Here is a 72,089-nt window from a genome sequence, read left to right on the forward strand (position 1 = left end):
TAAACCTACTGCATTTTCATGTGTTCTGGGTGAGGGTTTTAGACAAAAGGCTTCACTAAATAAGGTTAAATAAATGTTAGCATGCTCATAAGCCATTTGGTAGATTTTCACTTCCTACAGGATAACCATCCATGTACCACTGACATGAGAAGTTTGTCCACAAACGTGAGAGGAGCCTGAGCCTAGGGCACCTTTTCTATGAGCAGGAAGCCCCCTTACTTTATATTCTTGAGGAAGTCATTGTCACTGACTTCCACAGCAGGCAGCTTTATCAGAAAGGGACTGTCTACATCAAGGAAGTGTAGGATTTTGCTAGTAAAGTGAGCTGAAAAGCATGGTGTTCACGGAGGAGTAATCTCTCTCACATGAGGATGAGAGGACACAGGATGAAAGAACAATTCTTATTGGCCAACAATTTTCTGAAGCTTGTCTGCACTGAGAGAAAAAAAAAATCCCCTTATATATTTCCTCCCCAATTGATAAATCTACTTATTGGCTATTGAGCTCAGAAGGCCAAGGATACACGGTCATGACAAGCCAAGATGGATGATGATCTAAGTTCCTTGACAGCATGCTTGTCCTCAGCCACTGGCTAAACACACTGAGTTCATTACATCCAGACCAAAGTGTTTGTCATTGGCTCTCTGCCTTAGTAAATGGTTGCTCCACCCTCCTGGTCACAAAGCCTTCAAATGTTGGTCAATATGCTAAATATATACTTTACATTCCCTTATTCTATAGAAGAAAATTTGTGCCATTTCCATAAGTGTATTGTCCATGTAACTGCCACCATCTTGGTTCAGAACTTTAACAAGCAATCACAAATCAAAAGCAAAAGGCATCTCATCTCTGACATGTATTTAGTAGGTAGCGTCTATCTGGGGTATTGTTATTCTGTAAGCTACTTTCAATGTTGTTTTCCTAATTACATTTTAAAATGAACAGTTAGCTTTTGCCCTATGCAAAGTGCTAGATGTTGATATTTACTATAGGAATAAAATCCAGATTATGCCATCAAAGGTTTCTATGATGCCACACTTACCACTTACCTAACTTAACATCCTCATACTTCACTACTGCCTCACCCCTGTCTTTTAGTCCATTTAGATTTACTGTCTTGCAGTTAACTTTAAGTGTCATGCTAATGTTCACTTATGTCTCTGAAAATACGCTTCTTCTTTTATATGAAATAAGGTTCTCTTAAGTGAAAACACAGTCCTCTCTTGGAGCTCAGTTGTGTGGAAGGCTTCTGTATGTAATTAGGTGGAACTGATCTTCTCATGGTTGTCATAGGTGCACCTTATGTGACTCTTCCACAGAAGTTACCATATGATGATAAAGCCATGGGTAAATCTAAGTACCTAGTAAGCAACCTATATAAACACTAAAATAGGCAAATGAGAGGCTTGAAACAAAGGATCTCTAGATTCATAATGCCAAATGTCCAGTGAACCGCACACTTTTTATTCTACAATTGTGGATTTGGACATGTTTGTCCAATTTTCCAGAGAGCTCCTTAAAATCAGGAGCTAGATATTGGACATTTTAATTCCTGCAACCTGGCAGAATATGGAGCACATAAGATGTGCCTGACAGATGTATACTGAGTTAAAATTGGACCCTGTGGGTCTGGAGAAGTGGCTCAGGGGTTGAGAGCACTTCTAGGGCAAGCATGAAGACTTAGAGAGGCTGGAAAGATTGCTCCAGCTCAATGCCCAGGACCCACAGAGACATCAAGGCTTGGCCATGCATGACCATAACCCCAGTGTCATGAGGAGCAGAAACCAGAAAATTGCCAGGGCTTGCAAAACAAAGAAACAAAACCACAAGTTCTGGGTACAGTCAGAAGTTTGGCTCGAGTAAATACAGTGATGGAGCTGGACCCTGAGGTTTCCCTCTGGTCACCACAGGAGAGTGCAGGTAACTACAGTTGCTGTGACTTCGTGAGTGTAACAGTTACGTCATTTCCAGAAGACTAAATCCACATATGTAAATAATCTACCTTTTATATGGGTGTCCTCACATACAGATACATAGATACTTAAAATTAGAGATTTTTTGCAGTCTAGAATTTTACTTATTACTTTAAGAATAAAGTCATCATTTCATTATCAATTTTCATTACTTTCTCTATTGTGATTAAAATATGATAATTTCTGTGAAATATATCATATAATACCATAAGTCACTTAAATATTTTCTAAAATTTGGTTCTATTTTTTTCTATGTTTTCCCTATTAGAAAATGTCTTAATTATAATATTTATATTAGATACCATATATAGATTCCATCTTCACTGTACATAACAGTCCTGTCTTACAAACGGCATGAGTCATTTCATTTTTACTTTTTAGATTTTCTTTTATTGGGGAAAATGATGTGATTTTCTCAATATGACTCTTGCTCATAACTCTAATAGCCAATAGATTCTAGTACATAATTCCAGCAATAGCATTGTATGACCCAAGGTCCCAAATCAAGAAAAATGATTCACTGGCCCCTGGAAATGAAAATGCATAAAATTTTCTATTACATTTATAATGCTTTCTAGGGATTTATTATGTGAATTTAAAGCACTTCTTTTTTACTGAAGTCAGAGTTGTAGACTTTGCCTTTCTAGCTTGGTCATACCTATTCTAAGTTGCACACATGTTTTACATTGACCAGATGTGAACCAACTTTAATAAACATTCATGGAGAATTATGCAAATATTTTGCTGCTGGATAAGAGACAGACATGACAGCTCACCTCAGACCCAATGACTGTTTGTGAATAGCTTTTATTTAAGTGGCTGTGATATGTCAGCTTTGACGGGAACAAGGAAAAGTGCCCATGAGGTGAGCAGAATATGAATTGGGTAATAAAGTAGAACAGGACCAAGCTTCACAGCTGAGGTATAAAAAGTGCATTGTGGGAGTCCCAAAGAGGAAATGTCATGTTTACTTGGACTGAATTGTTAGGAAGGTTCTCAAAGGAGATAGATACATGGGAAGGTAATTTCCAACACAGTAATTCCACCATTCTGAGCAAAAAATGTAAAATAATTCCTTTGTTAAACTACTTTCTTGACTTTTAAAACAATTGAGAACTTTATCATGAAAGCATTAAACTAAGCTGAAACATGAATAAAATTCAGTACTTAGAAGTTGCCATACTAGTTCATGGTACACATTGAGAATGTCATAGGTAGTATGCTATCTAGAGTTGGTATATTATGGTTGACACTGAGGAGAGTCACAGCAGAAAGTCAGAGGCTGCTGCACACTCCACATACAATGTAGCTTATCACACACTTTATAAAACCCAAGGAACATTGTGGAATAAGCAGCAGAAAGAATGTAAGCATTAAGGTCTTACATTGGAAAGGTGGGAAGGAATATCCTGAGGCATTGTCCTCACTATAGAGACTGACTGATGCATGCATGATCCCACAATCAAAATCAAAAACTACACTGAGGGGGAACCTCATTTGAATGTGGGCAAGGGGCAGAAGAAAAAAGACTATAATCTCATGGGAATATGGCTAATATGCAACATGTTGATATAATAAAGTTCTCAATTAAAAAAAAAAACACTTAAAAGTCCCCTTTGAGACTGGCATGGTGGTGCATGCCTTTAATCCCAGAATTTAGAGGCAGAGGTGGGAGGATAATTGTAAATTCGAGGTCACCCTGAGATTACATAATGAATTCCAGGTCAGCCTGGGCTAGAGAGAGAATTTACCTCGAAAAAACAAACAAGCAAAAAGTCCCTTTCATTAATTATAATTTTCCAACTGTTCATTTGAACCTAGTCCAACAGATACAGCTACTTAATAAGGCATTTTAGTGCCTGGAGAAGCAAAGTGGAGCCCTTATCAGGATGTTTTTTGTGACAGAAATAGATCTACATGTTTTCTATTTTCCAGTCCACAAGGACTATAATAGATCCCCTAAGAAATGAAATTCCCTAAGTTCATGGAATCTACTCTAATATATTTCCTGTATTAGTCATTTCACACTGAAGTGGACTATGAATGACAGCTGAAGAAACAAGAGTACTTATAAATATTTACATAAATTCTTGGAACAATACTTAGGCAATGGTAGGTCCTACCTTGAATTCACCTCACACGTTATATTCCATTTCTCTTTTTCTATTGCTTTGTTTTTCTCGAATTTTTTCTTTTTCCTTCTTCATTCCTCCCCTCCATACCTCTCTCTCTCTCTCTCTCTCTCTCTCTCTCTCTCTCTCTCTCTCTTCCTTCCTTCCTTCCTTCCTTCCTTCCTTCCTTCCTTCCTTCCTTCCTTTCTTTCTTTTCTTGTTAATCCTATAGTTTCACCTGAGAAAATCACTATTAGGGACTAATGCATGCCCATGATTCTGAACAACTCTACATTATCATTCTTGTTTTCATTTATACCCAAATCTATTCTTCAGAGATTGGATTGTGTAGATAGATTTGAATTACTGCTAAGAAAGCCATGCTTGTTAAAGATAAACTAGTTTAAAAAGCCTACACTATGTCCCATGTGATGGTTAGGTTCTGTTGTCAACTTGACCTACTTAGGAATCCACAGACATTTCTCTTGGGCAGATCTTTGAGGTTGCTTCCAGGAAGGATTGACTGAAGGAAGTCTTTCCTCCAGAGTAGGTGGCTCTCTTGGTGGTCGGGTTTAGGTAAAAAAGCCCTGAAAGGAAGGAGCCCTTTCCTCTCACCTGGCTGCTGGGGCTGCTACTGGTGAGTCTTCACTTGCACTTGCATCTATTCCATTTGGCAGCCCTTCCTTGGCATGGGAACCAAGAAGGTTCCTTAGCCTTTTAGTGGACTGAAGGCCAGCAGCTCCTCAGAAAACCTCAGTCCTCTTTGTGCTGGGTTAGAGATGCTGAGGTGTCCAGCCATGTAGACTGAGCAGCTACTGGTTTCCTTAAACCTCAAGCCTGTACATTGTGTTACTGACCTACCATAAGCTAATCTGATAATTTCCCCTTTTAATACAATTTATTCTATTGGTTCCATTCTTCTAGAGAACCTTGACTAATACACCCCATAAAAATCAAATTATGTTGTACTTCCTTAGTTAAACTATACAGATAGAATTCTCACAGTCTCTGAAACTTGTCATAGGCTATGATAGTAGCCACTAGCAATGTATAATTTTAAAATTCCATGTATTTGACAACATGGCCTAATATGTGAAATTGAAAAACATAGAGGATTATAAGATTACTCTGTTATCAAAATTGATTATGTTTACAATGTTGATAACTAATTTAAAATTATCTTAAGACATCATAGGGCTTAAGACCTATATCATCATTTTTCATAGTCGCTAAGGATCAAAGAAGGTTCAAATTTCTTATCACTAATTATTTAGATTTTAATGTTTTCTTAAATGAAAATAAGAAAAAAGTCTATGAACATATTTGAAGATAATCTTTATGTTATTTGAAATTATTCTACAAGTAGAATTGTTTCATTAGATATATGTATGAATCAAGTAGTTCTAAGATGCAAATATCCTTTGAAAATATCACAGAAATATATATCTAACAATATTCTAAATACTGTTCTTACCATGAGTTATTGAGAAACTTTTAAAATAAGCTGAGATACTTGTAATTTTATTTTCAACAATTTTATTTGTCAATAATTCATCATTTTATATTAGAAATTTTAGTAAGTTTGCGGGAGTGAATTTTCTTGGTGATTTTGCATTTGTCCCTATTGACAATTTTTTTGGCATTTATTTCTTCTGACCTGTATAATGCATCCAAATTTAATATATATGGTAATAAATTCTTGCATATATGTTCAACCTTTCCAACATTTGGTTTTTCATGTAGTTTTAAATATGTGCATATTTAATAGACAAAATTTAGGAAATAGTTTTGCATTCCAATCTTAGTCATTACATTTTGAAGGGAAGTATTAGCTTAAAGATACACGTTTTAACTTTATTATCCTCCTTTGTAAGATTAGTATGGATAAAACTATCCAATTCCCAGATCTGAGTATGAGCGTCTTTGGCACCATTTCTATTGAGATGTTATCACATGCTTTTAGAACATTAGAGGATCAGTCGTCAGCCTTTCATCGTCAGGCTATAGCTGCCACGGAGGTTTCTGATTTTATGTATTTCACCACAGAGGAAAATAAGACTAATGTGGGGATTTCACTGCCTAATCACAGGTTTGTTCATTTCTCACAACTGTCAGGCGTGTCTGCAAGTCAGCCCCTGAACCATGTGGCAGTGTTTGGCCTGGTATTAAAGGGACTTCAGCGTGGTACAAACCAGTCAGCACTATGGTTCTCTGGTGGAGACCCGCACTTTAAATTTCACAACACTCTGACTTTCAGTTTCTAGGCATCTTCAAGTCTTAGAGCCAATGCGCATGCAGGTGCTCCCGGCTGGGTCAGCAGATGAGGGGAAACAGCACAGGCATGCACCAGCGAGCTTGCCTTCTCCTCTTTCTAGTGTTTGTCACACCGAAGCCCCATCGTCAAGGGAGTTCCAAAGAGCGCATCTCGATCAGCACAGAAGTGGATCAAACCCATTAATCGCAGAATCCCTTGAGTAAACAATACTGCTAGTAGCTCTTGACTATAGGAGTCACTTTTTTTAAATGGAATTGACTCATGCTGAAAAAGAGGTTGTTGACTGTAACAGGTGCTGAATCGGAGGCAATGAGTCAATTTCCTCTGTTTATCCTTGTGTTATCTCTTTTTCTTTGTCCTATTTACTCTCCCCCTTCCTAGTATTATTTTCCCCTCCTGCTCCCTCTTTGCTTCCCTTCTTTTTCTTTTCTTTCTTTCACTTTTTAATGCCATGAAAAAATACTTATTAAGTGTATTTGGCAGTAGCTTTTTCTCTTTAAAAATGTAAAAAGTGTAATCATGTTGGAGGAGGAATTAATCACATCTTAAAATGAATTATTTATGTACTAACAGCAGTTTTAGAAAACATTCAGTAAGTATTTAATGTTGAGTAGATCAACTTTTCATATCATTCTGTAATTTGTTAGTTTAATTTTAATAATGTTTTATTTAAGGTGTTTTTTTAACCTCAAAATATTACCAATTAGCGCTTAAATTTAAGTGTTAAGGAAGGTCAGTGTCTTCCAGGCTGCAGCAGGACAGAGGGCTCTGGGTTGACAAGCAGGTCATCCAGCCCTGGCCCCAGACAGCACTGAACATAAGCCCAGAAGCTTAGGAATCAAGAAAGCAAAATACAGCAGGAAGGGCTGAGTAACCTGTAACTGTCCAAAATAGAGACGGCGATTTAGGAAAGGGGGTTTGTCAAACCACGCAATTATATGATATCAGCAGGCTAGGATATTTGCTTATACCAAATACGGGTGACATAAAGTTTACAATAGATAGTTTGGTCCCGCTGTTCCCAGATCCATCTGCCATAATTTCTCCTCAAGTGCATAGAATTCCTTGAGTCAGGAAAACCTCCCTTGAGGAAGCACGGGGCACACCCTGCAGATACTCTGACTTCCACGTACCCCCTTGAGAAGAAAATGCACACACGTGGGACTTTTCCTTTGTGTCTGGGTATAGTTTACAGATTTAAAGCACATTTGGAAATAGTGACATTGAAAATTTAAAAAAAAATGATCATATTTGAAGTTTTTCATTTACTCAAGACCAGAGTGAAGGGGGCAGGACCAGAGTGAAGGGGGCAGTACCAGTGTGAAGGGGGCAGTACCAGGGTGAAAAGGGCAGTACCAGGGTGAGGGGGCAGTACCATGCCGCCGACAGTGTGGTGCTTCCCCCAGTTCAGGAAGGGAAATCTCAACGTGAAGACCGATGTTCCACTTTCCTCACCCCACCTTTAAGCTTCAACAGTGCCACTTAGTACAAATTTCTCTTTAGCAGTAAATTGTATACCTACTCTTACTGTGATTGTACCTTTAGATTTGCAGGAGCTTCCAGCTTAGGTCAGGAAAATCAGGACAGATACATATAGACGCCCAGAACAGTGAAGCCGCCATAATGAATCTCCTGCTGTGTGTTTCCCTGGTTCACCCTCTCAAGCGCTGCACCATGGACTAATGAAAACAGCCGCCCCTTGTCTATGGGGCGTTGGCTTCCTCAAGTTCTTCAAGTGAAACGACATTATGTGTGCAGAAAACCTATACATCTACGTTCTTTAAATTATCTCTAGATTACTTGTACTGTGTAATATAATGAAAATGCCATGTAAATAATTGTTATACAGTGAAGTTTAGGGAATAACAACAACAACAAAAATCTGTCCAGGTTAATCATAAAAGAAACCTTTGTGAACTTAAATACATTGTTGATCCAATTAGCTGAATTCAAGAGTCTGGACCCCATGAGAAGGAAGGAAAGACTGGCTGCCCTAATTTCTCTGGTGACTGGCAGATCTGCCTTTCCCTGCAACAATGAAAGGATGAATGAGGAACCTGTGCTGCACTCATGACTGGGGCAATGGGAAGCAGAGATATTTATGAAAAAATTTCCTTCAGACATCTGGAACTTGCTTAAGGGAAACAAAGGATGTGCCAAATATTTATACAAGTTTTAATTGTATCATTAGCATAAGAATTTCATAGGCAATGCATACAATATTCATTATCTTAATTTATTAATAAGCCACTTGCTTTCTCATTGTATCCCTTCTCCTAGAAGAAAAACTGGCTGACCGGGAAGAAGACACATGAGATTATGATATGGACAGGAGAGAGAGAGAGAGGAAGTAAGAATAAGAGGGCCAGACCATTTACTTACAGGATGGACTCCCCCTGAATGCTAGTTCACCTTGAAGAGAAATGGACAGCCAGAGAGGGCATTCCATGCATTCGTTTCAAGACTCCAGGGAGACAGATGTGGGACTTACTTCATCCTGGGCCCCTGATATGTTGTGGGAGAACAGCATCCAACAGACCTGGAGGAGTGATCAGGAGTTTCTCCTATATTTGTGGTTAGGTAGTAAAGAACAAATTGAAAGTGTTGCATTCAAAGGGGCTCAGAAATCAGCTTGGAAGTAAGCCACTGTGGTGTCAGCCACAAGGTCAGTGTGACCCTTAAAAAAAACACATCTGGTTGTTCAATACAGCCAATGTTAGAAGGAAACTGTTGCCAAAATTAAGGCAGTTATCACCCCAGTCACCAAAGGCAGCAGCAGCAGAACATTAAAAGCAGGAACACACTGTCTGAGCAGCAGCAGCTGGTCACCCAGAACAGTTCTCAAGCAACAGAGCTGATTTCTTTGTAACCCAAAAGTCATTAAAGTAATTCATTCATGACCCCCTGTGGTTACATCTCCCCCCACAAGACCTGCACTGCTCACTGCTCTGAGTCCATCTATGTTTTCACATGGATGGCAGATAGGGACAAAACTGATCAAACAAAAAGCGGGAAGGGCTACCTAGAAAGAAGAGACTCCCCAGGGGAATGAAGCTGGAGGAGAGGAGACACAAAAAGGTAGTGGGTCAGAAATATGATCAAACTACAACATTTTCATATATTCAAATTCCCTGTTTAAGAAACCTGAAGAAGCAGCTTGTTTAAGCAAAGCACCATGCACCTATGCATTGGGTGGGCTGTTAGACATTAATGCCATGAAACTGGAAAATATGCATGAACAAATCAAAAGACAGTTTATGGAATCTTCACTGAAATCTAAATGTGTATGAAAATGAGAACATGTGAAACAACATTACCATGAAGATGATTATTGTACAGTGCCTTTACCTTTCCCCTTGGTGGTTTTGTGTTTGTCTCTTGTCTCTCTCTTTTTTTTTTTTAAATTTTTTTTTTTTTTTTTATTTGAGAGTGACAGACACAGAGAGAAAGACAGATAGAGGGAGAGAGAGAGAATGGGTGCACCAGGGCTTCCAGCCTCTGCAAACAAACTCCAGATGCGTGCACCCCCTTGTGCATCTGGCTAACGTGGGACCTGGGGAACCGAGCCTCGAACTGGGGTCCTTAGGCTTCACAGGCAAGCACTTAACTGCTAAGCCATCTCTCCAGCCCTGTCTCTCTCTTTTTATATATATGTTCTGCACTAAACATGCATATTTGTCAGGCTCCCTTATGAGATCAAGGGAAACATTGTGATTCTAGATGGCTTAGCCTAAAACTCCTTCCCTCTAAAGCTGTGCCGCTCTGTGAAAAGATAGCTATTCCCCACAGATGCGCAGTTCGTCCTTTCCGAGAAGAGATAGCTGGGAAGTAGCAACGTGACCGCTGGCTCTTTCTGACTCCATCTCCCATGTCATTAGAGAGAGTGACATGCACAAAAGCCTCCAAAACGGGAGGCTCCTCAGAGGAAAAGCAGGGGGCTTAGAACACAATTACTAACACAGCATCCATTTCCTATTAATTGAGAAGAAAATCAGATAAAAAGCACTTAAAATCAGATGTGTAAGAATTTTCCAAATTCCCTCCAATGTAAACCTTCTACACTCAAATAAATTTCAGAAGCATTTAAAAATAATTTCAAAATGTGCTGTAACTGAAGATGGAAACCAAAGTTACAATTTGGAATTTGTGAATGCATTGTCAGAGATATCCTTTATGGAGAAATAATGCTGTTCCCACCCTCCAAAGGTTATTAAATAAATGAAACAGTTCCAGGACTAGGGAGATGGTGTTGTGTTGCAAGGCGCTTGCTTGTAAAGCCTTCCAGTTTAGGTTCCATTCCCTAGTACCAAAGTAAAGTCACAGGCACAAAGTAATACATGCATCTGGCATTTGTTTGCAGAGGGAAGACGCCCTGCTAAACCCAGTCTTCCTCTCTGTTCAAAAAATAGATAAATGGGGCTGGAGAGATGGCTTAGCAGTTAAGCCCTTGCCTGTGAAGCCTAAGGACCCCCATTCGAGGCTCGATTCCCCAGGACCCACGTTAGCCAGATGCACAAGGGGGTGCACGAGTCTGGAGTTCTTTTGCAGTGGCTGGAGGCCCTGGTGTGCTCATTCTCTCCCTCTCTATCTGCCTCTTTCTCTGTCACTTTCAAATAAATAAATAAAAATAAATAAATAAATAAATAGATAAATAAAAGAAATACTTTAAAATCCCAGTGCCAGATATGGGCTACCTTCCTATTGGCCGTTGGTCAGGAAAGCTGCAGGGGCCTCAGACTAAGACAAGCTTTTGCCGCTGCTCTTGTTTGCCTGACGTCACTGAACGGCAAGACCGAATTGCTGAATAGAGCACACGCTTCGGCTGCAGGTCAGGGTCATCAAGCTGGAAGTAAACGGGAAGCTTCCTTCCTGAATGCGAGCTTTCATAGACGTGGGAGGTGCTATGCAGTCTGCTGGGGGAGAGAAATCATTACCAATCTCACCCAGCGGTAGAGCCCTCCATGGTAAAATATTGACCTACCATTAAAGATGTGCCCACTGGTGCATGAGGCTATGGAATGTAAAATCCACTTTCTGAAGTGTTTGATGTCTGTCCCAGAAGAGGGAACTCATGGTGGTTCTGGAAATCAGGTCAAAAGCCCACAGCTGGGGAATGATTGGGCCTAGAGGGGCTCCTACCGCTGTTGTGTTGATACACTGGTGTTAATATTAAATATGAATGTTTATACCCACATATTAGTGCTGCTGTCAGCCTTGAAGAGTAAACTTCACTTTTTTTTTGTCACAGTGAGCAATAGTTAAACCACATTCCCATAAGTGATCAAAGTGCAAAAAATAAGTAACTTTTGAGTGCTCAACCCTATACAGGACAACGATATCACTCCGTCTAAGGCTCAGAGACCACCACAGAAAAGGAGGTGGGGACAGATTGCAAGAGCTGGGGGAGGAAGACGAGGGCCGGGGGCCTCTGGCATCTGGATACAATGGGACTATTGCGCTCACGAGCTCACGGCATGTATGGGTAAGCGCACAAGACCTGAGCAAGCTAAAGCCCATCAGCATTCTGCCTTGGATGGGGGAGAAGCTCATGACTCTTTCTGCTCTCTAAGGAGCTAAGGGCACCTGATGGTTGCTGAGGAAGGGAAAACCATTCTCTTCAGTGGTGTAGCTACTACTGGTGAGTAGCTGGGGACGTAACAGTGACTTATGGGGCATGTATGAGTGGAAGAAGAGAGGGCACTGCAGGGAATGGATGGTCAGAATACAGCATATAGATGTATGAAATTGTACAAAATAGAAATATTAATAAAGTTAAATGCTTACTAAAACATTTTGTAATGTCTGGGATTGAATTATTTTCAGAAATGCATATTTCTTTAAAATAATTTTAAAATAGAAAATTTCTTTGCTTCTTCACTGTCCCGACCCGCGGGACCTCGTTATTCATGGGGGCGAGGGGGACCCTAACCTGAAATAAGATGGGCGAGAGAGAGGAAGAGACTCAAGCAAATGTACACTTGTCAAGAGTCCAATTTTATTGAGCCACAGCGGCCTTTTTAAGGGTTAGGGTTAGGGTCTTGGGTGAGGGCGGGGCTGGAGGAGGCAGGTGGTGGAAAGTTACAGAATCTTCTTGGCCTTTGGCCTAGGACAGTTTGCAGTTATTCCAAGAATTCACGGTATAGTTCTCACGTCTCTGCAGTCACTAGGCAGGATGTTAATTAGTTAGGTGTGGCGGGGTGAGGGGATGGAATCAGTTAGGTATGGCAGGGTGGGGGGATGAGGAAAGGTCGGAAGTTGCTCAGGGCAGAAGTTATCTCAGGGCAGAGGTTATCTCAGGGCAAAGATCTGTTCAGGGCTCATCTCCTCGTCTCCAACACTTCACTCCATGGTACTCTATTTCTAGTACATGTCAAGGTTATTGCTTTCTCATTATATTTATCAAGGAATAGCAATCCAAGAAGATGTGCCCTAGATGTGGCGTGGATTTCACAGAGCTCTGCTTAGTTTCTTCCTACATTGTGGTGGGTGGGGGCGTCCTTTTAGGTGAAGAACTAATTTTCTACCATGATTCTCTCCCTCACTTAGTCTGGCTCCAGCCCACACGCTGGACTTCCTGCTTGCTCCAAAGCTCGGTCAATGAGAACGGGCAGCACTGGCTGTGGGAGGAGCCCCAGTTCTCTTCTCTTTGCCGCCTGCAGGGCTTGACTTCTTTTTTGTCGCCCAGCCCTCTAGATTCCTCCACTTTCTTCTATTATGCAAATCCTTCTCTGCAGCTTTTGCCTTGCTTTCTGCAAATGTTTACTATGATGGCCATGAAAAAATAAAACACGATTTCAAAGACTAAGCCTGTCTAAAATACTCTGAGCATAAGGGCCGGGTAAATAGCTTAGCAGTTAAAGTGTTTGCCTGTGAAACCTAAGGACAGTTCGATTCCCCAGGACTCAAGTAAGCCAGAAGCACAAAGGGGTGCATGTGTTTGGAGTTCGTTTGCCCTGGCGCACCCGTTCTCTCTTTCTCTCTGCTTCTTTCTCGCTCTTTCAAATAAATTAAAAAAAAATTTAAAAATACTCTTGAGTACAGGTACCAATGTCAGGAAGAAGTTTGCAGGTTAACTTTGTTCATATGGGTAGCCATTAGAGAAGGAAATACCATCATCATACCCACTCTGTACCAGAGGACTTCTATGTTACTCTAAATTAACTTAAAAAGCTGTTTTAGTCTGTCTTGAGGTGAATTATTTGGTTTCAATACATAAGCATTAATTTTAATCAAATATTTGCACAACATTGAAAAGTGTCCTAACTGATTTTATTTTATTTTTCTAAATTTTTAATTTATTTATTTGAGAGCGACAGACACAGAGAGAAAGACAGATAGAGGAAGAGAGAGAATGGGCGTGCCAGGGCCTCCAGCCTCTGCAAACGAACTCCAGACACGTGCGCCCACTTGTGCATCTGGCTAACGTGGGACCTGGGGAACCGAGCCTCGAACCGGGGTCCTTAGGCTTCACGGGCAAGCGCTTAACCGCTAAGCCATCTCTCCAGCCCCTGATCTTATTTTAAAAAAAAATGTGAAGCTGGGCATGGTGACACACGCTTTTAATCCCAGCATTCGGGAAGCAGAGGTAGGAGGATTGCCGTGAGTTCGAGGCCACCCTGAGACTACCTAGTTAATTCCAGGTCAGCCTGGGCCAGAGTGAGACCTTACCTCGAAAAACAAACAAACAAATAAACAAAAAACAAACAAAAAACCAAAAAAAGAAGTAGTTAAAAGGAAATCTCCCTTTTAAATTAGGTTCAGAAATTGACTTTGTGTTGTTTATACATTTTTCTAGCCTAATATATAATATATCCCATACCATTTGTCTTTATTCTGTTCTATAACTTTATGAAGGACAAAATATAGCTCTCTCTATACTTGGCACAAAAGACCTTATTTGCTTAATGATAATTGAGTTACATCCAGAGGAGTTGATATTCTTCAGGCACTGTTGCTGAGTTTTCCTTAAACAAACCAAATCCCTGGAAGATTGGTAAAATGCTGACAAGAAGTAAACAGAGAAAACTTGCTACTATCACAGAAGGGACTATGAATGTGAGTGAAGCCCAAGTGGCGAATGGACCAGGATCTCATCCTTCCTTGTTCTCCCAAGACACTCCCTTACTCTGAAGCCCCTCTCCCTCAACCACCTCAAAAGGGGGTGCTTTGCAGAACCCCTTCCTAGGAGTCACATGCTGTGGTGCAAGAAGTCAAGTCCTGAACACTGAATAACCAGCCTCAATGGGTCTGGAAAATCGAGGATTTATTCTCAACCAAGAGTTATGAAAACTCATGGTGCGCATCAGAGTGCATGGAAGGAAGTGGTCAGAAGAGGAACTTGCCCTGATTTATGTGCCTGGCAGCTCAATAACGAGCCCTTTCTACACAGAGAGAGAGGAGTGTGGAGAAAACCTCCTGTGTAGAGGGTTTAGGACTTCCCTGTGGGCAACCAAGCATCGATGTGCTGCGTGGTAGTTGGTTTCGCTGGGAACAGTGCATATAAATTCAGACTATGGAAGGCGCTGCATGAGCTACTGGGGGAAGTGGACAAGTGTCTGAGCAGCCGGGGTCTGACCTACCCAGAAGCTAGCACCCTGACCAGGTGCACACACAAGTGCAATAGTGGCACACAGCCTTGTTGGGTAGTCAGTAGCTTTCTGACAGGCTAAGAGATCCACCCAGTAGAAAGGAAGCCCTGTAGGGAACTGCAAGCCAGGTTAAAATCCCTGGAGACAAAGATTACTCTCCAGTGTCAAGCTCCCACTAATCTTGGGCTAAAAGAGAACTATATTTATCAAATTCTCCCTAAATTAATAACTCTTCTACCACTTAACTTGTGCTGACTTCACTCTCTGTTTGGATAATCTGCTTCTCTTTTTCAGATGGTAGCAACTCTGGAGGAAATCAATCACTCCTCAGACTTCAGCAAAACTACAAGTGAAACCACAGAGGAACTAGAGATATGAGCAAGAATGCAGCACCCATGGTGAACCTGACAATCAGCACCAGGGTGAAGTGGACAGATGCTGAGGACACTCAATAGCTACCAAAGCAGAGATCTAGAGGCTCCTAAGAGCTCATCGCTGAAGTAGACTTGAAAGACACCCAATACAGCACAAGGGATTTTGTGAAGAGGGGCCAGAAAGATTGCAGGAGCCACAAGTTATGACATCATCCCCAGAGCCATTCTCTACCTGGCAAAATAACTGACTGCGGCTCCCACAAGGCATACTCACAACCCCAGAGGACCACCTGCCACCCAGCAGGCCCAGGGGAATGAGGGCAAGGATGAGGGAAAAGATGGTACCAAAACATGATGTATCCATACTAAGTATGTCCATAATTAACTTAAAAAAATCAGACTGTGTGCTATCTGAGCCCCGTGGCTGCCACATTATACCATCAAGGAATATCAACATTGTGCTGGTCCCCTCTTTTGGGGCAGACGGTCAGCCACATCAGCGCCCAAGCAGGCGTCTAGCCTGCTGAACAGTTGGGTGTTTGCGCACTAGCTGCTCAGCCAACCTGGAACCCCAGCCTGAGACTGGTACTGTTTTCACTCTTGCTACCATACAGCCATGAGGGGACGAAGTCCGGACCGAGGCACTCCCAGAGCGGCACCACACAGGCTCTTCCTCTGTGCTCTGTGTGCCGCGGGTCTTCTCTGAAAATCTGGACAGAGCAATGAAGCCATTAAAATTAATATTACGGAAACTTAACAATAACAGGTCAACTCTTCTATCAATATTAGTTTGTAAACTTAAACTAATTATAAGACAAAAGGCCAGAAAGTACTTTAAAAGTGCAATTATCCAAAGTCTTTGAATGTATAAGTGTGGAAAAACTATACTGAAATTTTAGTAGCAAACATTCTACTCAGAAACGTGGTGGTAAGAAATACAAGCATGTAGTATTAGGAGAACTTAAATGGTTCTTACATTGCAAATAAATACCTCAGTCCCAGTAAGAAAGAAAGAAAGGAAGAAAGAAAGAAAGAAAGAAAGAAAGAAAGAAAGAAAGGAAAAAGAGAAATAGGAAAGGAAAGAAAAGAAAGGAAGAAGGAAAGAAATAAAGAAGAAGGAAAAGAGTAATGAATAAATAAATAAACCAACCAATAAATAAAAAAAGTGTGGAGGAACATGAGATCAAGGATAAGGGACTGTGGCACTCTTCTTATCTGATTTTAAGGCTCAGATGTCTCCTTCACAGGCTGAAAGACTTGCGTGGAGGGGCAGGGCACTCCTTTTAAAAGGGAGCTCAACTTCTACCATTAAATGTCACCCGGAGGAGGAGGGGGCCTAGAGATAGATAGCTTAGCAGGTAAGGTGCTTGCCTGCAAAGCCAAGGGCTCAGGCTTGATTCTCCTGTTCTCAAGTAAAGCCAGATGGACAAGGTGGCATAGACATATAGTTTGTTTGCAGAGACTAGAGGCCCTAGTGTGCCTATTTTCTCTCTCGATCTCCCTCTCTCTGTCAAGTAAATAAAATGGTTTTAGGAATTTCACCTGGAGAAAACCAGAAACTACATTCCCATCCTTACATGAAACACCTGGAAGATGGGAAATCCGTGATTTTGCTTGAATTGTGGAACCTGGAAGACAGAAGTCACAGAGGAAATACCTTCAACCCCCAACTCTGGAGAGACAGGTAGGCGTTCTGCTGACCTGGGGTGTAACAGTGGAGTATCTGCAGGCAGAAAGATGGACAGGGAGCTCTGCTTCAGCGCTGGAAGTGAGGGTGGGCTTGACTCGGGAACCTCCTGACAGCTGAACATCCACCTAGCCGCCTACTACAGTAGCCTTTAGGGTGATACAAGGCAGAGGACTAGTCCGAATGTACCTTCAGGAGAGGAGAGCAAGAGCGACTCCTCTTGAACATCCCCACATCTCCACCAATACTAAGGCCTTCCCTTCTGGGGAGAAAGATTAAGAAAACAAAACGGGCAGTCTCTTGGTCCTTTATGCCGGTGGGGAAGTACTGGCGTTCTTTCTTTCTGTTCCAGATCCTTCCAGCCTCTACCTCACTGCAGGAGGAGGGCAGACAGCAGGGGCGTGCTCATTCACAGACATCAGGCGGGGCTGCTCAAGCCGGGAAGGGGCCGGGACAGGGTGAGGTGGATGAAGGGCTCTATGAGAAGTCAGACACTGCAGCATTCAGATTCAAGACGCAAGTTGGCAGAGCACAGAGATTTAATCAGAAGGTAACTACCTCGCCTTCTCGCCTCCCCTCCTCTCACCACAAGAGAATAACCACCAGGAATGACAAGAGAAAGGGCCACAGGACCGTGAATTGTCTGCACAAGGTTCTTAGAACCATCAGATAGGAAGAGGGGAAAAAGCAAATGAAAAGAAAATCTGGGACTATAGAGATGGCTTAGTGGTTATGGCGCTCGCCTGCAAAGCTAAAGGACCTAAGCTCGACTCCTTAGGACCCACGTAAGCCACATGCACAAGGTGGCACGTGCATCTAGACTGCGTTTGCTGGGACTGGAGGCCCTGGTGTGCCTGTTCTTTCTCTCTCTGTCTTTCAAATAAATGAATAAATAAAATCCATGTAAAAACCCCAAGCCAAGTGTTATAGCATTGCCTATAATGGAAGTACTAGGGTGGCTGAGCCAGGAAGATCCAGATCAGGCGAAGCTACCTAATGAAATCCCATTGTTAAGGGATTCATTCAGTACTTGTTTTTTTTTTTTTTTTTTTTTTTGTGAAGAAAAGAATTCAGTCAATTTGACACATTTTAAGCAAAAGTTTATTTAGTAAAGCTAAACAAAGCAAACACTCAAAAGAGAAATGAGTATAGGTCCGCCCAAGGCAGGGACAGCCCAGTGGGCTCTGCATTGTAGGTTTTACTGGAGACTGCATTTCGGAAGTGCGTGGCATATTCATGGGTCAACAGGCCCTTTCCCTCCAAGTCATGGTGGACCAGGTCTCTTTTTGAGAGTTGTTATTCCCAAGATCCTCTAGAAAAGCCCATAAAATTGTGGCAGAGGATCAAATTTTCAATGAAAATAATGACTTCCGAGGGTGCAGAGCTTTTGTTAGTGCACACTTGTGAGAAAATACCTAAGTGTCTTGTTTTCTGATAGAATGAGAACAACGCAATCTCAGTGTCAAGTATGTTTAATCCCAACGATGCACGTTGACCACCGGGACACACAACTGCCAAGATGGAGCAGCCGTTCTCAGTCACTTCATGTCCCAGTCCTTCCCTATGCATGGTCTTTGTGACACACTCACACACACACACACACATACACACACACACACACACACACACACACACACACACACGAATATTTGAGAAATGTGAAACTTCTAGGATCTATAGATTAGGCAAAGTTTCAGTTTCAGACAAAAGAATAGAGACTTCCAAGCCTTAGATGTATGTATGTTAATTTCCATTAACTCTTACAACATATCTGGATTTCAATGACACAAAATACAAGTTGTATCAATTGCCAAGGATGCAATAATGAGAACAAGACTAAGAAATCAGAAACTTGGGATAATCAGGTAGAAAATTTATAGTAACTCGATTTAATAGACATTGTACCTGAACACATGCATGATATCAGCAAATGGCTAGAAACTCTGTGAAAGAATCATAAGGCAATGTGAATACTTAGCCTCTGTCACGAAGCCAAGTGCCTTTGATGGGAGCTTCCTTAGAATGTATGTAACCACAGAACCAAGTTCTAAGCTAGAAGCCGTGTCTGTTGAAAGTTTCCAAACTACAAAGACAAAGCCGAAAAAACCACTCAAAACCATGGAGCAACTTTCAAGGGTTTATCCTGTGTATAAACAAAATATCAAAAGGAGACAAAACCAGGCAAAAAAGATATTTGAGAGATCTAATCTATAGATGTTTCAAAATTATGACAGTCAGGAGATCCCACATCCAAAAATCTCAAAAAAGAAAGAATAATAAATTCCACCCACACCTATGTATGGCTTATGTATACTGCATCAAACAAAATCAAAGGGAAAGTCTTACAGGCAATAATTCTAATTAATATGTACAAATATTGCCAATCAAAAAATAAAAAAGGTAATTAAAATAAATATATTTTAATAGTAGAAAAAAGAAGATCCCTGTCTATGCAGGGAAAAATGCAATTATATTGAACATTTTATTAGAACTAGACAGGCAAGGAAAGCATGGAATATTTAAAATGCTAAAGAAAATATCCATTATCATCTATTTCTGTGTCTAGTAAAAGAATCCTTCAAAAGTAGAGGGATATAGTGCTCAATAAAAGTGAATTGATAGATTCTGTCAAACTTTTTTCTATAATCACTTAACTCTGACTTTTAAGTTACTTGCAGTTATCCTTAATTATACATTGTACATAATAACAAATTACAAATGTATGCATGCATCTCTTCCTCAATTCATCCATCCAGCTAATACCCCAGTATTTATTCACCTATAAGCCATCTGTTCAGCTATCTTCCCTTTGTATTTTCAATCATTAACTTCTCCAGAAAAGTTAAAAAATAAGAAGAAGAAAAAGAATAAGAAAAGGGAAAAACAACAAAAACACAAGGAATAGATGTAAGATTCACTGTGACTGAAAGTATCCCACCAATTTCTTTAAGTTTTACAGAAAAAAAAAAATGGTATAAAAGCAGACTCCATCAGGCCAAAGAAACAAACAATAAAACCAAGACAACTTCTCTAAAGCAGCTCTGAACTTATGCTAACCATTAACATAGTTTTCTGCTGGCATCTTTTTTAGATCTGAGACCTGTGATCAGAAAGGGCCTATGACCTCAGTGTCTTCCTCTTCAGTCTCTCTAAATTGCAGGGTATTTCTAATTCTAGTCTAACTACTTAAAACAAACAAACAAACAAAAAACCTTTCAAATACACTGGAAGAAATTATTGCAATAACATAATAATGGGATATAAATAAGTAGAAATAATTCACTACAAATAAAAGTAAGTAAGAGGGCTTGAGTGATTGCTGATTGGTTAAAGACACTTTCTTGTAGAACTTGCCAGACTTGCTTAAATTCCCAAGCTCCCAGGTAAATCCACATGCTGAGTGGCACATGCTTCTAGGATTCCTTTGTAGGTGCAGGAGTTCCCCAGTGTGCCCATTCTCTTTCTCTCTCACACACATCTTTCTTTTTCTTTCATGTTTCTGACTAAATAAATAAAATATTTAAAAATTTAACACGATATAAGTTGCTTTAATACAGCGTAATGTAAACAGGATTACTATTCATTAGTTTTCTATAGAGTGGTAACATAGCTGTAAGATATTATAAATAAATTGTAGCTGATGTTGACAGAATGTCATTTGCATTTCTCTAGGAGGTACTGTGTGAACCAGGGAGGACACTTACCATAGTTTGTGCTGGGCACACATTGAAAATTCCGCCCCCCCCCCCCCGTTTCCTTCAGACACACCAGGCCGAGCAATCACACATCCGAATGCAGGACCCAAATGACCCTCTTCAGCAGACATAGTCATCAAACCTGTGCATTACTCTGCACATAATTAGTCCAACACAGATTGAAACACCTCAGAAAGATTCATTTTAATTTAATGCTTTTTCTTAATAAACTATAAATGTGAGTATTTTCCCTTATAGACATTTGTTTTTTGGAAAATATATTTCAAAAACATTTTCAAACATGAGCTCCTAGTGAGAAAATTATATTAAATTAATTATGTCAATAAATAAGAGGGTCCCCAACAGACCAAACTAACATAATAAACCTTTACATCTTCTATTTCTAAGCCTGTGCTTAGATTCTCTTTTAATGGTATGCGTAAATTATATTCTAAATCTTCATGCATATTACAAAATCAGCCAGCACCGTAAGGTCTTGATGAGTCAGAGATAGGAGTTTCACATGATGCAATATTATTTGCTCAGATGAAATGGGAACTCAAGACCCCTTAGATAAGGCACAGCTTCTGAAATTCCTTCAGTTTCTTGCTGTTTTCGGCAGCAGTATTAGATTTGGTTTACTGGTTTATGAATAGGACCGTACTCCACTTAGATCTTAACATGCATTCTTTCATCATCTCTTATGGAATGAAATGTCACATTACTATGATTGAATTTATGAATAAGTAAAGTAGATTTTGCCCAATGTTATAAATTTGTCAGTTCAGTAAAGGGAGTTTGAGCTCTGCCCTTATCTTTGACTAAACCTCTAGAGTTTTTACAGTTGCCTAAAATTTCATTTAATAGAGTAAAACTTTTTGTGCTGGGCATATGGCTCAGAGAATAAAGTGCTTTCTGTGCGGGTGTGAGGCCCTGGGTTGGGAACTCTGGACTCATGTAGAACACAGTGCTGTGGTAGGCAATGCCACCCTAGTGCACCTACCTGGGGCAAGAAGGCAGATAGAGGCAGGAAAATTTCCCAGAAGCTCATAGGTCAGCTAGCCTGGTGAACACAGTAGTTAATAGTGAGAAATCCTGCCTCAAACACAATGAGGCAAGAGCCAAAGCCCAAAGTTATCCTTTGAACTCCACATGCATGCTATGGTACATGTACACATGTACACACATACACACACACACGCAAACACATTTACATGCACCCTTGTATCCTATGACTATATTGTATGACATTCCAGACAGCCACGTGATGGCAAATTGCTGTATACTCACTCATGTACATGTGACATCATTCTCTCTATCTTCATGTTTTGATAATTGTCTCATAAGTTTTCTTACTCTTAATCTTATTATAGATATATTGCCTAATAGAGTAGAAATTACTGTATGTAAAAACCTTGTTCAATAATAATGTGTTTTATTTTTATAATTCTGTAAAGGAAAAAAATCCATATCCTATTCCCTCGCAAGTTGATTTTTTTATTTTTTTTGCTTGATTCATGTGCATTTTTTCCATGCTCTGAATTTTCTCACACCTCTGTGGGACTGACCAATTTTTCATGTGTTTGCCTTGACTGTTTTGGGCTTGTAGGATCAATTCCATCAATAATCAATGGCCTTCAAGTATGACTCCCAGATATGTCAAAATAACTGATCATATCTTGCTTCCCAGTACCGGTGACAGCGATAAATTTTTGATGATCTTTGTGCATATGTGGTATGTGAGGTTGACAGAGGTGCCGTTTATTTCTCTGTGCGCTCTAATGTTTGTGCAATCAGAGCTATGGTCTCCCAGAGACTTCTGATAGGAACCTGAACCTCAGGAAATGGCTTAATCTTAACCCTATGTGCCCTATTGTCCCGTGTGCCCGTTTGCTCATATAAAAAAGATGCAAACCTCTTATTTATCATTTCCATTAATCTGAATCAACTCTAAATGTTGGGGAAACACTGACAAGTTACCTGAACTGTGGATCCACAGCTGTCCCAGCCTTCTTTGCTTTTGTATAGTTGCAAGGACTCAGAAAGGCCATGTATTATTTCTCAGCACTTCTTCTGTCATAGATGGGGCTCTAAATCAACTGTGTCCTTTTTCTCTTGGTCTCAGATGTTCATATTCTTTGCTGTTTAGATTTGCCCCAGGCATTGCTTTCCTCTGAAGGCTCCAAATCCACGGGTGTTTAGAATGCCCCAGGCACTGCTTCATTTGAAGACTAAACCCACTGGAACTCTGAAATGTATTTAGAAATGAGTGGACTCAGCTTCCCCCGCCACCCCCCTGGGGGGAGAGACAAGCCTGATGGAGCCTTATCCACAGACAAAGGCCAATGCTTCAAAGAGAATCGGCATAGTAACTCCTCTGTGATTATTCCAGGCTGCCCCCGTGCCAGGGGCACTGGCACACGTGCTGGTGGTTTCTCTGCCTCTCCTGGCCCCGTGCCCTTCGTGGGACTGCTCTCCCTCAGTGTTTGCGGTTGCTCTGGTCTCTTTGGCTACTGATTTGATAGCATCTTTTCCTTTATTAACATCCTTTTCTTTGCTGGTTATATCCACTCTCATCTTCTACTATGCTGATGAAAAGATTGTCCCCTGTCTTTTAAACACTATGTGGAAGGGAGTATAAACCAGACATGCTGGCTCATCCATTATCTTGAGCAGGAAGTGTCAAGTATTTCCTATTTGCTGGTAATTATCTGTTGTTTCATTTGCCTCCTGGTGACATGACGGTTACTTTTATGTAATATTTAACTTTGGGGGAACAGACCAGAATGTCAAAAACAAGCATACAGGAAAAGAACAGAATTAAAAATAATGAGCTATGGGACAGCTTAGGGTAAAAGAGCAGGATGGTTTGTTGGTAATCACCAAGAAGTTCAAGACAGAGCAGTTAAAATGACACAACTCATAAATACTGAAGAAAGAAAACTAATTTATGGTAAAATACTATTGCATCTTTTTTATCATTTATTTTACTGTTGCTTTGACTTTTGAATGGTGGTACTAATTCACTTTTTAAAAATAATTTTTTCTTTATTTGCAAGAAGAGAGAGAGAAAGAGAGAGAGAGAGAGAAAACGGGCATGCCAGAGCCTCTATCCACTGCAAATGAACTCCAGACACATACGGCACTTTGTGCGTCTGGCATTACCTGGGTACTAGGGAATTGAACCTGGGTTGTTAGGATTTTCAGGAAAGCGCCTTAACCACTGAACCCTCTCTGCAACATATTAATTCATTTTTTTCATCCTTTTCCATATGTAGGTCTTCTTACTCATGTGCATAACTCCATAAATACTATAACTTTGTATTTCTTTGGTCTTCTCCACTTAGCTTTACCTTGGCTTTCCCATTTAAATTCAGCATCTCCTGTGTAGAGGCTCACCCTTGCTACAGTGTGCACACCACCATTCTGTCACCAAGTGTTGCAGTCAGGTTCACATTACTGGCAGAAAACACCTGACCAAGAGCAGCTGACTATAAAACCCATAAGCCTGCCCCAACAGCTCAATGCCTCCAGGAGGCTTCAATTCCCAAACTGCCACCAGCTGGGGACCAAGAATTCAGAACACCTAAGTTTATGGGGAACACTTGAGTCAAACCACCATGCCAAGGCATAAATAATATTTGCATAATAAAACTGTCTTCAGTAGACTCCTGTGTTTGAATACTTGCTCCCCAGTTGGTGGGACCGTTTGGGAGGTTTGTGGAACCTTTGGGAGGTGGGGAATTGCTAGAGGATATGTCATTAGGGGGAAGCCTTAAGGTTTTATAGTCCATCCACCTTGCTGGTCTCTCTCTCTCTCTGTCTGTCTGCCTCTCTCTCCCTCCCTGCTTCTTCCCTGCTGATGTGCAAATAGGACGTGGGTTCCTGTTCCTGCCACATTCACCCTGGCATGGGGGATTATTACCTGGAACTCTAACCTGCAATAAGCTTTTCCTCTCTTAAACTGACTTTTGTCTCATATATTGTCCCATCTATGGGAAGTTGGTCAATACACTCTGAAATCTACTAGGATAGGATTTTCAGTTTAAAAGAATATTTTGTTGAACAACTTGCATAAATAATCAAAATTTCTTATTAACTCTCCCAGCTAAGAGGAGTGGCACACTCTAGGCTGTCAATGGTATTTCAGTTCTCCTTTTCACAAGAGAGATTCAACAATCCTTTACTTTTCCCAGTGCTGTTTGCACCATGCATTGTTGCAGAAGGCAGTGCTGCACTGAAGACCAGAGCCCTGGGCGCGATCAGGCCTCTGCTGCGTCCTGCCATGAAAAAAGCTCAGAGCAGACAGTAGGGGAAGCGGAGGCCCAACGATGGAGAGAAGGGGAAAGGCTTGGAAAGCACGTTGAATTGCTTGCAGTGTTTAAAAAATAAGTACATTAGTTCAGTTATTCTTCCAGAGTTGTAAATGCAAGAACTGCTCAACAAAATGAAAAATAATATGCTTATAAGTTAACTGCAAATAAATATTCTTGTTGAATTTCATTTCATTATATGCAATCGGGCTGGATTTTATATTAAAAGAATCTCTTTTTTAAATATTTGCAAGAATGAAAGAAAAAAAAAACATTGTCTCAACCTAGTTGCATTGAAGCCCACACCTAGTCAGGGACTCACACCTCAGGGTCTGCTCACAGCCCCTCTGGGCATTGTTTCACTCCTATACTAGAAACCATGACTTTCACTTTAACTGCATCATAAATTTTTCATCTTGCATGATGCTTGAAATTTATACTTAACTCCTTGCCTAATGACAGGATAATAAATTTCAAAAAGCAGGACTCATCACAATTCTTTCCAAACCACTATTATTTTATCTACCTTATCAATTTACTTACTTTTTAACTCTTAATAAATGATAAAATGATTTATGTTACAACATGCATTAAACACAGTACAAAAATGTTAACAATAGAATTTTTTTCTTCAGTGTTACTTCCTCAGTATTTTTCATACTCTGTCCAATGTAGACAGTAGAAAAAAAAGGCCATAGCTTAGTCATTCAGATAATTACACATAAATTTAAGGAGAAACAAATTGCACAATTTATTTTTATTAATACTCAGCTGTGTTTGAAATGGCAAGATGATATGCATAAGTATGAATTTTATTTTCACTCCCCTCTTACATTTGAAATTAATATATACAACTTTAATATGTTCTGTCAGTCATGGCTAAAGCATACAGAAATGTCCTAACCCGTGTTTTGTGGCAATGGTAACTCCTTACTTTCATATCCAGTGCTTAGTTTCCTATTAGAACATGATTACCTCTTGATGTCTGCAGACTTTTATCCATGTACTGTGGAAACTTTTCTGCTCATGAAATTATCATGAAATGTATCCCTAACTACTAAGATGGAATTTACTCTGTCATAGAAATTAAATGTTACTATGTAGTACAATTTCCTTCCTTAAAATTATTGTATAATTTAAAAAATATATAATTGTTTTATTGGAAATATTTACACACTAAAAGTTATTATTAAAGATAAATTATACAGTAGAGGATGGCTGTGAAAAATATAAAGCCCACATTAGTATAATGTGAACTTTTGAAATAATATTTATTGTTTTTTGTAAGGAGTGGGGAGAGAATGAATATGGCTGGGGCACCAGGCCCTTGTACCACTGCAAATGAACTCCAGACGCATGCACCACTTTGTGCTCCTGGCTTTACATGCGTACTGGGAATCAAACTCAGGGCTTCAGGTTTTACAAACAAGCACCTTTAACTGCTGAGCCATCTCTCCAGCCTGATGGTGAACTTATGATTTTGTTTTAGAAATAGATTCTCCTATGCACACATGTCTCTTTTTAGGATTATTTATGTGTAATTTTCTTATAAATTTTCATCCAGGGAGCTGAGAGATGGTTGAGTGGATAAGTCATTTGCTGTTCTCCTGTGAAGCCTAGAATTTGGGACCCCGGCACTTACCTAAATTCAGTGGCACGCCTGTAATCCTCTGAGCAAGCTGGCGAGCTAGTTGAATTGACTGCACCATGGGTTCAAGTGAGATGTCCTGCCTCTATAAATAAGGCAGAAAGTGAATGAGGAAGTCACCTGATGTCAATTTCTGGCCTCCAGATGCATCCACACACATGTAAACCTGCACAAAGTACAAACACATGCACACGCAACATTAACAGTAAGTTAGGAACAATCAAAATTCATCTGAACGCTTTTACTTGAAATGCACTAAGATATGGCTAATCTTAGGAATTATCAACCAGGGAGTGCATGAAATATATCATGGTGGTCAACAATTTTAAAATAATAGGCTGGGTCATACATAATATGCACAACTAGTTGCTTCTGATCTTATAATCATGGAAGCAAAAAAGACCCAGTGTAAGGTAATTTGTCTTATGTATCTCAAGAGTTGACTGGTCATAATATAATAAACATGAGGATCTGTGTCATTTGTTACTTGTGTTCAAAGTCATCTGTGGGATGTTTCCATGTTTTACATAGACTTACAGTTTGTTTACCTCTGCTATGACTTAGGACTGTGTTACATGTTTTTTATCCATCAGTATAAATTAGTGGGTTCTTTCTTTTCCCAAGTTTGAAACTATGATATGTAATACTGCTATGAATATTTTTAGTTGCCATATTTACATATTTCTTTTAACACATAGAAAGAAGGATTGCAATTTTCATATCAAAGTAGGCATTTTGGGGGCTGCAGAAATCACTTGGTAATTATAGGGCTTCCTGCCAAACCTGGAAGTCTGATTTCCATTACTCTCTACCATAAATCCAGATGCATAAAGTGGTGTGTGCGTCTTGTGTTCCTTTGCAGTGGTAAGAGGCCCTGGTTTGCCCATTCTCTGTGTGTGTGTGTGTGTGTGTGTGTGTGTGTGTGTCCTTCTCTTCTTCTCCCCTTCCCTCCCCCTGCTCTCTTTTCTTGCAAATAAATTTTTTAAAATGTGTTTTTCATTTAGAATACAAAGAAAATACATTTTTAAAAAGGCATTTATCAGGCTGGAGAGATGGTTAATAGTTAAGGCAGTTGCCTACAAAGCCAAAGGACCTTGGTTTGATTCCCTAGGACTGACGTAAGCCAGATGCACAAAGTGGGACATACGTCAGGAATTCATTTGCAGTGGCTGGAAACCCTGGTGTGCCCATTCTTTCTCTCTCTCTCTGTCTGTCTGTATGTTTTTCTCCCTCTTAAAGAAATAAATTAATTAAATATATTTAAAACATTTATTATCTAATTAGAAATCTGTGAGCATCCTGCATCTCATGTTGTCACCAGGACTTGTTCTCATCATCCAATTACACATTTCATTTAGCTATTTAAGCATATTATTGGCAATCTAATTTACATTCACATAAGCATGTTGTTTTCTGAGATTTTAATGAAGTAACCACATGAATGCTTTAGTCATAGTTCTTCCTGGCTATCTGATTGTCTTTTATTGACACATTCTAGGGATATGACTTTTTGTTGGATATGCTTATAATATTATTTACCTAACACTGTGGCTTCATGTTTCTCAGCGGCGGAGTTTTGGGCAAGATCAATCTTTGCTCGAGTGCATTGGTCTTTTCACTAAAGTAGCTGTATTCTGTCTGCTTTTAAGACACTTCCTGTCAAGGTCATTAAGATTAAGTGTGTTATCTCCTCTAAGCTTTGTTTTGCCTTTGACATTTATGTTCTCTGTAGATTTACGGGAACAATGTAGGAGAGATGTGGAGTTATTCATTTGCTTATGAATATTCAAAGAGAGACAGGATTATCTACACTGCTCTGAATGCATATGTGTGAAACTGAATCACAACACATGCCTGAGAGCTCAAAGAGCAGATGCCTTTTGAATTTGCACAAGTGCTTCAGATGGGGAAAGCATCAATTATAAATGCCTCTGATCTTCTCGGTCCTTCACTTGAACCAAAGGCATTATGGGAAATTTCTCTGAATTCCTTTTTTTTTTTTTTTATTGTAGCCTCCTATATGCATTCCCTATTGTGCTCAATAGGTGTGCTTCTCTTTTGAGCCTGTCTGCATGTTGTTTCTTGGCTTTTTGAATTTTCTGTTTGATAATGTAGTTTCTCCTCTCATTCTGCTTCATGACTGTCTTCACTCTTCTGTTTTTTTTTTTTTTTTTTTTTCTTTCTGTGCTGAGCACCGAACCCAGGGCCTTGCACTTGCTAGGCAACCGCTCGTCCACTGAGCTAAATCCCCAACCACATGTCTTCACTCTTCTTCACTTGTTGCATTTACAGCTAAGGTTTAGAAGTAGCTTGTGAATGTCTACCTAAAAGAATCCTATCAAGCATTTTGATTGTGACTACACTGAGTTTTTAGATCAGCACGGGGCTAGTATCAATATGTGGACGTTTATAATTGATGAACATGATGCATTATTCCGTTTATTGAGGCATTTAAATTTTCTCCTTGTTAATCTTTTAACTTTTCCCCTGTACAATCCTGTATAACTTTCACTAGATAAATTCCTGGAGGGTTGAATTTTTTATATTAATGCAGTTGGTTTTCTGTTTTAAAATATTTGTTATTTGTTTGAAATTGATAGACAAAGGCAGAGAGAAAGAAAGAAAGAGAGGGAACTCCAGACATGTGCACCATCTTATGCATCTGTCTTTCTGTGAGCACTAAAGAATTTCAAACCCCAGGCCTTTGGCTTTACAGGCACCTTAACTGCTGAGCCTTCTCTCTTTTTAAAATACAAAGCCACTGGTTTTCTATTTTAAATACTGTTGTAGGTATAAGTTCTTCTTGCAATCATGGACAGGTGGTGTGCAGTGAATCTCCCATATTAATCTACTTCTATAAGTGATTGATATAACTCATCTGTGACTGTTGGCTATTGTATCTGTGAAATGCTCAATCCCCAAAACTCCCTCCTCACCTCAGATCTTAGCATCCAGTACTGTGTGCCTAGTATGGCGTTCACACTTCTGGTGGCATGGATACAAATCAGTGCACCCCATAAAGCGTCCCTTCACTTACACTCTAACCTCAAGGAAACCCTTTGATGAACGTGACAGTGGATTATAAAGTCACTATGAAGGATGTCATTTAGCAGTGGCTGAGGAGATCCGGAGGGCGAGGCTTAAGAGAGCCCAAAGCACAGGCTCCCTGTCCCTGTGGAATTGGGCAGGCCATCCTCCCAAAAAGCAGAGTCTTTTCTCTAAGGGTGTCATGCAGAAGCTTTTAGGAAGGTGACATTGCATGGGAAGAAACATAAGCCCCAAATGTGGTTATCGTTTGAATGATGAACAAAGTTAAAGAGGCATAAATTAAGAACGATTACAATAACGCTCTTCACTGAGACCGAGGCTACAGCTTCTGTGCAAAATCCTGGCCCGCGCAATGCGACTCCGCTGCACTGAGGACCCGTGTTGAGAAAAGCCCAGCGTGGACAGAGGTGGAGCAGGTGTATCTGTCAGCCATGTTCCCTGTTCCAACCCGTCATATGTATGTGTATATATATATATATATATATATATATATATATATATATGTATGTATGTATGTATGTATATGTGTGTGTGTGTGTGTGTGTGTATATACATATATATATATATATATATATATATATATATATATATATATATTCCCCCCCCCCCCATTGGAATTACTGTTTAGCTTCTCTGAGCCGGGACATTTGACTTCCTGGGCAGTTTTTCTAGGAAACAATTTTTCTCCATTTTGTCCTAGTTTAGGGAGGGCTCTGTGAGCTGATCTGCAGTGATGGGAAGACAGGCAGTTGGCATCAGGAACTGGCCACTGGCTAGGCCAGAAACAGTCTTGAGCCAGGTTTAGCGAATACCCTATGGCGTAACACTTAAGGCTGTGGGTACACTTCACCCTCAAACCACAATACCCCCTTTATGCCCATTTCCGTGAGCCCTTCCTCTTTCCATAGCATCCCTCTTCCATTTTTATTTCCCATGCTTTTTTTCCTCTTACTCCACCATGTTAGATGTAAAAAAGTTGATGGGCTCAATGTTGAGCAGCTTATAAGGAGGTGGCGACCTCATGACCTGAAGAGAGAGTCCCAAAAACCTCTTCCTTTACCACCGGCTCTGAACCCTGGAGGATGTGTTAGAGATGTTACTGTATCACTGAACTCTCAAAACCCCTTTTGCTTAGGCACTTTTGTAAGTTTCGAGGCCCCTCGCTGTCCACAGCCGTCTCCAGTCAGAAGCTACCGTGTGGAGCAGGGCCCGAGCATTGACGCATAGCTCCCTTCGGCCTGCAGGTAGGACACACATGTCTCAGCTACTGCTCCGCAGCCAGATTTCACTTCTAGTCACCTGCATGAGTTTGGGTGTCCTCAGTCGTCACCACCACCTGTGAAAAGAAGCTTCTGTAACACACACTGCAAACAGCATCAGTCTGTGTGCGTCTTGTGTTTCGGTAGGAAAGCCAGTGTCATGACATTAATTCTTCTAGCTGGTGAACACGGGGAGTTTTTCCAACTTCTCATGTCTTCATTTTTCCCTTCAGTGTCTTGGTGCTTTCATCAGAGTGGTTTTGAATTACCTCGGCTAGAAATACTATGAGATAGCTAACCTTTGTAACTACTGTGAGTGGACTGTGTGCCCGATGTTTTTCAGTGTGTGTGTCGTGGGTATGTAGGAAGGCTACTGACTTTTGCATGTTAATGGTCTATCCTGCCACTGTGACGCAAGTGTTTATCAGCTCTAGTTTTCTCGTGGAGTCTTTAGGGTATTTTATACATAGAGTAAATCGTCTGTAAATAAGGATAGTTTCCCTTCTTACTTCCTATTTTATCACTTTTATTTCCTTCTCTTGTCTTACAACTCCAGCTAAGACTTCCAGCACTATATTAAATCACAGTGGACCGAGTAGACATGCCTGCTTATTCCAGATCTTAGTGGAAAAGCTTCAAGTTTTTCCCAATTTAAAATAATATTTGCAATAGGTTTGTTACATGTAGCCTTTATTATGATGAGATATAAACCCTCTATTGCTAGGTTTTTTTTTTTGATATTATTCTTTTCATTAATGGATGTTGGATTTTGTAAGACTTTTTTGCATCTACTGAGATGATCATATGATTTTTGTCCTTGAGTCAATTTCACGTGTTACATTTATTGATCTTTGTATGTGGACCATCTCTGCATACTGGCGGGGGGAGGCCTTACATGACAGAGGAGGATCATATCTTAATATGCTTTCCAACTCTATCTGCAGATATTTTATTGAGAATTTTTATGTCCATGTTCATCAGGGACGTTGGCATGTAGCTTCTTTATTGTTGTATCTCTATCTGGTTCTGCAGCTAGTGCAATGCTGGCTTCATAGAGGGAGCGAAGCGGTCTTCTCTTCTTTTCAGTTTTATGAGATCTCTTGAACAGTGGTTTCAGTTCTTCTGCTGGGAATCCATCTGGCCTTCAACTTTAATATTTTTAGCAGGAGATTTTTTCATTGCTTCTTCAATCTTGTTGCTTATTATAGATCTGTTTGTATCTCTTTTGATTTTAATTTTGGTATGTCATTTGGTGTACCAGGACCTCCAATCACTACAAATTGAACTCCAGACGCATGTGCCACCTTGTGCATCTTGCTTATGTGGGCACTGGAGAATCAAACCTGGGTCCTTAGGTTTCACAGGCAAGTACATTAACCACTAAGCCATCTCCCCAGCCCTGGAATATATATTTCTGACATATGTCCTTATTTTCGTATCTATTGTAATATCTCCCTTTTCATTCATTTCTAATGTTATTGAGGAGGTTATTTTCTTTTGTTGCTTTGTTTGAGTAAGATTTTTCCAACCTTTTTTTTATCATCTTAAAGAACAATATCATAGCATCTTAAGCCCTTTTGATTATTTTGTTACTATTATTGTTGTTTCTATGTCATTGATTTTTTTTTTTTTTTTTTAAGGTAGAGTCTCACTCTAGCCCAGGCTGATGTGGAATTCACTATGCAGTTCCAGGTCGGCTTGGAACTCACGGCGATCCTCTTATCTCCTCCCTCTGAGTTCTGGGATTAAAGGCGTGCACCACCATGCCTGGCTTCTATTCTGATTTTGATTTCTTTCCATCCAATGTTTTTGCACTGATTTGTTTTTGTTTTTCCAAAACCTTCCAGTGCATCATTATTTATTTTATATATATTTGTAATGTGGGCATTTAGAGCTGCAGTCTTTGACTTCCCTCTTAGAGCTGCCTTCATTGAATCCCCTAGGCTTTGGCAAGTTTTGTTTTCATTCATTTTCATAAACTAATAAGAATGCTTTCATTTCCTCCTCGATTGCTTTGACTGCTCAATGATAGTTCAATAATGTGTTACTAAACCACAATAGTGCTTTGACTATAATGTGACATAATGAATTTCTTTTCTGGCTCTATTTGATGTTGTGTATGACTCTTACAGCTTGGGTGGGCATCAGTTTTCCTAGATTTTGGAAAAAAATCTTCTATAATTTTATTTAATGACATTCTACATTACATCATTACATTGATTTGAAGGGTTTTTTTTTTTTTTTTTTTTTTGACTTATGGTCTCACACTAGCCCAGGCTGACCTAGAAATCAGGAATTCACTATGTAGTCTCAGGGTGACCACAAACTCATAGCACTCCTCCTACTTCTGCCTTCTGAGTGCTGGGATTAAAGGCGTGCACCATCACACCCAGTCAGGATATATTTTTTGTTTGTTTTGTATATCTATACTAAGAATACCTTTTTATTCTCAGGGTGACCCTTATTTCCCTTATGTTCAATTCATATACATTTTTGAGTTTGCTATTGATTTATAAGCCTTCCACATGTTCTATTCTATTAATAAGACTTTCCTTGGCTCATTTTTTTTATTTATAGTTTTCAATTTTGTTTTTTTTTTTCTTTTTTATTATCTTGGTATAATTTTCTCATTTCACATAGTTTATCATGTTCTCATGGAAATGATTCAAATATTTTCTTGATGCCCTCTTTGAATTCCATCATGCGTCTATTGAGTTGTTTGTTTATTCTTTTTTGGATTGCTTTTGAATTTGTTTATTCTTCTTTGTCATTTATTTCTCTCTTCTTTAAGTTCATTATCTATATTTACCATAATCATTCTTTGGAATCCTTTCCTGGGAATTTCCTCAAAATGGTCTCTGGGTAGGCCTGTGCTCTGGAGCTGGACATTGATGGAGGGGATACATTGCCTTGGTTTCCTGTTGGGATTAGCCCACGTGAAGACATTCTGTTTGTCTTGTCAGGAACACTGGACTTGATGTGGGTAGCAGTAGAGTCCTAGGAGGGGTAGGGCGTGCCTGTGGAGTGTCTGTGCACATGCGTGGGGAGCACCAGCAAGGACTACAGAATCACAGTCGCAGTGAAGCAAGGAATGGGGGTGCTGTCTTCTCAGTACCGCAGCGAGAGGCGATGAGCAGAATGCTTGGGCTCGTGAGCTGGGTGCAGCAGGGAAGGTTGGTCATAGTGGTGACTCACTTGTAGGGCCTAGACTTCTCAGGCTGGTGTGAGGATGCTTGGGCACAGGTGGGCTTGTGTCAAGCTGAGGGACTGGGAACTCACCTGCATTTAGCTATAGTTCCCCTGAAAGAAAGGTGGGTGCAGTACAGGAGGACCTGGGGTTTGAGGTCTCATCCTCTCACCCCTAGCAGCCCCCACCAGCAGCTCAGCTGCTCCAGGGGCCACAGGGGACTTGCAGACATGTGGCAGGAATCAGAGGGGACCTGGAAAATCGATAATCTCCCTGGATGCTTCTGTGCTTGAGAGACACATCAGCAGAGTAGGAGGAGACCTGTGGAAATGCAGTATCACCCTCAACCCTGGTGGTCCCGTGCCAGCTCTGTGGGATGAGGGATACTTAAACAACTGCAAGTGGAGTAGGAGTGGCCTGGGCAGTTGGGAACTCACACCAGGTGCCCTGGTCTAAGGACGCAGAGACACATAAGGGCAGAGCAGTGGCAGACCTGGAAAACTGGTATCTCACCCCTTATCTCTGTGTGGTAGTCTGAACGTACTTTCCCCAACAGACTCAGGTGATAAAAAGTTTTTTAAAAAAATGAAGCTTGGAACTCAGATTTCCAGCAGCTCCTGTGGAAAAGGTGTCAGTGTGGACAGACGCTGGGGTCCAGCCCCACGGTGTTACCGGGGACAACTCTGGATTCTGGCCTATGATGTGCCAAGTGATCGCTGGGTGTCCAGCTAATCCTGGCTGGTCTTGAGCTTGCTTGTGGGTCTTGAGCAGAGTTGTGTCTCTCTGCTTGTAAAAGAGACCCAGCTTCTTCCAGCACTGTGAAACTCCCACTGGATCTGTAAGCTTGAACCGAATCCCTTCCCTCGGTTTGGCTTTCTACCCCAGCAAGATGAAGAAGCTGACGACCGCACACTGGCAGCCCGGTGTTGTCACGGTTGGGTTTTAGATTCTCTTTATAATCCAACTTTCAGTAACTGCTCTCCAAGAGGGAGAGTACACCCACTCCCTCAAAGACAGCCATGATTGTTCAAGGGGGTTCCTCTTATGAATCAAATTAGCCCCACTTCTTAATGTGCTACTGGACATACTGAACCTCAGATGAGTATACACAAACCAAGACCACAGTCCAGAGTGGCCTGGGACATCCATGTAATCCACGTTGTGAAACATGTTCAGCCAGGCACTCGACAGCCCGTCTGTGGAGTTGAGCCAGTAGATGAGGGCTTGAACAATATCACCACACAGTTCAATTTTATTCTTAGATCTTGAGATAATAAGGAAAATAATCAGGATAGCAAAAACATAAATAAGCACATATTTCTAATTTTGTTGATGGCTTCGTTTAAAACCAGGGGGAAGGAAAACACCTTACTCTCCATTAAAATATTGATGTGAGAATATGAAACATACCTTCCTGAAATGATTTTTTTCCTGATTGATAACATAGAGACCTTCAGCTACTGAAATATTTAATAATCTGTTTAATGTCAGAGAAGTCATTGTTCAAGCTTATTTTCTCTTCAAAAAGGTGAGATACAGTCTGTTTCACAGGTTAAAACACTGCTGATGAATTATGTATGCAAAGTTATTGTCATATTTTATTTAATGATTTGTTTTTATTGAACTGTTCCCCAACTGGCCTACAAGTTTCCTGTCCGTAAAATCTAATTTTAATCAGTAGATGATAAATATCTACCACATTTAATGTTATTTTATCATTTACCCATCTGAAGTTTTCTCATGACCCAATCAGCTATAGCTGTAAGTTACAGATGTTAAAAGAAATTTGACTAAAAATGATTAAAACAATTTCAATTTCCTTTTGTTTTTGAAAACAGTATTAGACTGAGCATAAGATTTATATATCTAGAATAGTAAATAAGAATCAATTTTGTAGTTGAGCTGCTAATACACACTTTAAGTCCCATAGCTATTTCACAAACAAAAGCATCAGCAGCAGCAACAACGTTATCTTTGCACTGGGTGACCAAGCACTTAAGTTCTAACATAATAATTTGTATATTGTTCATCCAAATGAGATTTCCCAATTCCTCTCTTTCATGTCAGTGATCGTTTCCTTAAATGGCAACTGTGTGCTAATTTCCATGTTTTTAGTTAATTTACCTTTTGTAGTGCATTATGCAATGATATTAAATGGCCAAATTTTAGGGTTCAATCTTTTTTGGACAGTGATGAAATAAACTAGCACATCACAAATTCAAATGAAAGCCGGGCATGGTGCACACCTTTAATCCCAGCACTGGGGAGGCAGAGGTAGGAGGATCGCTGTGAGTTTGAGGCCACTCTGAGACTACATAGTGACTTCCAGGTCAGCCTGAACTAGAGTGAGACCCTACCTTGAAAAAAAAAAAAAAAAAAAGCTCAAATGATAAAATAGCCAAGCATTGCATAGTCATGTCAGCAAAGGTTGAGGAAGGCAGCTATGAGAGGACTGAACACTGAACACGGCGGGGTATTGAAGAGTGGGGGGGGCACAGGTGACAGCCTGGGGGAAACACAGACCTTGTCTGCTGGGAGGCGCCCTCCCCTCTGCTGCCACCACGGATCTACCTGGTCCTCCGCAGCCTCTGATGCCACCTGAGTAGAGGGCAGTGGAGGGCACACAGCTGAAGCTGCAAAGCAGTGGTGGCTGCCAGAGCTTGAACTGGTCGTCCTCATTCGTGATTGTTTCTAAAAAGAAAGAAGATGAAATGGAGGAATCTACAGATCGTCCAAGAAAGAAGCAAAAAACAGAGCAGTTGGGGCTGACAAGGACTCCCATAGTGACCCTCTCTGGCCACACAGAAGCAATTTCCTCAGTACTGTGGTCAGGTGCTGAAGAAATCTGCAGTGCATCTTGGGACCACACAATTAGTGTGTGGGATGTTGAGTCTGGTGGTCTTAAGTCAACTTTGTCAGGAAACAAAGTGTTTAATTGTATTTCCTGTTGTCCACTTTGTAAACGGTCTGGCATCTGGAAGCGCAGATAGGCATTTCAGACTGTGGGACCCTCGAGCTAAAGATGGTTCTTTGGTGTCGCTGTCCCTGACCTCACGTACAGGCTGGGTCACATCAGTGAAGTGGTCTCCTACCCATGAACAGCAGCTGATCTCAGGCTTTTTAGATGATATTGTCAAGCTGTGGGACACAAGAAGTTGAAAGGCTCCTCTCTATGAGTTGGCTGCTCATGAAGATAAAGTCCTCGAAGTGTGGACTGGACAGACACGGGGCTACTTCTGCGGGAGGAGCGGACAGTAAGCTGTTCTCCTACAGACGCTCTCCTACTACTTCCCACGTGGGCGTGTGATGACCACGGATAATTTCATCACAGATGCTTTTTCTTGTTGGGATTTTTTTTTTTTTTTTGAGATTGGTAGAGTCTCACTGTAATGCCATAGACACTTTATAAATTAAACTGGTAGAGAATCATCAGATTACATTGTTAACACAGAGATGGAAAACACCCTTTTAAAGTTTGCATAATGGTTCACCCTTCATAATAGGGAACATTTTACTATCATTTTGTCTTTCTTTTGTGTATATGAAATTATAGTATGTGGCCTGTATTCTCTCTCTTATGTATTATGTAGACCCTTAAAATTAAAATGGTTTAAAATTAAAAAAAGAAAAAACAAAAAAAGGCCGGTTCAGTAGAGAAAAGAGATTTTTTTTTTCCTTTTGTTTTTCTGGGGAGGAATATTGATTAGAGGATTATTATGCCGCCAGAGAGCGTCAGTGGGTCTCTGAAGCCAAGGGGGCTTAGACTTGGCAAGGGCAAGGGGAACTTCTTGCTTGTACAGCCTTTCAGGTGAGGGTGAACTTTTCACCCCATGTGCCTCAGCTTGTACGCGGGGGCGAGGGGCACCGAGCCCCTAAGGTTCCAGGGGCTTACGGTTTTCCTGACAGCGCGGGCTGTGCTTGAGGGGCCATTGGAACCAGGCAGTTCTCCCCGCTGAGTAAAGCCATAGGGAAAGGGACTCTTTTTTAAAAATATTTTATTATTTATTTATTTATTTGAGAGCGACAGACACAGAGAGAAGTCCAGATAGAGGGAGAGAGAGAATGGGCGCGCCAGGGCCTCCAGCCTCTGCAAACGAACTCCAGACGCGTGCGCCCCTTTGTGCATCTGGCTAACTTGGGACCTGGGGAACCGAGCCTCGAACCGGGGTCCTTAGGCTTCACAGGCAAGCGCTTAACCGCTAAGCCATCTCCCCAGCCCAGGAAAGGGACTCTTTGCCGAAGTGTTCTAGGACGTCACAGAGAGCTGGCAGGACACCGGTTAGCTTCCAGGGTCTCCGGTGCATGGGTGGATTTACGGGACGAAGTCAGTACGCGATGCACTGTGGCCCAGCCAAGGCCCTCATCTCTGCCTGCTTGAGATGACCAGCCAAGTCCCTGGGCCTCCATCAGCCAATAAACGTTTGTGTCTCTTCACCTGTAGTGGATTCCAGGCTCTGGTTTCCTCCTCCAGCAAGAAGTCACTACGTCTCTGCCCCTTGCCCCTTTCTGTCAGTTCAAATGCACCTTGTCCCGGCTCTTACCTGGTGCAGGGGGTGAGGAGCCCGGGAGCGTGGAGCACCACTCTGCTGCAGCCGGGATGAGGGATGCGGAGGGAGGCAGGACGGCCTGCGGATGAGAGCTCAGTTCAAGCCGCAGGGGGGGGGGGTGGCTCTGAAACTGACCGCGGAGTTCCAGAACGCTCTGTGTCTCACCTCCAAACAGGATAGCGGTGTGGTCATCTTATGGAGGGCGCGGGGGATTGTGTCTTCGGTCTCTCGGAGATCCAGGAGGGTAGCGCTTAGGTTTGAAAGCTCTGAAACGGAAGGCCAGGGCGGATGGGGTTTGAGAAGGCGAAGCCGAGAAGCAGTCGTGTCTGGGGCTCAGCGGCCACACTGACGCGGGCTGAAGGCCCTGGACTCCGGCTCTTCATCTGGTTGCCGGCCTGTGATCCGGGGCTCTGGCCCTGGCTCCTGTGTCATCGTCGGCCGGCAGACTTGGAGACGTCGCTTCTCCCTTCCTGGCATCTGCAGGAGAAAGGGACCAGGATGTCAGAGGCGACAGAAGAAATGGTGACTCCAGACCTCCTGGGACCTGCCTTTGTTGGTCTAGAAGTTCGCCCATGGCCCCTTCTCCTGACAGATGACAGAAGACACAGAGAAGTGCTTCACACTCCAAGTCACTATCTTCCCGGTCGGAAGCTGGGTTTCTACTTTGGAAGGAAAAAGCAAAGAGGATGAAGAAAAGTGATGAAGGGTGTGAGAGGTGGGTGGGCACGGATTCAGCCTCTGCCACATGCACAGTTGGTGCACAGGCCCTGTCCACTCACCATTTGATTTAACGAGCACACATGAATAAGGTCAGTATTTTAACACCACTTTATCAAAAAAATGAAATTTTGGATAGATAATATTTCAGATTTTCCCCAGTGGTCTATTTTAATATAAAACATGGATATATTTCTTAATTTAAAACTATCAGACTTCAAAAAATCTCAGACAGTTATTGATAAGAGCTGGACAACGATTTGCCTCTTTGTAAAATAAAGTTTTCATTACTGTGTTCTGTCCTTACCTAGCATGTCATGCAGGCTTAGCTCTATTGAGATGAAAGATTTTATTTTGGTCAGCACGGTCAGGATGTGTGGCGATAAGCTTAAATGTGTGGTGGGCTTCCGTAGTCCCCTCTACAATCCCCACTTTCTCTCTCTCTCAACTTAAATGGAAAACTGAGTGTATTACAAGTTTATATCAATTATTTGAAATTAGAGCTTCAGACAGATACTTTAGCTTTACTCTCTAAGTTACTAAAGAATTCCCCTGAGGTGCAGGGAGATGGCCTAGTGGCTAAGGCCCCTGCCTACAAAGCCATAGGACCTAAGTTTGATTCCCCAGACCCATGTAAGCAAGAGGCACACAATGGCATATGCATCTAGAGTTCATTTGTAATGGCTGGAGGCCCTGGTGTGCCTGTTCTCTCTCTCTCTCTCTCTCTCTCTCTCTCTCTCTCTCTCTCTCTCTCTCTCTCTCCCCTCATTCCCTGAAATAAATAAAAAAAAATTAAATATATATATATATATATATGAAGATGTCCCTGAAAAATTGGGGAAAGTGTAGCTTATTTCAAGATATTTAATCACAGTTTTATTGAAATATAATGTATTTAGAATAGTGTACATATGGAATGAGGCATTTTTCTCAAGTTTGTATTTTTTACATTTATCAGTGCATGGCAAAATTTTAGCTCATTGTGGTCTAATAATTTTTCATTGTATATGTATCAAAATTTATTTACTCTGATAAAGATACATATTGTACACTTTAATGGTTAAGGCTATTATAAATATCTAGCTGTATTTTCTTGTAACTGTTGTTATGATTCTTTTTGTCAGGATCTCATTTTAGGCTGTTTTGGAACTCACAATGCCCTCCAGGCTAGTTTCAAACTCATGGAAATTCTTCTGCCTCAGGGTCTCTAGTGCTGAAAAGGCAGGTGTGAGATATCACACTCAGATATTACTTTTTAGTTGAATTTTTTAGTTCAATATTAGTAGGTTCTCACAAACAAATTTCTACTGTACTATCCCATGTTATATTTCAAACAGTAATATTTCAGGATTCCAGTGTTGTTTCATCTCTATACTATTTTATTTCTACTCTACACACTGTAATTTGTAGGATGCAAATTCTCCAAATCAAATGGTCTTTATCATGCATACAAAAACATATCTGCCCAAAATAAAGTTTCTCAGTACTTTGCCACAGAATACAGTCCCTAAAACTTGCATAATACTTGAATTTCTTTAGGTAACATGCAAACAATAGGGGCTATATACATCCACCCTCAGTCAGAGATGATTAGCTTTAAGTTTAAAAGAAGATCTGAAGTAAAGCCAGTTAGGTCAAAGTAAATAATAAGTGATTGGTTATAACAAGACTATTCTTAAATTGGTTGAAATACATTATTTCTCAAAATTTAGAGATTTCCAAACATAATAAAGTTTTTACTCACAAATATTTGGTTAAATGATTTTTGATAAAGGTGCCAAATTCACAAAATGCAGGAAATATATACCTTTAAGTAAAAGGTGTTGGGAAACTTGGCTATCCACATATTAAAGAATGCAGTGAACTCCAATTTTATAGCATCCTTTCCTGTTGTATGAAAACTTTTTCCTCTGGACACAATTTAACCCTGTCACCATCATGAAAAGACTCCAGTAACTCAAGGAATTAGGCAAACACTGAACAACTAGGACCTTGTGAAAATAAATTGCGTTGTACAGACAAATAAACCATCATCAAAGTGAAGAGACAACTTGTAGAATGGGAGAAAATCTTCGCCAGCTATACCTTCAACAAAGTTTTAGTATCTAGAAATCTACAAAGAACACAAAAACCTTAAAAAAATAATAATAATAAAGTTCAAGCAGCCCCTCAAAAGTTAGGGCGGGGAATTGAACAGAGAGTTCTCAACAGAAGAAACACAAGTGGCCCTTAAACACCTAGAGGGACAGTCGGCCTCTCTATTCATTAGGGAGATGGAAATTAAAATGGCTATGAGACCCCACCCCACCCCCGGTCAGAACTACAAGCATCAGCAAAGCAAATGCTGGCAAATGCTGGCAGCAGTGTGGGCAAAGAGGAAACCTCATCCATTAAACTTGTACAGTCACTAAGCAAATCAGCATGGAGATTCCTCAAACTGCCAAAAATAGAACTGCCATTAGACCCAGGCATGCTTCTTTTGGGAATGTACACTGAAGACTCTTGTACATACCAACAGACTTGTGCTCAACCTTTTTTATTGCTGCTCTATTCAAGATAGCCAGGAACTGGAATCAACCCGTATGTCCACCAACAAATGGGTGGTTAACAGAGCTGTGGTGCATGTACACAATGGCACTCTACTTAGTGGTAAGAAAAAGTAAATAATTAGGTTTGCAGAAAAATGGAGGGACTCCATCAAAGTAAGGCCACACAGGCTCAGAAAGGCAAATGCCACCTGTTCTCTCATATGTGGTTCCTAACCTGCACAGCACCAGGTAGTTGTAAGCTATTGTAGATATCAATGGGAGAGACATGGGAGAGAATGAAGTGAGGAAAGGTAATTCCTAGGGCCAGAATTGGGTTCCCCCCACAGTGAGTTTTTGGTCAGGGAGACACAAGGGCCCCCAAATAGTACAGGTCATAGCCAAAGCACTTGGTTTCCTGTAAGAGCTAAAGAAGCAATCCCTGTCATTAAAGGCACCATAGCCTGTGGCTATGAGACATAAAGTGACCGTTCTGGAACTGAGAGGGAATCCTGGCTGTATGGCTAGAAGCCCTAGAGTGCCCATTCTTTCTCTCTATCTGCCTCTTTCTCTGTCTGTCTGTTACTCTCAAATAAATAAATATATATAAACAAAAAATTAAAGAGTATCATATGAAGTGAGCTGCAATAATTAAAATAGGGATTTTGAAATTTTGCTACTCACTACCTCCTTTTACCAGACAAGTTTCTATAGAACCACAGGTATGAGAGTGAATTTTGATGAGATTTAGAATCACTATAGTCACAAACCTCTGGGCATATCTGTGAGATACTTTCTAGAGTTGGTAAAATGAGATGGGGAGACCCACCTCCAGCATGATAGGCCCATTCCATGGATGGATTCCCAAAGTAAATATAAAGATGAGCTCAAGCTCAGGTCTGGCATTCATTGTTCTCTGCTTTCTAACTGTGGATTGCAGATAACCAGCCACATCATGGTCCCATCATCACGTCTTTCTCACAATAATGTAAAATACCCCTCAAACTGTAAACCAAAGTAATTCCTTCCTCCATTTAGTTGCTTGCTTATTGGGAGATATTTTGTCAAATGAATAAGAAAAACAACTTTTTGTAAAGAAAAAAAATATTCAATTATTTAGAGTTCATGCATTACTTTGCACCTGGCTTTACATGAGTACTGGAAATAGAATCTGGGTCATCAGGCTTTGCAAGCAAGTGCCTTAAACCTCTGAGCCATTGCATCAGCCCTGAGAAAAGTAACTTCTATACCATGTATGCAGGTATATAAAATAGTTACACAAATGAAAAGTGCACTCATTGTGGATCATAAATAACTTTTCAAAAGTAATTATTATATATATTATGATGGTCAATATTATCATTTCTTTTTAAACATCTTATTGACATTTTTTGCACATGAACACAGTGTAATCGGGTCATAATCCCCCTCTGATGTCTACTTTTGTTTCTCTTTCCTACCTCTGTCCACTGAGCTTCTTTTTAGTTTGTCCCTCTTCTAGTTTGATGACTTTTGGTTTAAACTTCTGTCATACTTTCAAAATGTTGAGCATTTGGATAATATGCATACAATTTTGATTGGGTCTAGAGTCTCCCGAAAGACATTTGTGAACATGTCTTCAAGGATTTTTAGTTTTGCTAGACTATCTCCAGAGATAGGATATCTCTATAATGAGCCAAGAACATTAGTGTACTGTGAGGAAGGAAATAAATGGCTAGTCAGACATTAAGGGAAAATTTCACTATGCACACATTCAAATTTTTGCTTATTAACAGTATCTAACAAAAATATATACATATTTTTACTTTTTTATGTTGTATTTATTCAAGAGAATCAGAGAGAGAGAGAAAGAGGGAAAGAGAGAGAGAAAGAGCTAGAGAGAATGAGCACACCAGGGCCTCCAGCCACTGCAAATGAACTCCGGATGCATGTGCCACCTTGTGTATCTGGCTTTTGTGGATCCTGGAGAACTGAACCAGGGTCCTTTGGCTTTGCAGGCAAGTTAATTGCTAAGCCATCCCTCCAGCCCAACAAACAATATATTTTAATCTTCCTCTCCTTCATATGACTTTTTCTTGATTTGTGTGCTGTGAGGTTTTTTATAGATGATTTGATTAAAAACAGGAAATTCTTGTACTTAGGTGATAGCATATTGAGGTAAATAAGGATAAAAATAGCTGCAATTTAAAAATCATGAAAATGCAATCCTTGGTACTGATGAACAAAACTGTATATTATAAACCATCAATTTTTCCTAATCACCATAAATATGTAGAAAAAATTCCTTAAAAGTAGAACACAATTTTGATTCAATATATAATGAAAAGACTTTCAAAAATAAGCCTAAAAGAAAATAAGAAGTCAACTTCTTTATTTTTCTTTTGTGATACACAGTATTGCTATGTAATTCGGCAGTCCTTACACTCACAATTCTCTCACTTCCCAGTTTTGAGAACATGGTCATAACCCACAATCCCCACTTTAGAAGCAATTTTTTTCAAAGGCATTCATAAAATTAATTATTTAAAATTAAGAAAATAAAGATTAGTATTTAAATCATTTATAAAAATTTAAAAAGTAAAGATACGAAAGTTAGTTCTTTCTAATAAGGTGTCAGATTTTATGACAATGAAGGAAAGAATATGTCAAACATCAGCAAAAAAGGGAAACTAATCTTTACTAATCTATTTTTTTTGTTGTTGTTTTTTTGAGATATGATTTCACTGGTCAAGGCTGACCTAGAATTCACCATGTAGTCTCAGGGTGTCCTCAAACTCACTGTTCCTCCTACCTCTGCCCCCACGTGTTGGAATTAAAGGCATGAGCCACCATGCTTGGTAGAAACTAAAATTTACTTGACACTTTTCCATGAGATATTAAATAAAGATCTCTGCTATACACCAAATGACAAGCAAGTAAACAACAGGAAAATTAGGAAATTTTGAAGGAATCAGGGAATCATTTTTATGTCCAAGTAAATTTATATGGAAAGAAAATGGTTAAAATACACATAGGGAAATTACAAACTTTTTAACAGTGGTGTTAGAAAGACTGGATATCAAACTTTAGTAGGATCAAGTGGAAATAGAACACAATAAAATGAAACATTCAGGGGAAAAGAGAAATCAGGTTGTGAGCTCATGTCTATCATCCAAGGACTTTAGAAGCAGAGGCAGGTGGATCATGAGTTAGAAGCCAGCCCGGAGTATCTATCAAGATCCCCACTAAGCCAAAAAATAAATAAATAAAAATAAATAAATAATAAAAATTTCCTAGAACTTTAAGGTTAGAATTGACTGAGATATTACAGGAGCAAAACATAGTGAAACATTGAAAAATTTATAAATATGTTTACAATATACAAATTTAGTCAATGAACAAATGATTTTATGTTTGTATATTACCAAGTGAAAAAAAACACAAGGTATATATTCTCATCCAGCTTCAAATTAACATGTAAAAATAAGCTAATGTACTTTCTTGTCATGATTCTAAAATGTAATTGAAACTATGACAAATTGTGTATTTATATTATGTTATATTAATTATATTAGCAATTCCAACGTATCATTGAAAGGAGAATATGTCATACCACACCAGGCATTTTAGAGATTTCAAGGATTTGAAAATGGATGGAATTACAACAGACATACAAAAGAACAGTGGGCAGACAATAATGACAAAGGCAGCCTGACCCAAAACATGCAGAAATCAGCTCAAAAAGTAAAGCCACAGTATAATAGTGAACTCACAGTGGTCAGAACTTTGTCAGTGGGTGACAGTTTTCTTTGTGTTTCCCTTGTTTCTGTCTCAGAATCAACTAAGGAAGCGCATATGTGCTCTGGGACCCGTCACCGAGGTGCCTATTTGTCTGCAGCCCCCCTCCTGCACCCCAGCACCACGGACTTCGCACCTGAGCGCGTCTGAAGGCTCACGTCCCTGCACCAGCTATAACTACATTCCCTGTCTGCCTTTAAATCTCTAGCACTGCAGATAGTGGCTGATTCCCCTGCAATAAAATGCCCTTAATAAATAGTGTCCATTTGTTCTTATGTGAGTGATTGTTTGTTCTACAGGCTGCATTTATAGGTAATGAAGGCAAAAGAAATTTGCAGCCTAGCACTTGCTTCAATAAAGTAAGATGTAGTGAGAACAATTTTTATTTTCTAAATATTGGAGTTGATAGAATCCTTAGCTGTCTAATTTTCAGCATGTGAACAAAAGTAGACTGTTCATTGATTGGCATAGAATCAACTTACCATCTTTCTCAAAATCTCTCTCTCTCTTTCATTATCTCAGGGGAAAAAAAAAACACGCATAATTTGAGGACTCTCACTCTGAAGGTGAGCAGCCATGAGAGAAGCAGAGTAGACATGCATATTATTCCTATTAAGAAATCACCAAAAATTCCAAAATTCAACAAAATACATTTAAAAAAATCAAGTTGCAAAATTTCCTGTCAGGTAGAAAATGAATTTCTTCACTCATAGAAAAAGGACACTATCTTGACTTTACTCTGGGGGTAGAGAAGTCCCTGTATTTATTCATAGCTCATCTTCTTGAAAGGGAAGGCAACCACCAAGTGGGTACAGCTAGCCCTGTCCATAGGACTTAGAGCGTGGTCTTCAGGGAGAAGCCACACCCATGAGGGGGAGTTCATGTTATCTTTTCTTAATTTTTTGTTATTATTTATTTAGTTGAGAGTGACAGATGGAGAAAGAGGGAGAGAGAAAAAGAAAGAGAGGGAATGGGTGCACCAGGGCTTCCAGCCACTGCAAATGAACTCCAGATGTGTGCGCCCCCTTGTGCATCTGGCTAACGTGGGTCCTGGGGAATCGAGCCTCGAACCAGAGTCCTTAGGCTTCACAGGCAAGCGCTTAACCACTAAGCCATTGCTCCAGCCCATGTTATCTATTCTTAATCCAAACAAATTTTATTTTCCACTTTGAATTGTCAATCAAAAAATAGCAGAAATTTGGAAAAAGTAAAATGAAAATATGAGGAAAATGATAGTAGAAATAAAAGTACATGACAGAGTTACTGGAGCATCACCTAAGAGTGAGAATCGCCTTGTCTCCGTGCTTGTGCTGCTGGGTCATTCCTGGGAGCCGGGGCCTGCCGCCCCTCCCCTCTGGTCCATGAGCAGCAGCAGCAGCAAGAGCTCGACTTCTGTCAGCGGCCCCGCCCACCGCTTCCGCATTGGATAATGCAGCTCCTTGTCCTTTGGAAGGAGAACCTTACCTGGGTTCCGACTTGCATATCCAAGTCCCAGGGCAGATGAGCATCACAGCTACAAACCTTGTCCTGTTGTTCTGTCATACAGGACTGTCACAGGGTTTCATCCTCAGCCTGAGCTGCTGAGGCTGGTTAGTGCTGCTCTCATTTTTGTTTAAAGAGGCTTTTTGCCCCTATTGGCAAAGATGGTGAAGATGACTTGAGAGACTCCAGACTGGCCAAGGTAATGAGAAGTGAGAGTTAGGGCATCTCTATCATACCCACCAGAGATCAGGGAACACTGTGGAGTGGGGTGGAAATAATATGAATTCTGCTCGCTCACCCCACTGACCAGAGATACTTTTTTTGATGTTGGCTGTGGGTACTGGTTAGACTCAAAATCCACCAAATTGCAGAAAGTAAAATAAATAAGACACCTCTATCAGCCCTCCAAGGTTCAGGAACAATTGTGGAAGAGGGGGCTAGAAGAACATGAGTGTTACATATATGCTCTGCTTTGCTTTTTTTTTTTTTTAATTTTTATTTATTTATTTGAGAGCGACAGACACAGACAGAAAGACAGATAGAGGGAGAGAGAGAGAATGGGCGCGCCAGGGCTTCCAGCCTCTGCAAACGAACTCCAGACGCGTGCGCCCCCTTGTGCATCTGGCTAACGTGGGACCTGGGGAACCGAGCCTCGAACCGGGGTCCTTAGGCTTCTCAGGCAAGCGCTTAACCGCTAAGCCATCTCTCCAGCCCTCTGCTTTGCTTTTGAGTCTACTATTATGGTTTTTAAAGTGAATATTCTATGAGTCATTAAACTAAGTTGTAGGGCCTCATTAATCTAAGCCTTCAGTTTTCCAAGTTGGGTTCTTCTGTAGCATACCACCAAACACACATTTTAACTTACACTTGGTTTAAGTTCCTTGTGGCAGTACTTATCCAGGAGAGTTTAAACAGACAAGGGACCAAATGATGTACATTGTGTTATAAAACTGCAGTGGTCATGAATGAGGAAGCTCAAGGTCGCTTCTCAGAGATGATGTCTCAACCCCAGTCACAGGCTGGACTGCTTGCTGTGGGTTGCATAAAGTGCCCAACTGTAATCTGTCCTTGGTGACCGTCAGTCTGAATCATGTGGTTTCAGAAAATCCAGTTCCAGGAGTAACGGAAAGTAAATGGAAGAAAGAGAAGGACAGACCTGCAAGACAGCCCACAGATCCACACAAAGTGGGCATGATGGGTATGGAGACTGGCACCCTACAAGTCTTTCTCAGACACACCACAAATTGCTGTCTACTTTCCCTTACAGGGTCTCATCTTATTCCTCTACTTTATATTTTGGACATCTTCCCTATGATGTGTTGTGGAGAAGCTCCTCTTTGGTCATATGTGTTTGGGGTTCTGAGTGAATATTGTGTTTGGATGTCAACTTCTTTCTTGAGGTTTGGGATATTCTCTGCTGTGATATTGACAAATAATCCATCTATCCCTTTTTTATTTTATTTTATCTCAACTCTTTCTCCTACTGCACAAATTCTTAGGTTGTGTCTTTGAGTGCATCCTGGACTTATTGGAAATATTGGTTGTACTCACTGACTTTTCTTCTTCATTCTATGTGTCTGACTGCATTATTATCTTGACTCTGTCTTCCCTTTGTGCACTCATTCTTTGCATGGTCCTGTCTACTGGTGATGCGGTAATGCTCTTGGATGTGTTTTTTTGTTTTTGTTTTTTTTGTTGTTGTTGTTTTGTTTTTTGTTTTTTAATCTGGTTGATTATTCTTTCAATTCTTGAATTCCTTTTGGTTATTTTTCAGTGTTTCAATTTTCTTGCTGAATTTATCCTTCATAGTTAGTGTGGTGGTTTGTTTCAGGTGTCTCCCATACACTTAGGTGTTCTGAATGCTAGGTTCCCAGCTGACGGAGATTTGGAATTAACACTTCCTGGAAGGAGTGTATTGTTGGAGGTAGACTTATGGGTGTCATAGTCAGTGTTCTCTTGCCAGTGTTTGGCATACTCTCCTGTTCCTGTTGTCCACCTTATGTTGGCCAGGGGGTGATATGCACCCTCTGTTCAGGACATTGTTTCCCCATGCCATCATGAAGCTTCCCCTGGAGAGTGTCAGCCAAAATCAACCTCTTTTTCCCACAAGCTGCTCTTGGTTGGGTGATTTCTACCAACAATGTGAACCTGGCTGCAACATTGTGGATTTTCCACTGTAACTTACCGTTTAATTTGCTTTGCAGACTGTGTCTTCAAGGACTTGGGCAGGCTTCCTGATTTTCTTCATTTGCTCATTTGAGTCTTTGATATGATCATTGATTATTTTTTAAAATATTTTTAAAAATTCTGAACTCTTTCTAAGACAGTTTAGCTATTCTGGTGGTTTTAGCTTCCCTCATAGGAGAGTTGGGAGGTTCATAATGGGTTTTGTTGGATTGTTCTCTCATAGAAGTTGTGGTTCACACACAGGTTGGAATGCCTATGTCTTCTAGTTTTAACTTCTCCCCTGTCTAACTCTATTTGGTTGTTTGTTCCATTTCATGTGAGTCTGTCTAGACAGCTGTTTTCACTAAGCAGTGTGTTTTCCTCAGTTCTCTAGAGGGGATTTGCAGTGATGCACATTATGTATTTGTCAGCAATCATGACTTTCCTTTGCTGCAGAAGACTCAGCTGTTTTACATTATTGTCTTCAGTGTTTTTTAGAGATGGCAGTGCTAGGGTACTAGTTAGAGAAGGTGTGGTTTATAGATTTCTTTAAAAATCAATAGATGTCAGTATTTAGGTTGTAATATGGAGCAGGAGAGAACAGATGAAAGGGGGTATAAAGGATTTTTCTGGTAAAAAATAAGACTAAAATTGAATGGGTTAATAATTGGTATATAAAATTGCAAGTACTTATAAAAACACCCAGATGAAGAAACTAAACTACTGTAATATTACAAAGTATAAAACATAAACAAATCTGAATCAAAACATAAAAAAACAGTAAAGAAAAAAATGAGGAAGTAAACCATGAATATATACCAATCTATCCACTTACCACTAGGTAACCAAATAAACCAAGCTCCACCATCAGCAATATTAACATAGAATGTGATAAGCCTGTTGGGGTTTGTACTTCCAATTTGGTTTTAATAGTCATGCACTCTCTCTGAGTTTCCTGAAGCCACTCATGCAAGATGTTCAGCTGTGGAAATGATTGCCGTTGGTTCACAGAAGGGGTTGCTGAGGTGATCCAAGAGAAGCTGGGTGATAGCTGTTTTCTGGGTGAGACTGAAGTCTTGAGGCACACAATGTGCTCCCCACATGAAGGATGGGTTGAAGCTTCAGCGTAGGTACTGTGCTATACTCATGGGGCAACTAGATGGAGGACAAAAGCATGCATCTTGACCTCACAGGGCAACCGACAGAGGGGCCCACGTCTCTGTGTCCAGGTGGACTTCACGGGGCACCTGACAGCATGAGCTGAAGTTTACCTACATCCTGACTTCACAAGGTGTCTCTGGTGGTGATGGCCTAAGGCTCTACATATGGATTGACCTCACCTGTTAAGCAGCAGTGGGAATTGCCAACCCTAGTTCTCCTGTTCTTCCATGTTGCTATTACTTCATACCCTATTCAAACACACCACAGCCAAGGGAGTCCTGAGACATGTGGAGCCTGCCTAGCTAAATTGAGATGGTACAAAATTGCTGCAGTTTCAAGTCTTATGTATGTCATACTGAATTTAAGTCACATTGTGTGTAAATAGAAGAACAATGAGAAATAGAATGCTTGTATATCTTCAAGAGAGACAGTTAATTCTCTTCCTGATCCATCAGGACAAAAATGACCTGAGTCATTGTGACAAGGCTCTTTGTTATAAACAACTCTGATGTTCTGAACAAAGAACTAAGGAGCCATGCTTTATTAAATGCTGGGAAAATGTTGGTCATTTTCCCTACATAAAGTCTCCATTTGTCTACTTAAGAATGTCATCATGGTATTTTCCATAATCCCAGCAAGTCTTACAACATGGCTTCAAGGGGTATGGTAAAGATTCATTCATTTTACATATGGTGTCGCTCTGAACATTCCTTCTCTTTTTCACTCTTCCTACTGCTTCTGATTTTGACTGTCATGCCAGGCTTAACTTTGGATCCTGGTTCATCACATAATTAGGTATAGGATCTTGAACAACTTTCAGTGGCCTGATTTTCTGAATACAAGAAGTCATAGCAAGAACTGCATCTGTTTCACTGCTGTTGAGAGAGTTGAGTGAATTCCAAGTATAAACTGCCAAAAGAAAGAGGTTCCATGTAGAGAAAGCCTCCACTAAATGACCCACATTATTTAAATTTGGGGTCAGTGGACCTCTGTGCCAAGAGCAGCTGCAAGTATTCCTATTCTGGTGTATTTGTAGCAACATTGAACCGAATAAAATGCTCTAATAGCACTGAGCCAAATTGTCATTCTGTATGTGTTTGACATTAGGCAACCCTGTTTAATTTCTGTAAACTTTCCAAACATTCCTTGATGTACATTCACATGTTAAATTTGGACTTGAGGCCTCCCAGATATCTTCACCTGACAGCCTGCACCACCTCAATGTGATGTTTCCAAAGTACACTCTGCAAAATCAGTGCCTCCAATGCAACACTTTCCATGACGCCATCCAGTCACTCAGCAGAACACTGGTCCAAAGCAGCAAGTTCCTGTGTTGGTCCCGGCCACTCTGCCTACTGTGACTTCTGTGATGGCCACTCTATTTTGTGTGTTCTGTACACTTTTCATCACTTCCTTCATACTAGCAATAAAACATTCTCAGTAATTTTTCAAGTAATATTTAGCCTGGAACTTCTCCTATTTATTCCATATTTGCTAGTTCCTTGGGTCTTTGAGTCTGGGCAGTTAACTTCTGCAGCCAGGCTGCAACTTCATGATTAGATCAAGATTAACTTGATTCCTGTTAATTAGCAACAAATCAAGCTCTCATTGGCAGAAGCAATTGATTACTTGTCTGTGGACAATATCAATGGGCAATGTTTCCAACCCAGTAACTGGTATTATAACATTTGGTAAAACTCTTGACTATACCTTACTTTTTGTAAAGCATCCCTTTTATTTGGAGGAGTCTCCACTCTTGCTGTGCCCAATTTCTCTGGCTTCTTTTTGTTGTAAGCTCCATCTCAGGGTCCTTGCTATCCTACTTAAAGAGGAGTGACCCTGGCTGTCTGCTTCCTGTCTTCCCAGTCTGTGAAACCCTACCTTGTCTGCTTCACCATTGTCTCTTTACTGATTCTTTCCAAACCAAAGAATGCTAGTTCTGTTCCCAAGGCACAATGCACCTGTATTCCTACTGGGTTTGGGAATCTTCTCTGAGATCGCTTCTTCATGCTTCACTTCCAGCAACTGAAATCTGCCTTCCTTCTTACCTCCTACAGTAGCTGCTTCCCCTGAGTCCCCATCACAATGAAGGCTGCCTCTCGATACTCCCGTCTCTGCTTCTGTATTTCAATAGTGATCAAGTCATGACACTTTATGAGGAATTTCTCAAACTTGATTTCTCTCCCCGTGCAAGTGTTTTAAACATGCAGATCTACAATTCAAGTTTAGCTCACTATCACATCCTTGTTACTTATGTAAAATCTTTGTTGCCACAGTTTTTACATCTTTGGCTTTCTCTGCTATGGATGAATTATAGTCAAAGTGATTTTTTTAAAAAAAAATTTTATATTTATTTATTTGAGAGAGAAAGATACAGAAATAGGCAGGTAGAGAGACAGAGAAAGAATGCCAGGGCCTCCAGCCACTGTAAACAAACTCCAGACATATATGCCCCCTTGTGCATCTGGCTTACATGGGCCCTAGGGATCCAAACCTGGGTCCTTTGGCTTCACAGGCAAGCGCCTTAACCGCTAAGCCATCTCTTCATCCAGGCAAAGTGATTTTTATGAAAGGTAACTTATAGCACTTCAATCCCCTTTTCTGGGTTCTTCTAGTGCTTACTACTGACTTTCAGAAGCTCTACTTTGGAGTCCCTTATCCTTTATTATAGCGTTGTATTGTATCACCCTACTTTAACTTCCCATTCCATCCTCAAAATCTTTTGATGAGAGCCATTCACGCTTTCTGTTGCTATCGCCTCTCCAAACGACATTCATTCCCATGTTTTTGTCTGTCTTATGGTAAGTTAGGCTTCCTTGTCACTCCCCATGGGAGGTCTTCCTTATCTTTCTTCATCACTAAAATATGTCTTTGTATTTTCACATGTAACTTTGAACTTCCCCTAATTTATCACAGAACATGGCACATCAGCTGACATTTTATTATTTTAATTAACCTACAAAGAGAAAGGGCTTCTTTTGTCTTGTGGTTCTGCAGACGCCATTCTGTGATGGGGGCTCCATGCTTTGAGCTTCTCGTGAGGCCATGCATCGTGGCGGGTGCATGTGGTGAAGAGAACCTTCTGTCTCATCTGCACGGGACAAATGCCAAGTGGCCAGTGCCTCATAACCTCCTCTGAGGGCAGGTCCCCACGGACTTAGGGAGCTCTTACAAGTCTCCACTTCATGGTCGTTCATAGATCTTCACCAACTACTCTATGCACAAAGCCTTTGACCCATGGACTGCAGGGTACTGTCACCAGATCAGAGCAACATGTTGGCATTAATTAATTGGTTCAAATAGTGAACTAGGAGAGCCAAATTACATGTGTGTTTCTCACACCTGGCTCCTTACCACCTGGTCTGCCACGAGAATTCAGTAGTAATTATTCTTAAGTTAAAATTGACCATTTTGTTTCCAAATCTTGATAACCATCATTTACATTTAATTCTATCATTTTATTGGTCTCAGAGTGCCATAAGAACACATTCGTGCAGTAATAGCATCATCACCCAAACCCAGGCATTATCCACCAGTGAGGACTTGAAGTGTAAGATTCATGATCATGTCATCCACCTGCTTACAAAGCTCCTATGACTGTTCCTGTTAGGCGAGGGAAGCTATTCCTCACCATATGTGCACGTCTCCGTCCGACCCGCTCCCTCTCCAGTGCGCAGTACAGACGTTACCGGCATTTCCACTTTTGACTCGTGCTTTAGTGAACGCATTTCTACCCCCCTGTTTGTCGCTCTTCTTCCCTGCCGCCCTCATCACTACTCTAGACCTCCGTGTGCAGTGTGTGCCCAGGCACTGGCAGTCTCAATTCCACATCTTTGAAAACTAACTGAAAGACTGGCTAGCCAACTGCTATATTCTTAGATGACATGAGATCCCTGACTAATTTTCTTGCATAATTCACTCATCTCCCTTTATCATAGCTCTTAAGGTAGTTGTCATTTTACATCATGAGTGATTGTGTGACACATATCTGTCACCTGAAGTACATTACAAATTCTAAGGAGAAAACTTCCATATCTGTTACTGCTCATCCTCCCCTTGCATGGGATCTCAGACAAGCATTAGCAACAAAATGAACACATAGTTTATGAATAAAACTTGTGTTTATTTGATGCTATACTTAGATATTATGGGATGATTTTTATTTTTGAAGATGAGTTGTTTTTCTCTGGAGAGTATCGTAGCACAAATTTGAGTGTGTTTATGTTGTTTAAAATGTTGAGAAAATATGAAAAAAAAAAAAAAAGCAACTTGACTTTTCAGAACTTGCCAGGAGAAAAGACATCCATATAGATGAGACTATTTCTGGAGTTCCCAGGAGAAAAGCATCTGTCAGAGAAGTGCAACTTGAATGGCCGAACATGACACTTGATATCTTCCCTGAGTATTCAGAGGCAATATAGTTCAGCAGAAGATTAGGGATTTTCTGCTCGTGTTGCTCAGCCTTCATCGGAGCATAAATGTTAACAGCTTCTCTGTCAGTTGTCTGCAGTGACACTGGTGCCATGGTAAAGCTGAAGTTATAATTGGTAGTGCGAATTTCTTCCTCTCTTACTCAGTATTCATCTACTTAATTTATCTATCCATTGTCAGTGTTTTTATCTGTGTATATGGCATTAACCTTTATATTGCTCATGCAAGGTAAAGGCATTGTTTGTCTGTGTGTGTTTTATATGTGCTTCACAATGTTATACTTCAGAAGAAGATAGCAGACTAAATATTAGGAATGGCTTACTACAATTTAAACTTACTGACCTGGCTCTGATTTGCACTTTAGGCCTTGCAGATGCTCATGGGAAGTCTCTGGGGATTGATGCCATTTTCCTTAAATAGGCTATTTACAATAACTAAGCACTGGGAATTGAAAGAGAAGAGCACTTATGTCTTATAGGTACACCCCTGGGAAGTCTGCAGTCTCCTAGTGATGTCTGAACAAAAGAAAAATGTCAGGATGTTCGGTATGCAATTACTGAAGCACTAAAGCTAATTTTAAAGCATTTATGCCTCATGGAGGTCATCACGGAAGCCACCTTCAAACAAAATTACTAAAATCTCACTAACCATTAAGGAAAAGAAGAAAGAAAAACATGGTTAAGCCCTGGTATGTATTACTTTTCAGCTGCTTAAATCTTCCTGACTTACTATGAGGTAACAGCAGTATACCGACACTATGTTTAACTGGTATGTGAGGTGTGTGTGTATAAAAACAACTAAGATAGAATTCATACAATTCAAGATGTGTGTGGAGAAGGACTTGTGTTTGGATCCAAGAGCAGCCTCAAGAAAACTCTCTCTCTCTCTCTCTGTCTCTCTCTCTGTCTCTCTCTGTCTCTCTCTCTCTCTCTCTCTCTCTCTCTCTCTCTCTCTCACACACACACACACACACACACACACACACACACACAACAGGTCTAATGACTACATTAAAGACTTTTGGTCCACAGAGTCAAATTGAAACAGAAAGCGAAAGGCTAAGGACTCGAGAGAGTGGTGATTAGAGGGTTCAGGAAAGAGTGTCGGCAGGATGGAAGGACACACTTCCTCCTCCTATGTCCACTAACTGCTGTTTGAACACCTGGCTAAATCCTGGATAAGTGAGTATTTAGCTGTTTATAAAGCTAGCAGTTTCAAAGACTGTTTATGGAAGTACATCCCTATGTACTTACAGATAACATAGACTCAAACCACACACCTACTGCCCCCTCGCTATACCGTAGAGAGGTGGGAGTTAGCACAGCCATATGTCTACAGCTGGAGTTGAGAGATGCCTGCTGAGGAAGCACGGAGGCTCTTGAAACTCATAAGGAAATTCCAAGACTCAGAAACTCCTGAAACTTACACCTCTCATGAGAAACCTCTCAAAAGTGTTGTAAAGTTTGGAAAGATGGTTTTGCAGATAAGGTACTGGCCTGCAAAACTAAAGGACCCAGGTTTGATTCCCCAGGACCCAAATGAGCCAGGTGCACAAGGTGGCAAATGATTTTGGAGCTCGTTTGCAGTGGCTGAAGGCCCTGGTGCTGGCTTGCTCTCTCTCTCTCTCTCTCTCTCTCTCTCTCTCTCTCTCTCACACACACACACACACACACACATTCTGCCTCTTTCTCTCTCAAATATAAGCAAAGAAATTATAGCTTTAAAAAATGATATTTAGGGCTGGAGAGATGGCTTAGCAGTTAAGCGCTTGCCTGTGAAGCCTAAGGACCCCAGTTCGAGGCTCGGTTCCCCAGGTCCCACGTTAGCCAGATGCACAAGGGGGCGCACGCGTCTGGAGTTCATTTGCAGAGGCTGGAAGCCCTGACGCACCCATTCTCTCTCTCTCCCTCTGACTGTCTTTCTCTCTGTGTCTGTCGCTCTCAAATAAATAAATAAATAAATAAATAAATAAATAAATAAATAAAAATGATATTTAATATGTGCTGTGGAAAATGTGACCTTCAAGTGTAATGTATTTTAATGCTACCAATGGAAATAAAATGTAAGTGTTACTGAGGAAAAGAAAATGTTTTGTAAGCATTGGTAATTGTTGGTGGCGATGCAACTCTTCAGTGAAGTAGCAGCCAGTGTCTGGTGGTAACGAAACCACCATGTGCTGTTGAACTTGCTCACATGGTATTAATGGATCATGCAGCTGTCAAACCATCCATGGCCCTGTCCTGTAAATAATCCATGAAGCTCACTGGATCTCCGAGATGGACTTGGAAGGAATCATCTCTTATACTGCTGTCCTCTCTGTCTAGGATGAGCAGGCATTTATGTTCATCCTGGTGTGGTAACATGTACTTCCAGTCTCAGTGCTGGGAAGGCTGAGACTAGTCTGGCCATATGGAGATTCAAGACCGGCCTGGAGGACCAGGGGAAGTGATAGAACATTGCTTAGTATGCACAAGGCCTTGGTGTCCACCCTCAGCACCACGGAACAAGAATCGAAAACAAAAATACTTTGAAGTAGTTATAGCTGTGACTATATCAATAACAACAACGAATCAGATCAGTTTGGGTATAAAAAGTAGGAGTTAAGAAAATTATAAACAGTAGCAAGGAAAGGACAGAACAAGTACAGGAGACCGAGTGACAAAGCTAATGGCAACTAAAGGAGAAGATGTGCGCCCCTCAGGTGGGTGCTGAGTACACACCGTGGCCTGAACAGGGCATTGGCCAAGTCTCAGTGTGGTTTGCTATTGTCTGTTAATTTTTTCTCTTGTGTTGTGTTGTCTGGTTTTTTGTTTTTTGTTTTTTTTTTTATTTTATTTGTTTGAGAGAAAGGCAAACAGAGAGAGAGAGAGAAAGAGAGAGAGAGAGAGAGAAGGGACCCACTAGGGCCTTCAGCTGCTGCGAATGAACTCCAGATGCAGGTGCCATCTTGTGCTTCTGGCTTACATGGGTCCTGGGGAATTGAACCAAAGTCCCTTGGCTTTGCAGACAAACACATTTACCACTGAGCCATCTCTTTAGCCCTTGTCTTGTATTTTGACATAAATAATTTTTTAGTTCAGGAAAAAAGGTGACTTGAAGACATTAAAGAATGGACTAGTGGTTCTCTGACATAAATAATTATTTTTAGTTCAGGAAAAAGGGTGACTTGAAGACATGTGGTTCCTTTTTCTTAAGCAAAACAGTCTTCGATTTCCACTCCTATGTCCACTCCCCCTCTGCCTCCTCCGATGAAAGAGTAATACAGAGATAATATCTCAGTGCAAACAAAGCCTGGAGAGATGAGCGTTAGGGGTACAGAGACTTGGGGGAAATTATAGCTCCCAACAGGAGTTGCCTGGGGAAGTGGAGGACTGTGACATGGCAAGAGTTTTCCCTCCTTTGTTCCATTGATATGAGACAGCTCACGGGTGCCGCATGGTGACAGGTGTCTTGTCAGACCACTCCTCTGACAGTCACTGGTTCTCTCCTTTCCCTCAGTCTTGAAAGGATGACGGGTCCTAACATCAGGAGGGCAGCTATAAAAATTGGGCTGGAAAGTTATATATGGTCATGTGTATATCTTGATTCTCTTTAACAAGTTACCAGCTGATTTCAGCATTCATTATTTTCTGGCAGCAGATGATGGTCACACTCACATGTGTTTTTCTTCTCTAGCTCCAGCATTTACTACAGAGCCCTAGTTTCTTTTGATATACAAGTTTATTCTGAAAATATATATGGGTGCTGGTCGGGCTTGATGGGTAGAGGTTGGTCTCTGGCCCTCGGTCTCCTTGCGGACAGAACTAGGGATATGTGTGTATTTTCAATTCTAAGGACACACACAAGACTGAAAAATCTCTGTTGTCTATCAATCTACCATCCTACACCTACCTACCAACTGATGGTCTACATCCCTTAACTACTCTGCATATCCTCTCTCCCTTACAGATGCAGTTATGCTGCCGGCACTTGCTCTCATTTAGTGCCATAGAGGTCATCTCCGTCTTTGTTCATGAGTGCAGTGATCGTCACTTGCATCCACTTAATCATGCATGAAGCTCTAGCACAGCGCTCTCATGTCCATGGAAGACCCCAAGCAGCTGCATGACACCACGGATGTATCACAATCGGTCCTGTCTTCACTCCTATGGTTTAGTGCATAAACTAGATACAGGAAGAGATTATAAATAACCAAACGTAAAGTGGAATAATTATAACCATATACTATCATTAAGGTTACTTAGAACAAAATAATTTATTTCTGTAATTTTTCACCGGGTATTTTCAGACTGTGAATGATCATCAGTAATCGAAACGATAGGAAATGAAACCAAAGATCAGGGTGGCGCCGGTGCACGTGAAGCCCTTTCAGAACCACGAACCCGCACTCAGAGTGATTTGCCACGTGCAGTTAGGTGCTCAAGCAGCTCTTTGCCTCTTCGGCCTTCACCTGCTCAGTGAAATCAGTCTTCTGCACAAGTCCTTGGCTTGGCTTCATGTTTGCCCTTCAGTGGAGGCTGCACCACAAGTTAGATAGACAGACATTTAAGTTCATTTTTCACAGTACATTCCATCCCGGAATGCTCTTGCCATCTAGATGATTTTTACATTTGCACTCAATAAAATTCACTGTTTTATGTAAGTTTCTATGATTTTGACATGGTAGGAAATTATATGTTGTCCAATCTAGTGCCATATCAGTTTGCTTATCCAAAGATTTGTGGGAAACCCCTCTAGGAAGAGCTTTATACCCAACTTTGTGAGAGCAGCTCAGGCCACAATTAGGGAAGGAAACATACATTCACCCAAACTTTAACAATTCACATGGGCTGAGAAAAAAAAAAAAAAAAAAGATGAAGGAATTGAAGAAGACTTGAATATCTTTAGAATTTTAAATATGGAATTTGATGTTGGATTTAATTATTTTGTAATTTTCTTTTTTTTTTTTACAATTCAACCTAGTTTAAAGGATGTTTAATTTTTATCTTTTAATCTTTCTGTAATAATTGATGAGTAAAACATTGCTTTTAAATCTAGCTATTTCCATATTCTTACTATAGTTACTGGAGTTCTTTGTGATTATCATGCAGTCTCCCTGATGAATTGCTGGTGTGACTGAGCATAATTTGAGATAAGAAATAAAAGTGAATGTTCACATGTGGACACAGTGTTTTAAAGGGAATTTAGAGACTGCCAGTACTCAACAATTCCTTGCATGAGATATAGGGATTTTGTGTTTTGAGAGAAGGTAACTTCCATTAAAGTCACATTTTAAAATCTCTTCTCTGCATTCTGCTGTGTCCTTTCATACCATCTGTCCACAGGAGGCATGGACGTTTTGCTGAAGAAAAAACTTTTTATTTCTGTTTTTCTTCCACATTGGTCAGCATGTGGATTCATAGAGCTTGTTCTCCTATGCATGAAACTTCCCACCCTTCAGTGCTACCTGTGTACATGCATCTGTGGTACCATCTTATAGCCTTCTAACTTTGAAAATACATCTTGTCAGCTATCTTTCTTAGCTTCTATGAATAAAGCAGAAATAAACACGGATGCAAAACTATCTCTGTGGTATGTTGACTGATGTATTTGGGTAATGCCCAGGTGGGGATAATACAAACATTCTGCTTTTTAGATTTTTGAGAAACATCCATGCTGATTTTCACAGTGGTTACATCACTTTATCCTCCTACAATAAATAAATGTCTAAGGTTTCCTTGTTCTCTGTTTCCTCTGAAGCATTTATAGTGATTTGCATTCTTGATGACCAGCTGTTTTAACTAGAGTGAGGTGTAATCCCAAAATAGCTCAATTTGCAATTCCCTGAGGACTGAGTATGTTGAACACTTTTCCAAATCTGTGGTCATTTTTATTTCTGCCTTTGAGAACTGGTTGTTCAGTTCATTGGTCCATGTATTGATTGGATGACTTGGTGTTGTGGTTTCTGAATTTTTGCATGGATTACTGAGCACTTTCAGCCCTCCTAAAGGCTGAGCATTTCTGTAGTCATTTGAAAATCCCCAGAAGCCAGATAAAAGAATGGAAACCCTCGGAGATGACACTGGAGCTGCCCCAGGGAGTGTGGATGGAATAATCACAGTGTCTACTATAAGTGATATTTGTATGCTATGATAAGGAAACTAATTACAAATAGTTGAGTAACTTATTTGGAATTATGTATCTGAGAGTTAAGCATTTCTACTGGGGGTACCTTGATATTATCATGCTGCTGAATTGCTAATGTGACAATGTAATTTGAGGTGAGGAGCAGGAGTGAATATTCACCCAGGGACACAAAATGATTTCAAGAGGAATTTAGAGCTGTGTGCTTGAGTGACTCCCAAAAGCAATGATCTCCTCTCCCTCATATATGGAAAGATCTCTTTACCCCTCTCCTCATTTGCTACTGTTGACAAAGCTGTCCTTGACCTCTACCTGGTCTTTGTTGCTGAGGCCGAAGAGTGGGCATTGCCATGTCTCTTGTCAGAGAGACTCGGTGAAGAAACACCTATGTCAGGAAATAGAAATTAATAATGCAAATTGTCATGGAAACTACCACCAGGCAACAAATCTATTTATCCTGCTCTAGGTAAAAGGTCTAACAATTTCTCCAAGGAAAATTAGCTTGAAGAGATGCCAGTGGAGACAACTTGAAGTACATACCCTGTTTGCTTTAGTTATTTACTTTTAGTTTAATATATTTTTGTATGTGCATGCATGTGTGGTGTGCATGCATGTGTATTCAGGTTTGTAGGTGTGAAAGCACATGTGCATGGGTGCCCATGCATGTGGAAGCCAGAGGTCAGTGTTGGATGGCTCCCTCTACACTGTCCACTTTACTTATTGAGGCAGTCTCACTGAACCAAGAGCTCTCTGATTTGACTAGACAAGCTACCCAGCAAATCTCCGGGATCTTCCCATGTTCACTTCTCTATTACTTATGTATGCTGCCATACCTGGCATTCTGGTGGGCTCTGGAGATCTGAATTCATGTTTTCTCATGTGCATAACAAGTGCTTTCTTTGCCCAATGAGACATTTAAGTGGCCTTGGTCTGGAAGCTTCCCATGGTTCTTATGTACACTGAACACTGAACAATTGCTACTGTTAGGACTGGTCAGCTGGAGACAGTGGATGGCTAGGAGACACACGCCACAAGTTCAGAGATGACATTGGCTTGCACAGGTGCACAAGTGAGTGGGTGTTAGATCTTTGTTTGTGATCATTATGTGTTAGTCATGCATGAAGTGAGCACATATAGTGACTTCTGCAGCAGCTTGCTACTTAGCGTACATGTGAATGCTTATTGTGTAAGCCTCAGAGACAGCCCAAGGGAAACATTTCAGACATCCCCTTCATTGGGAAGTTTCCTGTGCATGTAAGCTTTTCTGTCATTTTTCTTACTACTGTGTAGAATCGCATCATGTGGATATTCCACATCTTGGTTGTCCATTCTTCTAATGATGGATATATCTGGTTTCATTCCAGTTCTTAGCTATTATGAATTGAACAGCTATAAACATGGTTGAGCAATATCTCTGAACTGAGGCATGGAGCTTTTAGGGTAAATGCCCAGTAAGAGAATAACTGGGTCTGCTGGTAACTTTATAGTAAACCTTTTTAGGAGACTCCATATTGCTTTCCATAGTGATTGTACCATCTTACATTCCCAGCAACAGTGAATGAGGATTCCTATTTCTCAATATCCTCGCCGACAGCCAGATTAAGCATTATAATAACTATTCTTACTTTGAAAAATTTTGTTGATTTATGAATGAGTTTATCTTGAGTGGTATTCTTTTTCAGTAAACCTAGAATTCAATAGATTTGAATTTTTCTCACTAATTTGGGGGTTTAAATTCTGAACAAAATGTCATAGTGTCAAATACATAGATGTCCTTCTTTATGGTACTGGTTCCATTTTGAATCACATGATCTTTGCTCACATGTTCCCTTCATACATTATAAATGCACACATTATCTTCCAGGAGTCATGTTTTTTTTATAGTTTTTTTCATTTTAATATTATAATGATTATACCTTTTATGTCATTGATTTTTTAATGGAATCATATCTGCTTTTTTCTACTTTGTCTCTACATTTTAATTTGGAGGAGGTAATTTTTCTTCTATGAAGAATATTTTCACATGAGCATTTACATTTTTATGTTATTTATGTTCAAGCTTAATATAACCTATTATCAAGAATTTTTGCTGATGTTATTCTTATATATCTTTATACCTGACAAAGTCTGCTTCTCCCTCTGTCTACAGTGTGACCATCTAGCTATGGCTACCATGTATGAGTTTTCTGAAAAAGGTGTCTTGATGATTTTAGTCACATTTGTGCCCTTGGCCTCTACAATGCTGTGTAGCAAAGAATAGCACTATTCATGAACACTGGTTTATGAAAGCAACAAGAAATGCATCTGTGGTACCATTTTATAGTGTGCTTTATTACACCCAGTTTTGAGTTTGTTCTGTGTTTACCCCAATAAATTTGTGAAGCAAAGAGCACTTGATTGAACTGTCATAGACAGAAAGCAAAGGACACTGATTGGCAGCAGCTACAGACATGATTTCAAAAGAAGAAAATAAACTACCAACTCTGTTTTTTAACATTATGCTCTTCTAAGCTGAGCAGCCTGCTATTTATGGACAAACCTGTAGTTTTAACTTGTCAGTGCAAAAAGTACATAAGGATATTTCAGGAAATAATGTACTCTGTTATTTGTAAAGGTTTTTCACGGGTGTGTTAGAAATTGTGGAAGCTAGCTTGGAAAATGAATAGTTAATGCTCAGAACTATGAATTAAAACATAGGGATTAATGAGACCAGAATTTTTCATTCAAAATATTATTAACTATCTGATATGGTGACTACTATGGGTCTATTTCCATAGATTTTATAAGATTTATAAATCAGATTTATGAAAATGTTATTACTTCCAGTATATCTTTAATCTTAATATATTTTCCCCATGAATAGTCTGATAAGACCCATGAAAGTAATATAAGTTCTTTAAAGAGCAAATATTTGAGGAAATGATAATATTAAATAAGATACATTTTTCCAAGAGTATCATTAAGACGTAATCTAGAGAATAACATTAGATTTAATATTGTACCTTCCAGTATCTTTGGGCATTATCGATCCAATATCTCTATGGGTTTTTGTATTACTAGACATGAAAGAATGATGGGGTTGGATATTCACAGTGGATTTGATTTTGCAGTGGTTTTACTAAAACTTCATGAAATATAATGCATAGTCATTTCAAGTGATTAATACATTTTACTCATAATATTACAACTGAGTTCAACTTCTTTTGAAAAATGATATACTTTTTTGTGTTCAGTGACCTATTAATCCCAGCTAAAATATCAATTATAGAAGTACCTAGTAGTGTTTGTGAATATTAGATGCAAAGTGATGTATGGGAGTTATTCCTGCTCATACTGTCTACCTGTATATCTCTTAGCCTCAAATGGGTACCATAAGTGAATCCAACATTGTCCAGAAAAGTCATGACTGATATTCTGGAGGTTTTTGCTAAATGTAATTTCATGCTTTTAAAATAATTTTTATCAATTTTATGTTATGACATAAGTGATTTACTAATAACAATCTTAATAGTGACCTAGCCAATATAATTTATCTTTATAGATAAAACACAGAGTAATTTATGCATTTGCTTTCATAGTGAATACAAATTCTAATCAAAAGAGATTATATGATTAACATTACCTTTCAAAACTCCAATGTCCTGTACTTTTTGACTCCACTCCTGAAGAATAGACCTTGAAGTCTGGTTTCAATGCAAACAACCTTTCTTATAGGATCCTTCCATCCTTCCATGTGCTTTCTCTATGCAATTGTTTTGATTTCAAGGCTACAGCATTTTTTTGTTTTTTTTTTAATATATTTAATTAATTAATTAATTAATTTACTTATTTAAGACAGAGAAAGGGGGGAGAGAAAGAGAGAGAGAATAGGCACTCCAGGGTCTCCAGCTACTGCAAATGAACTCCAGATGCATGCATTTCCTTGTGCATCTGGCTTATGTGGATTTTGGAGAATTGAACCAGGATCCTTTCGCTTTGCAAGCAAACACTTTAACTGCTAAGTATAGCAGACAGCTTCAGGTTCACTGAGAAGAGCTTCCAGACCAGGCACAGTTATGGAAGAAGGGATATTTATTGAAGTTTATAGATCCAGGGGAAGTTCCATAAATGGCAGAAGAAGCTGGCTTGCCTTCACAGGACCAAGCAGAGAGAGAGAAGCACAAGCCTAAAACCAAAAAGCACACTTCAGTAACACCACATAGGCACACTTTGCATATCTTTAGATTGAAATCTGAAACCCACCACCACACCTTAAGATCTATCCAGTGACATTGCTTCCAGCCAGGTGGCTACAGATGCAAACTACAAACAATAAAGAACTGAATATATTGAGGGCCATCTATTCAAACTACCACACTAAGCCATCTCTATAGCACCATTTTTACTTTGAACTAGTGTTTATTTCTCTATATTTGTCAGTTAAATTATGTACAAGTCTTGCTCTGCCTAAATTACTATCTTTTCATAAGCTAAGCATTTATATTTATCACAATTATTTATGTATATTGTTCAATTAACAGCAGCAAATTTTATTTTTCATATAGACATAGGCCCCATTTCTGATAAAATAAAATATGTGTATATGAACTCATGCACGCTGGGTTAGAGAGTGCCATGTCATCTTTACATAGACAGCTAGTGATATGAATACAAAAATGGATATTTTTCAAACTGGAAATCGGTTGATCTTCTTATATTAATATCTGTGCACAAATTGTTCATTATTTAACTGACACATGCTTGCTGCACTTCAGAATCTGCTTGAGATAACTACTGAAGACCAATAGACAACTCAATACCTGTGAAAGTATGTACTGCTTTAATCATTCCATATAAGTAGCTCTACTTGTGATTAACTTTTACAAAATTTTTACATCTGTAACTTTTAGTTAGTAAAGGTCAAATGTGAAGACAAAGCCACACAAGAAAATCTAACTCGTGACCATCTCATTAACTTCTCATCTCTTACATTAAACAATTTTTTCCACAATGCATACTATCTGAATATTCCCCACCTTCCCCCAAAGGCATAAAATTGTCATGAAGAAAAATTTACAAAAAAAAAAAAAAAACAAAAGAAAGAATTTAAAATATCTGAGATAAAGCAAAATGAAAATATAGCATAACAAAATTTCCATAACCATAGCACTAATAGAGAAATTTATAGTATTTCAGAAAAAAATACCTAATTACACAATCTAATTTATTACTCAAGGAAAAAGTAATAGAAAATAATGGAGAAAAAAAAAAACAAAAACCAAAGTCAGCAGATAGAAGTAAATGAAGATCAGAACAGAAGTAAACCAATTAGAGAATTGAAAAAGCAAAGGGAAAAACTTAAAAAAATCTAAAATACACAAATAGAACACAGGAATGTTGTAAGTGAACCAGCAAGCACACCAGCTGGCCAGGCCCCTCCCCCAATGAGCTCACAATCAACATTACTTTTCCATATGATGCAGAGGTGGGCCAATTACTATGGAGCCAAAAAGCAATACAAAACAAAACAAAGCAAAAAACAGGCCCAGTGAGCTTTCCAGCCCACATTGTGTCCCTCATGGGAGCCACTATTGCTGCATTCTCAGCCAAACAAAGGCATAATCTCCAGATGATTACATAAGAGATCCCACTTAGTAGAAAGGAAGTCACTAAGAATTGAGTCAAAACCTTACAGGTTGGAAGGTCATAAACCCCAGAGGAAAGCTTCCACTATCTTTGGGTAAACAGGTGTTATGACATCACACAGTCTTCTCAGTGTGTATATATAGGCCATTTGTTTAATACTGTTATCACTTTTGGTTAGAGAACCTGCCTTTTCCATTTGGTGGTAAATTCCAAGCAGGCCCAAGGCTTAGGAAAATGACAAGCAGAAGAGATAGCCTATGGCTTAGCATTGGGTAAGGCGTCCCCATCACTCCCTTCAAAGCTCAGGGAACACGTAGAGGTGGCTATGGGCAGAATATGAGTGCTGCTCTCGCTGCTAGCTAAAGAATGGTCTCTATGGAGATGGTGGTGGAAACTAAAGAGACTGCAAACTTATGAAAGCAGAACAGAGGCCTTTGAGAGCTCAGCTAAAGATTTCTGCTGTACTCTGAGGCTCAGGTAACATTGCGGAAGAGGGTGCAGAAAGAATCTAAGAAGCACAGGGCTTGTAGGTGTCCTATGGGCCACTGTCTTCCCAAAAGTAACTAGCTGGTGCTTTCGTGACCCTGTAATGTTCACCACCACCTGGTCCACAAGGCCAGCTCAGCTCTGAGTCCATCAACATTTGCACATGGAGGACAGAAAGAAAGAGAAATCAAAACAGAAGAAGGAATAACTTCAAAGGAGAGAGTCCTCACATAACAAGCTTGGGGAAGAAGGGAAAAGAAATAAAGGGTCAGCAACGTAGAAGAGACAACAGAAAAATAATTCCAAGTATATTATATATACATATAGTTAGCCTTCAAGGAAGGTGAGCAAGATTGCCCATCCTTAGTGAGTTAAGTGCACATACAGAAACACTTCCACCATGGACAGACATCTGGGAAAAAGCAGATTGTTTGCAGGAGAAGGACTTTACCCACTCCATCTGTTGTATTATCCTCTTGCTGACACAGACGCCAGGCCAGAAGCAGCTCATAGAAGGAAAGGGTTCATTTCAGGCTCACAGATTCCAGGGAATGTGTCTTCATGGTGGGAGAAACTAGCCCACTTCATCATTCACAGCAGAGAGAGCTAAGAAGAACCCCAAAACATGAGCTAGCTGAACAGATGAACTCCCCAAGGTCTGCCCTGGGTGACTCCCTTCCTCCAGCAGGACTCCAACTCCCATGGGCTCTGTGAGTTGCAGACCAAGAAGGAAACTTGAGGCTGTGGGGCTATGTAACATTGAACCCACCAACTGTAACAAGTAATCTGATTTAGCAGAAGTGGCCTCTCAGATTAGGAATGTGGAAAATGGCTATTATGTGCTATAAAGGCACCTCCCCTGTGTGACTTTTCCCCAGAAGCCAAGTCTAGTTTTAGGAAACGCTAGCAAATCAATTTCAATAAAGATGCATCCTGTGGTATGTTGCTAATACTCCTTAGAATGTACAGATTCTGTGAAAACTTGGTGTTTCACAACACGACTTCAGGAGACAATAAAATGCATTGTGGTATTTTGGGTGAGATTTTAGAAGTTAAATTAAAGCAAATGAATCTGATTAAGCTATAGATTTTAGTTAATATGTACATGTAGGTTCATTAATGGTATCAAAGTTTCCCTGCTGAAATAAGATTTTACTAATAGTGGAAACATTATATTGTGTGAAGAGGAGAATATAAAATTACCTTCTGCCTAATTTTTGTAAATATGATATTCTTATAAAATGTTGTTCGTTAATTTTTTTAAAATAGTAAGTTACCAAAGGGCAGATAAGTCTCAATGTGAAATCATAAGAATTGAGAAAGGATCCTGGTTGTGCCATTAAAAGAAAGTGGTGAGCCTGGAAAGTGCATGTCCTCTGAAGAAAGTGGTGTGTCATGCGAAGGAGGAGATACAAGTGAGGTATGTGCAGCATGTGGCTGCTCAAGTATGACGAGGCAGTCCTTGCGATTTCCCACTTTCAGGCTCAGGTACACAATTAAGCTTCTGGAGCTCTTCGTGGAAGTCCTCAGCATAGTGCTTTACTCTTGACAGACATCCAAAGTATATTTCTCAATATGCAAAACTTCATAAAAGTAAAATATGCTAACATTGGCAGACATTGGAAATCATGAAGATTCCTCTATGCTTTTTTACTATGGGACCTGTTTTTGAGCTGTTCTTGAAATAATTTCATACCTATATCCATTATATTTTAGAATTTGATAGGGATGTCAGTGAAATTCATTCCTATTATAGAAACTGTCACTTTGCCTATTTCTTTTTTAGCTAGAACTGTTCAATGGGGAGGTGGTTTATAGATGTATCTGTCTAAAGTTCAATTCTAATTTGTTTTAGGGAAACTTGCCTCAATGTTTCCTTTTAAATCAGTTTTAGATAGTAGAAACAAAATAATTCAAAAGAAAACAATATCTTTAAGGAAGACCATTAGTGAGGGTGTGTATATTTCTATATTTGGACTGGACATTCAACTTAGGGCTTTATAGACAAGATATGAACATATGTCATAAATTCCCTATAAACATGTGTACACATATTTATATTTACATGCAGATGTTTCAATATTTAGAAAACCTTGGAGAGTGTACAACAGTTGCTTGTGTTTGCATTTTTAGCAACAAATATTCCTTGTAAAGGGGTTTTGGTCAGAAAAATGTTCAGATAATTTATAAAGCTGAAGAATTTTGAATCATGTGCATCAATATTTAAGCACTGGTATGACATTTACTAGTGAAGTGAATTCTTGTGTGAATTTACTTCCCCCAGGCTCCATCCTCATTTGTCAAGTTGGGTAATTATCTGACCTTCTTACGTGGCTGATGGCCCTGAGACACAGAACACTGCGCTTTACTTACCAAGGCTTCAGTGATGTGTTACTTTTGTTATCACAATCTTATTAACATGCTCCTGTTTCCCTGACAGTTATAAAATAGTAACAAGGTGGGCAAGTTGATACTCTGGTGGGAAGGCACTTCTACACCAATGATAATAAAGAAAAGTCCTCAAAGACTGCCCAGCTATCCTAAGGATCTCTGCTCTCTCCCCAGGGTTTATAAGCAGAATTAGGAATATAATATAAGTCATGGGCTCAATGTCAGAAGTTACCAAACTGTTTTGAATATAACTTAAATAATAAGTAAGAAAATGTGAAAATCTCTAGTAATATATTCTGTTCTAATTCCAGGAAGCACTTTTGATGGTTAAGACTATGTGCCTATGATTTTGCTTAGTTGTCAAAGAATAACAAGAGCATGTTAATTTCAAAATATAAATGGTTCCAACTTCATACTTCTTTGATCATATTTTATTCTCTGTAGGTAATATTTTTAAGCAAAATTTAATAATAGTGGTAGTCAGTTGACACTAATTATGTCTTTTAAATCCTGAGCTGTCATGCTACTTGCTTGAGTGTTCATCAGGGACTTTGCTTAAGGATAAGTTGATGTTGCTATTCATAATAATGTCTGCACATGCATAGAGAGACAGTTTACTTTTGCATGCATGTTTATGTCATATAAGCTTAGTAAAATGAGAAAGTAGGGCAGATATTTTTAGTAGAATGTTCAGAATCCTCAATTGAATCAGTTCAGAATAGTTATTTGACAAGGACACATTATCCATGATGATTACACAGCTGTTTTACTGAGCTTTCATATTTCTAGTATGGATAATAAATATGGAAAATGTAGACTATAGTAATATGCCCTACATTTCAAAATATGTATATGAAATTTGTGCTATTAAAGGAGGATTCTAACAGATACATACCAACAGCCTTTGAACATAAAGTTGGCAGTCTTCAATATCTTATATAGCAACCTCATATCTAATTTTTATAATCCACTACAAATATATTATATAGGGGTGATTTTGGCAATAATACTGTTCTGCACAACAGTCAAAGGCCAGGAAATACCATGGTGTTTTGTTCTAAACAATAAAACTGCACCACAAAGTGTGAGCCCTCATGGACCATAGATATTAGTCAGCATCTGGCCAGTAGCATATGGACTGTGCCACATAAAATGGTTAGTGGACATTGGAAAAGAAAGGGAGTATTTAGGAACTTCAGTAGTTCCTTTTCAGTTTTTGTGTTCAACTCAAATGATTCAAAGTAAAATTTTAGTTTTAAAAATTAATGCGAATAACTCATGCAACAACATGATGTCCCACTTCCTGAAACTCAAAAGAAAGCCCATCACAAGTTGGTAGGCAACCACAGTGCTGTGTTCCCACCTGTACTAGTCATTTAAACCATATCCCCTGGCTGATATTCTTCCTGCCCTCATCTGTTGGTGGAGTTCTTGCACAATTCTATTTTAAGGCAAAATTTCCCAGGCTACTCTTACGACTCACTCATGCTTTTTTGTTGTTTATTTTTATTTATTTGAGAGCAATAGACGGAGAGAGAATGAGGGAGGGAGGGAGGGAGGAAGGGAGGGGGAGCAAGAGAAAGAGAGAGACAGAGGGAGAGAGAGAGAATGGGTGTGCCAGGGCCACTGCAAACAAATTCCAGATGTGTGTGGCACCTTGTGCATCTGGCTTATGTGGGTCCTGGGGAATCGAGCCTTGAACCAGGGTCCTTAGGCTTCACAGGCGAGCACTTAACCTATAAGCCATCTCTCCAGCCCCTCACTCATACTTTTGATGAATGGGTAAGCTGAGTTTATTAATTCTTTCAACTTTAGAGACCTCCACTTTCTTTACCAGTATTCTTAGTGGACTCGAAGTAAATCTGAGTGATATGCACACAGCATAGGGCTTTCTGCTTGATAACAAAATCTGTTTCCCTGTTCCAGTCCGTAGATATTGCTGCAACTAATGGCCTTGACTTTTTATGACTGTGAAAATATAGAATAATTATGTGTGTGTATCATATAGCTGTATAATGTATGAAATTGTTGAGATAACATTAATTCAGTCAGCATTTCAGAAGGAAAACCATTCCTTCTCTTTATACAAAAACAAGTGTACATTCACACACACATCTAATTGAGTCATTCAGAATATCCAACATGCATTTAATTAGGATTCCATTTATAGACTAATTTCTAGAGACCTGGCATTTTAAAATGACAAGTGGAATAGCTCTTTGTCTACTCATTTTGATTACATTTCCATCATTGCAGTTGTATAGCTTTCTCGGAGCTTTCACATATCCCCTTAGCTCATAAATGCTAGGTACATTATCATTCAATTGATTCTCTAATGGGTGTCTCAGGTCTTTCAGTTAAATTTACAAATATACATAATTTTAGTGATTAAGTGAACGAAAATATTTCTTTCCTCATATTACTTCTGTTGTTTTGCTGTTATTTTTCCTGCTAGCTATATCATTAACTACAGTTGTTTGACATCTTCTCTCTAGGTTGT

At 39.9% G+C, this 72,089-nt stretch overlaps 1 pseudogene; it reads left to right on the forward strand.

Annotated features, from left to right (window-relative positions):
- The first annotated feature begins 35,047 nt into the window (after positions 1–35,047).
- LOC101612631 lies at positions 35,048–38,794 on the forward strand (annotated as a pseudogene).
- Positions 38,795–72,089: the final 33,295 nt, after the last annotated feature.

This window comes from Jaculus jaculus, chromosome 16 (genome assembly GCF_020740685.1).
Source record: "Jaculus jaculus isolate mJacJac1 chromosome 16, mJacJac1.mat.Y.cur, whole genome shotgun sequence".
In the NCBI taxonomy this organism is placed as follows: domain Eukaryota; kingdom Metazoa; phylum Chordata; class Mammalia; order Rodentia; family Dipodidae; genus Jaculus; species Jaculus jaculus.